Here is a 67391-nt window from a genome sequence, read left to right as displayed (position 1 = left end):
ATTTAAATGTCAGAAATGTGTTTTCAAACTTTTTTTTTTAAATGAAAAGACAAATTTCTTTAGGGAATATTACAGAATTAAAAGGCATCCACTCAGATTCCTATCTGCTGTCACAACACTTCTCCGAGTCTCTGGTGCAGGAACATTTTGGAGACATCACGTTGGCGTAATTAGGGTTTTGTTTGGCAGCGTCTCCGAGGCCTGTTGCCGCTGCAGATAATCCTAACAGGCTACACAATGTGTTTGTCTGAGCTGCGAACCCGAGTCTGAGCCTGTAAGCCTCCACAGAAGAAAACGGATGAGCACGCAGACTCAAAGAGGAAGAGACGAGACGAGAAAATGTGTGTCCGCCGAAAAAATATATATATTCATGTTTAAAAAGGGTTCGTTTTGAATTTTTTTTCAATTTAAGTTATGCAGCATTTTTGTTAGAGCTATATAGGAGACATTAAATCTCCTCTCAGTCAAAGGTGGAGCTAGCACCATCACCCTGATATCTTATCTTAGCTTAGCTTAGCACTAAACAATGAGCCAGGAGAATCCGCTAGCCGAGCTGTGTTCAGTTTTTCCTGCTGGAACAGCGGCTTTCAAATTGTTTCCCCAAATATCCCAGTCTTTCCGCACCGCATGACGCCACCCCCACCGCCTCGTTACGGTGATTAACGCCGTTACATTCTTAAACCGAACGACAAAATTAAGAGTCAGTCAAAATAGTAAACAGTATGAATGTCACATCTTCTGATTTTCCTTCGGTCATCGAATCATCCTGAGAAATCTGGACACTTTGGGAAAGCTGTCAAGAAGTAAACAAAAAAAAACGTTCCCATCCTCCTAGCTACTCTTTTTTTTTTTTTTAAGCTGAAGAGTGATACACGACTTCCTATGATCTTCGCGATGGAGCAAACTGACGTGCGTGCGCTGCCATCGGCCTCCCGGATGCCGGATGATAGCTCGCCTGTCGCGGCTGCAGGCCTATCGCTCGCTGCGTTTCCCCCTGCAGCGGCCGCCAATATGTTCAGTAGACACAGATGTGTGGGCATTGCCTAATGGAAGCCCGTCAGCACGGCCGATATCATCGCCAAGCCGCGCTGCCAGACCTCGATAACGCCGGGCTCGCTCTTTTTGCAGCTACGGCAAGTGTCCCGGAGAGCCCTGCAGGATGCTACATATCAATACCGCTCGACATTTGCGGGCCGATAAGACGCCCTGGGTGTAAATATTTATTTTGATGAAACCACTTCAGTGCAGCCTCATCGCCGAAGACAACCTCTTGGCTGCCGTCTCTGCAAAGAAACGTCGTCAAAGACGCATCGCCGAAGAAGATCAAGTCAGGCGCCAGGGATGCCGTGGATGGATTAGCGTTCATGAAGTCTCTTTATTACCCGCCGCCAGCTAATGTTGGAGGAGGTTGTGCAATCGGCCGTGTTTTTGTTTTGCCTGTTTGGGGTGGACCCCAAGTCCAAAGATAAGTTTATTACATTTTTGATGATCCTGCGGCGAGCGACGCCGGCACCGGCCGAGCGCGCGTCAGCCCGGAGGTTCGGTTTCTTCCCGTCTGTCCGCATTCACGGCGGCGAAATGAATACGAAGCACAACGGATACCCAACCCCTCTGCCTGCCTCTCCGCGGACTGAAAAATTCATGTTCCATTACCCCTTCAAATACGAACTGCGGTCTATAAAGTTCACATTTAAAATTCCAGGCCGCGGCTCATGCATTCGCAAACACTTTCGGTAACGTCGGGTTTATTTCTGGCGCCGGCAGAAGCGGTTTATCAATTTATTTATTTTAAGAACACTTTTAAGAACCAAAATAAGCAATCTATATGGAGCTGTGCCTCAATGTGCGCAGCAGATAGCGCTGCGCTGCGTGAGTTATGGCATCGCCTGATCGCTTGTCATCGGCTAGCATAAGGGAACGAGGCATGTGTCACATCCTGTTTAAGCGGCTTCATGCAGTGTGTCACGGTGTGATGCTTTACAGCGACTCCTCATCCTCTCATTTCGGCTCACGCTGTTCCAACGGCTCCTCCCCTCCGGCTGTTAGCCGACTGGGAAAGCTTCCCGCCGGATACCGTGATGGCGGCTGGCATCTGCGCTTCGCACCGCGGAATGGAGGTTCATCCAAAGAGACAGCGCCCTCGCGTCTTTACCTAAGCCACCGCCGCCTCTTTCAGCGCCTCAGCCGTCCCAGCATGCAGTTCACCCCTCAGCGGACTGGAACTAAGCATCCATTCCAACATACATATGCTCATGTAGAGGAAGTCGAGGTGGCCAAGAGACTAGCACAGCATGTGTCTGCACCTCTAGCGCGTCCAAGTTCCAGCACGGCGTGGAAATCCACCAGGAAAAAAAATAATAACAAACACAAAAGAAGAAGAAGCCGCGAAAATGAAAGAGTTTTAGCGCTTCCTCTCGGCAAGTAGTCAGCAGCGTGGAATGATGAGAACGGATTAATTATTCATCACAAAGTAAAGATTCTGTATCTCTGATGTGAGCACACCAAAGGGATGGGGGGGGGTTCTGTCCTTTTTTATTATTTCCATCAGTTTCTCATCCCGTGCTCGGGTTATTTTTTGCCTGCGGTTAACCATCATAGAATTAAAAGCATGTCGAGAAGGACTCAAACGCTCGACGGACGCAGGAGCGAGTGCACAAAGGTGCCGCGACGTAACGAGTTAAAAACGGGAACGAGAAAAGCCCTCAGAGAGCGCAGACCTCCGCCAAGCAGCTCATTCCCCGCCCCCTCCTAACCGGATTTCCAACAAACTAACATCCCGGAAACAGGAAACTGAGCACGCCCTAAATAGTGTGACGACTGATGACGGGACGAGCAGCAGGTGTCCGCGGCGGCACAGGTGAAGCCGGTCAGCTGATTGCCGGTAGCCTCTGGAGACATGCAGGTAAAGTTTACCCTGAGCTAAAGCGGTGGCTTACCCTGGATGAACTTTTTCCTCTCGGAAATGTGCGTGGCATCCAAACACAGATGGATGATGTGAAATATAAAATGTGACGACTAAATTCTACAGCTGAATAATGGCGCGCACCATACAGGGGTCAAAAAAGAAAAAGAAATTGATCTTCAATATTCCGTTTGGCTGATGAGAGTGAAGAGAGCAGAAGATGAAGCGACGGCGACGGCGACGGCGAAGCCAAATGCCATTGGGTGCATAAATTACCAACTGCACCAAATATTAAATTCGTATTAAGGGGGGGGGGGGGGGGACACAGACGATGACGGCGTCATCAATCCCCATCCCGACCCGATCTTTTGTGTCGCGTCCCACAAACAGAAGAATCCTACTTTTCCACCATCATAAAATCCCATCTTCCTTCCAGCCCTCGTTTAATGATTGCTTCCTTTTCCTCCTCTTCCTCCTTCAGATCACTTCAAGTCTATTTTCGTGTGTAACCTCAGTCTATTACCGGCGGCGGCGAGCCCCCCCCCCGTCCCAGGCCTCTTTGCAGTGCCCTGTTCTCCGGGTGACGGATTTCATCCTCCACGTATCCATCTCTCTTACCAGCTCGGACCACATTGCTTCGGAAATGGGAGGAAAGGTCACGGCGCTAATGCACGAAGCGACAGCAGATGCATCACCGTGGTGACTGTTGGCGACGCGACCCACGCACGGCTTCTTGGTTCCCGTCCCGTTTCTGAATCGCACTCTTCCCTCCCGTTTTCTCCTCATTGGCCTGAAAGGGGTTTTTATTTCCAACTGTTAATGGTTCTTAATCAGGAGACACTTAAGGGGGCGGCGAGGAGGGTATCCTTTCTAATAGAACAATGTTAGAACTAAGTACAGACTTAATTGATTAGCCTTTAAATGACTCTTAATGTGGCTGGCTTTAAAGCCGATGGTGACCTACGATTTGTTGCTTCTTCTTCTTCTTCATTGCGTTTGCGTTTTGCTTTTCCCTCCTTCCTTCGCAGCTGTAAACAAAAATAACCGCATCATCGGGGGAAGCCACCAAAAAGCCTCGCTGTTCGTTTCTGTCCTCGTCTCGGCGCGTCTCACGGCGTCTCCGGTTCGACTGCACGTCTTTTACGGTGCAGCTTTGTAGATTTGCTTTGGTTTCGTCGGTCTCCCGTCTCCTTTTTCACGCGACATCAGTCATTTAAATCGCACTTCAGGGTAAATACTTTGGAAAAGCGCTTCCTCACAAAGAGACCTTTGTTTTTCCGGACCCCACGTTTCTCCCGGGAGTGAGCGTTGGACGCCACTGACCCCGGATCAGACCTTTCGACGGCACGGTTCAGGACATTCGTGCATTTCGCAGACGAGAAACCAAATTGCAAACGTTCACGCCACAAAGGAAGAAAAAGCGAACGCTCGCGTGAAGGCGAACATCTGCTCTACGCGATTTTACTGCGACATAAAGGCAGCTGCATCATCGTAATAGAACAGCAAACATTTAAGAAAAAAATATTTAAATGTCATTTTAAGCTCTCTGGAATCGTTTCTGCGACTTCCGCCCTCATGAGGCTGTCCTCGTTAGCGGCTCGCGATAGCCTCGCGTTTGCGTTTTGCTTTTCCCTCCTTCCTTCGCAGCTGTAAACAAAAATAACCGCATCATCGGGGGAAGCCACCAAAAAGCCTCGCTGTTCGTTTCTGTCCTCGTCTCGGCGCGTCTCACGGCGTCTCCGGTTCGACTGCACGTCTTTTACGGTGCAGCTTTGTAGATTTGCTTTGGTTTCGTCGGTCTCCCGTCTCCTTTTTCACGCGACATCAGTCATTTAAATCGCACTTCAGGGTAAATACTTTGGAAAAGCGCTTCCTCACAAAGAGACGCCGGCAATTTTGAGTTGATTTTATGCCCCCATGCTTTATTTCACATTCATCCTGCAGCTTGAACCTAATGGAAGCGCTTTGCTGTTGATTTTCCGGGCGCCGGCGCCGGGCTGTGACTGATATTCCAACATCTTACAGCCGGAAACTTTAGATAAAGCTCCTATAGCTGCCCCCGTGTTTGCAAATCAACATTTTTCAACATGCCTGAAGGTGCTTTTTGACATTGGCCCCTTGGTCCCCGGGGGCCGGTCTGCATTCCGGGGGGAATTCTCCGGAGAGAACATGGAGCGATTGTAATTACCTTTGTTTTTCCGGACCCCACGTTTCTCCCGGGAGTGAGCGTTGGACGCCACTGACCCCGGATCAGACCTTTCGACGGCACGGTTCAGGACATTCGTGCATTTCGCAGACGAGAAACCAAATTGCAAACGTTCACGCCACAAAGGAAGAAAAAGCGAACGCTCGCGTGAAGGCGAACATCTGCTCTACGCGATTTTACTGCGACATAAAGGCAGCTGCATCATCGTAATAGAACAGCAAACATTTAAGAAAAAAATATTTAAATGTCATTTTAAGCTCTCTGGAATCGTTTCTGCGACTTCCGCCCTCATGAGGCTGTCCTCGTTAGCGGCTCGCGATAGCCTTGCGTCTGCTGATGAGGCGGAAACTCCTGAACAATAACAGTTCCTTTTTTTTTTATTCCATTTAATGAGAATACTATTTTTGTGCTCGTTGGGGCTGGATTTGGGTCCTTTCCCCGTTACGGGCTGTTGGAGCCATCGTTAATAATGGAGGTGTTTGTCACCCCCCCCCCCCCCCCCCCCATCACTCTGTGTCCTTGTGGGTGATTAGAATGCGTCCTGCTTGTCTGTCTGCCTGGACACTAAATATACAGTTTGTCCCCATCTCAGCAGAAAACCCAGCAGGCTCATAAATGACTCATAAGCAGGGCTGGGGGGGGGGGGGGGGTGTGACTTGTGTTCCTTGTATTGGTGTGGAACGACCCCCCCCCCAGCACCGTCATGAGTGAAGACGGCGTCCACAGACGGGCCTAGAGCACGCATCACCGTTACATCGCCGTTTTGTTCTAGTCGCTTTTTTTCCATGTCATCAAACAGTTTCCTCTCAGAAGAGCTAAAAAAAGTAAAAAAGAAAAGAGATGCAGCTTTAAATGAGTGTAATATATTGAGGAACAACCTGTTCCTTGTCTCAAAGAAATATGTCAGCCAGCTGTCTATAAGCGATCATTCCTTATCCCGCCTGAAGCCAGGGGATCCGGCTCGGAGCGCCGAACAACAAATCTCCCAGCTGTGCCGAAATAAAAGTTAAAAAGATTATAAGAGCATCTGAGGTGAGACCAGAAACAAAAGTCTCCGCGTCAACACAAAGCAACGTTATCAAAGACTCAGCTCACAGCAGATTGCTGCTTTATATTGTTGTTGTTGTAATAATGACCCCAACCGGGGAGACGGGTCCGGTTGAGGTCATTATTATTCCGGTGCGCTTTGCTTGCATTTCGTTAAAATCGCTCCTTAAAGAAATCGAGGAACAAATTTTAAAGCTTCATTTACTGCAATGTTTATGAAAATGTCAAAAGTGATCCAGAATCTCTTCTGGGTCATCACCAAAATGTAATCATCGCTTCCTGGTAACATTCCCAACATTCCCTGAATATTTCAACAACACCCTTCTGTAGCTCTCTGAGTTATTCCTCCTTAATGGAGGAAATTATTATTTGATTTTGTTCGACTTTCATTTCAACCCAAAACCGAAAACCTTGAGAATCTTAAACCACCTTTTCAAAAGTCAGGAATGGAAAAAGGATGAAATGAGGGCATTTCACCTCATGGAATTAAAAAATACAATCCGACTTTGGGAATCAGACGGCATTGCCCCCCCCCCCCCCCCCTTGGCCTCACTGCTGCCAATAATCTCCAGGATGTCGGCGACTATTTGTGATTCAGGCGAGGATGTCGATCAGAGCTGCAGACCGACTCAAACCCCCCTGAGGACTCCCGTTAAATGAAACATGCACGATGTAACCCAGGGCAACGTTAAAAAAAACAAGGCCGAGGACGGGGCAGCGGGGTAGCGGGGGCGCCTTTGAGACCGTCCTTTCTCTAACGACGCTGCACCGGATGAGCCCGAGGGCCGTCGTTTACCTGCAGCCTCGCCTCATTAGCGCTGCGAACATAATGAGGTCGGAGCCGTCGCTGCTTTAACGGGATCCATAAACGCGTTGGGAACGCCGTGTTTTTTAATCCAGGCGTTGCACCAGCTGCAGTAAATGTGAACATTTGGTACTTTCAGCATTTAATTCCTGGTCTTGGACAAAGTTGAGGGGAAATTCAACGCACCTCCCGACTAATTAACTCCTGACGAATAAATATCCTCCCACGATAGCTCGGATGTGAGCCTTAATTGGGCGGCGGAACGATCCTTAAGACTTATCTTTGTCTCCCAGCGAATTAAATTAATCCTGGACTCATTTCCACTGGGAAATCTGGGAATTGTTCCCGTCAATGTAACAGGAGTTAAACTCAATCGAGCAGCCAGCGTGCTGAATATCAAGCCGATTGGAGAGAAATCCCATAACGTTCAGCTCTCGGGAATACTGGATCAATTACTTTCGGACCCCAATTTGAATCCCAAATTGGATTAAAATGCCCCCCCGCCCGCCAGCTGGAATGGTTTTGCCCACATAAATACCTAAAAAATGTGTCACAGTGCAGTGAAATATGTCTCTTAAGGCTGCCAATCATAATCATTGTTGTTTTTTGGGAAGGAGGGGGGGTTCCCTCCAGGTAGACACGCCTCCAGGGAGGGGGGGGTTCTGTAGATTAAGCCGCCGCCGCCGCGCTGCGCCGGCGGCTTAATCTACAGAACAAGCAATGAATCATAAATAAGATGGCTTATTGACTTATCGACCTTTACGCCCGTCAAAGCAGCCGCCTGTGTTCGCTCCGTCCCCTCCCCTCCCCACGCCATGTCAATTTGAGCCTTCAATAATTCCCCGGATTGAAACTCGCAACATTTCACGCTCTGTTTCGCATTTCTCAGCCCGTTTATGGATAAAGGCGGTTTACTCACAACTCTTTGCTCGGACTCTTTTAGCACAGACGCTAAAAATCAATCTGAGGGTCGGGGACTTCCAAAATCGGCGGGACCGGATTCTCCTCCTCGACGACCTCGCGTGCCAAAGGCGCGGCGAAGGGAAGCGGAGCGTGACGTCCGCGCGTGTCGTACCTGCCGTGAATGATTGGACCGCCATTTCATGGTTGGAGTTAACAGGGATGTCGGAGAGAAGGCGGGGCCGTGTCTGGGAGGCGGAGCAAGGAACTGCAGAAATGAACGTGTGTGTAATGTGTGTGAAATTAGCTTAGCGCAGACAGGAAGGAGGAAGTAATCGGATACTTCACAATGCTTCTTTGACATTTATCTCTCTTCCACGCTTTCCTTTACGCATCCCTCTCCCCTCCCAACCGATCGGCCTCCGTGTGTGACAGTAAAGGTCACCGCGGTCTGACCTTTGGTCGGCCTCAGCCAACAGGGTGGAAAAGCTGCTCTTTCACCATCCATCAAGGCTGATCTGCCGTGACGGGCGCTCCGCCCCGCCCCCATCCGGCGGGCGGCAGGTAAATCACCTCCGCTCTGACGTCACGCCTCTAAAGCAGAGCGACTTTAAAGGAGGCCGCCGTCACGCAAGATGGTCCGTTTTACATTTACAGAGAGACGACTCACAAATGGCGTCTTTCTCTTTGGACACACACACAAAGAAAGCTGCGCCCCCCCCCCCCCGAAGGCCTTTAAACGCCGTCACTGCGGCTGACTCGCCTCCCCCAGGGGCGGCTCGGCGCCGTGACGGGCTGGAGGTCGCAGAACGGTTCAGCTGCTGCGAAGCCTCAAAGGTTGACTCAGAGTTGGGCATTCATTCTTTCATAAACCATCCTTAACCTGCACCCCCCCCCCCCCCCCCCCCCCCACACACACACACAGGTAGCCCCTCCTCTCGGATCAGCAAGGGGTTAATAAGTTAACAAGTCTAGTTCGGTCGAAGTGTAATTAGATTAAGGAGTTAAAGTTAAGGAAAGTCTCTGGGCCAACTTCATCCAATCAACGCCCTCAGCTCAGCTGGCATTAAAGAGCACGTGTCCATGTGCCCATCCGGTCTCTCGGCGCCACACTGTGGCTCATTCGGGAAGTACAACCAGCAGATTTTTGAGATGGACCCAGAACCCTGATCCCCCCCAAAGTAATCAAGCAGACAACGACTCATCATGATGTTTTTTTTAATAAACATTTTCCAAAGAAGGGGGGGGGCAAAATCATTTTGGTACAAAATGAAAAAGACAGTTTCTTTTTTTGCGTCAAGATTTTACAACACTGGGAAAGAAGGAGGCCGTTTAAAATGAGAGCCGCCTTTCCAACCCGGTCGATCGGGTTTGGGTGCGTCCATTGATCACCAGCCCATTCAGCTGAGCCTTCATCACCATCGTCATCGTCGTCACGGCCGTAACGGAGACAAACGCCGCGGCGCCGCTCACGCCCAGAGCGCGTCATCCGGTCCCCTTTCCCACCTACTTCAGTCAGTAGTGCAAAAACATTAATACTAGTTTGCCCTTGAGCAAGCGAGGAAAGCGGCGACGGCAGCGGTTCAAAATGTCGCCGGCCTGGAAAACGTACGCTCAAAAAAAAGTTTAATTTAAAAGACAACAAAACAGATTAGAAAAAAATACGAAACGTGGTGCCAGAAAAGCTCCTCCGGCGTTCTTCAGCGTCGGCGTCCTCGGGCCAGAGCCAATCCCGGGAGGCGCCGGGCTCGGACGCCGCTCCTTCCACCTTTCTGTCCGAACAGTTTCCATTTTGGTACGTCCAGACTCTCAGAACGGCAGGCCCCGCCCCCTGATCGCCGCCGTCGAGTTCATGTGCGGGATAAAGCCGAGAGGCAGCGGCGGAGCCCCGATTTGGGAAGGGGAACCCCAGGGTGGTCCGGGTGGGGGCGCGGCGGGCCCGCCGTCCTTTCGGGGCATGGCGTGGTTGTACAGGTGGATGGCGCCGGGGTGGGGGTGACCCTCCACGGGTAAAGGGCTGTGATTGTACTTAAAACGGTGGTCCTTGTCCCCGGAGAACACCATGCTGCAGGGGGCCGGGGGGGGCGGGGCCAGGACGGAACCGGCAGCCGGGGCCCGGCCGCCGAACGCGTCCCTCAAGGTGTGAGGAGGCAGACCCCCCCCCAGCAGGTGACCCATGTAGCCGTCCCCGTACCCGACAGGAGTGTACGGTGGAGGGGGGGGGGGGCGGGTGTAGTCGCCCCCGTATCCAGACCCTTCCGCAGTGGGCATGGGGGGGTAGTCTGGCTCCAGGGGTCTCCCTCCGTCGCCCCCGCCTGCGGACACAAGCGGGGGGGCGTGGCCGGCCTGGGGCTCGGGCGGCGGCTGCCGGTAGTCCAGGTCGGCGTGAGGTGGGGGCTCCGGAGGCTCAGGCGGTCTCTGGTCTGGGGGCAGGATGGAGACTCCGCCCACTTCGGATGCTAAAATGAAGAAATCACATCGCATTAAATCCACTTAATTATTATAGACAATAAAACCGACCTGAAGGTTTACCTGGGGAGACCGGACTGGGCTCGGGGGGCTGTTTGATGTCTGGAGGTGGAGCCTGTGCTCCTGCAGGCTCCGCCCCCTCCCCGCCGTCGCTCGGCTCCTGCCTGCGGCCTTGCTGAGCCTGGAGGAGCCGAGCCAGCAACATCGTCACGGCCGTCTGCGTGGCAGCCGCGGCGTCCCCTTCCGGGACTCCCGAAGGCGCCGACACGGGGGGCGAGGGGGGCTTGGGCATCGGGGGTGTGCGAGGAGGAGCCGGCTGCGGAGGGGGGGGAGGGGGCGGCGGCGGCGGCGGCTCAGGCGGGTCGGCGGGAGGGGCGAGCGCTTTGGAGAGCTGCTGCAGCGTCTCCTGGTTGACCTTCGAGCTCATGGCCTGAACGAACTGGCTCGAGTTCACGGCGCCCGCGGGCTGGCCCAGGAAGTTCAGGAGGACGGCCAGCTGCTCCTGGGTCAGCTGCGAGTTTGTGGCTTTGGTGTCTGAGGGGGGGTCAACAAAAAACCAGTCAACCCAAACGCACGCGGGTCCCGACAACGAACGCACGCAGCGGTTCAAACTCACCCGGCAGCGTCGACGCCGCCGCCGCGTTCTGGCCTTTGCCGCCTCCGGGGGCCGGGAAGCCCTGGGGGGTGTTGCTGCGGCTGTCGTCGAGGCCCAGCTCCTTCCGTGGCGCCTTGGGCGCCGCCATTTCCTCCGGCATCTGCTTCTGCCGCCGGCGCTTCTTGCTCCACAGCTCGTGACAGTCCTGCCACAGCGGGAGGCTGGAAACGAGCAGGAAACACGGTCAGACGGGAGCGCCCGAGGAGGCGGAGCCACGCCCCCAAACAGCCACGCCCAACGTACTCGGGCGGGGGCATCGTGTCCGGGTCCACGTCTTTCAGGAACTCGCTGCCCAAGGCTTGCTCGGCCGTGCAGCGCTTGCCGGGGTCCAAGTTTAACATGTGGTCGAACAGGTCCAGCGCGGAGGGGGGGATGCTGGAGGGGGGGGCAAACATTCAGCGCACGGACAGAAGCGCGCCCGACGCCCCGATATTCGGCGAGGCCTCGTAAAACTGAACTCACAACGAGAACTCCTCCCGCAGGCGGCGCCGGTACTGCTTCTTTGGTTTCATGGTGTTGAAGAACGGGAGCTTTATGACGTCCGGCCAGACGGCGGGGGAGGGGCTGCCGCATATCCGGCTGAAACGACACACGTTTATTTTGTTCGGACGCGAAAGGCAGTCGCTGCTCGTTTGAAAGACGAATCATCCGGAATTAGAACGCAAGTTGAGCCAGACCCGTACCTGATGAGCTCCAACTGAGCGAGCTCCTGATTGGCCTGAAATATCGGCTTCTTGGTGAAAAGCTCTCCCAGGATGCATCTGCGTGCGACCCAAAAGAAGAAACCGGTCAGGCGGCGACGCCAAAACGAACGCCGCCGCCGCCGAAAGCCGCGTCCCGCTCTCACCCGCAGCTCCACACGTCGATCGCCGGCGTGTAGCGCTCTTCTCCGAGGAGCAGCTCCGGGGGGCGGTACCACAGCGTGATCACCTTGTTGGTGTATGGACGACTGAAGGGGGGGGGGGGGGGGGGGAAACGTGGATTCGTTAGCACGGCGGCTAGCCGAGGCTAGCCGGCGTCCGCGGAGAACACGGAAGCGTCACCTTTCTTCGGAGTTATACAGCCGAGCGAGCCCGAAGTCCGCCAGCTTGATTTGGCCTCTGTTGAGAAAGGCGTGGGGGTAAATTAAAACAGGCGAAGGATTACAGGCGGTTAGCGGCGGCGCCGAGGCCTCGCCTGTTGTTGAGCAGGATGTTGGAGCACTTGATGTCCCGGTGCAGGAAGTTCTTCTTGTGGCAGTAGTCCAGCCCCTCCAGCAGCGCATGAACGACTTGATGTGGCTCTCGTTGAAATGCACCAGGCCGGACTCCAGCAGGCCCATCAGGTCGTGGTCCATGTACTCAAAGACCAGGTAGAACGCGCCTGAGGGGGGGGGGGGGGGGGGGAGGGGGGGGTTCAACGCCACGGCAGAGACCGACGCGTGAAACCGACCGTCCGAAAGCCACCCGACCTTTGTCGTTCTTGAAGTCGAGCGCGTCCTCCTTGTCGGTGACGATCTCCTTCATGTTGATGATGCTCTTGTGGTTCAGCTGCCGCAGGATCTTGATCTCCCTGATGGCGGTGATGGGGAAGCCCTCCTTCTCGTTGTCCAGGCGGACCTTTTCAGCGCCACCATCTCGGCTACGGAACGAGCGACAATCGTCGGACCGTCGCCGGCGACGCGGAGACGCCGGCCGCTCTCGGGGGGGGGGGACACACACACTCACCGGTGTCTTTGTCCTTCGCCTTGTACACCTGCCCGTAGGTGCCCTCCCCCGTGATGCCGATGATCTCGAACTTGTCACGCAGCATTTCCCCCAGTCGATCGCCGTTTCCTTGATCTCGCCGTATCTCGGGCCGCATATTCTGAGAGAGGTTGAAGAAGGGGGGGGGGGAAGCGAGTGAGGAAGCAGCAGCGATGAAGAGGACGGGGAAGCGGGGCGCCAAACGCGCGCCGCCACCTACTTGGGTCTTCTGCGAGGCGCCTGGGACTTCCTGTCCTCGGCGGGGCTGAGCGGGGGAGACGTCCGCCGGAGATTTCCGGCGGCAGCGGCAAGTCGGCGAGAAGCTGGCGCACCTTCCTCTCCGTCCTCTTCCTCGCCGAGAGCGAGCCGTCCCTTGAAGCTGCCGGAAGAAAGAAAGCGCGAGACGCAGCGCGAGCGAGACGCCGGAATCAGTTTGAGCCTGCGCTAATCGTTCTGGAGGCGTGTCGATAAACGGCGCCGTACCTTTCCCCCTTATCGATGTGCTCGAGGACCGCCGGGGGCAACGGGAGCGCCGCTGCGGCCGGGGCGGGGGGACAGGGGGCGAGGCGTTCTTTGTCCTTGCTCGGTGCGGACGCCGGCGCTTTCCTTCGATCGCGGGGGCACGGGCTCGTCCTTCCCCTTCGCCTCCCTCTCTCTGCTGGGCTGCCGGTCGGCGGGGGACGGGGGCTGGTTGGACGTCGGGGTTCGGGGGCCTCGCTCCGGTGGCGGCGGGGAGGGGGGACGCCCCTTCCTGGTCGAGTGGTTGGACTTGGGGCTGGGCTGGGGAGCGGACGAGGAGCTCTTGGTCGGCGTCGACGTGCTGCTGGCGTTCCTGGCTTTGGCGGCCGCTTCCGCCGCCGCCGCCGCCTTGGCCTTCTTCTGCTTGCTGAGCTCGCCGGCGAGGCTGGTTTTGAAGGTGAGCGTTCCGGGCGAGAGGCTGGACGGCCGGCTGCGCGAGCGGGAGCGGCGGTGGCGGCTGCGAGACCGCGAGCGTCTCGCGGAGGAATACGGGCTTCTGCTGCGCGACCGAGCGGATCGCCTGGAGAGGAGACATTTTGAATAAACAGACACTCCGGCAAACGAACGAGGTCACAGAAACTCACCTGACATCCGGACCGGGACTCGGGGACTTCCTGTACGGACTCCGTGACCTCCTGCGGCTTCCGTAGGGACTTGAACCGAACTCTCCGTGTTCGTACGGACTGTGTCGGCCGTAGCTCGGAGACCGGCGCCAGTTGCCCGGACTCGCCGGGGACCGCTTCCGTTTGTTGCTGGCGTACGAAGCGGGCGACTTCGGGGCGCCGTACGCGCCGTAGCCTTCTGCATCCCGGCTGTAATACGGCGCGCTGGGGGAGACCTTTTTGCTCCCGTAATTTGGACTTCGTCTCGCTACGAGCTGGGTGTAGCCGCCGGGGGACTGGTAGCTGTACGGAACCGACGTCCCGTAGGGACTTTCCGCTTTGAGTCCGGGACTTCTCCTGTACGTCCTGGCGTCTTCGCGGTCGTCTCTGTAGGACTGCGGAGCGTCTCTGTACGCGGACGGAGGCTCTTTCTCAGACCTCGTTTTACTCTTCTGTCTTTTGGAGTCCTTCTTCTCCGCGGATTGCGAGGACTGGGACGTCGACGTCCTCTTACCGTTCTTGTCGCTGCTCCTCGTCGACTCTCTGTGGGGTTTGGAGCCGCTCCGGGCTTTTGAGGAGTCTCGCTCCCGACCCGGACAGTCCTTCTTCTTGCCCGGCTCCTTCTCTTGCTTGCTCCTTTCGGACGGTCCTCTCGCTTGTTCGCCCTTGCCGACTCTCTGCCGGTCTCTCGGCCGTCTTCCGTCCGGAGACGCCGGTCCGTTATAGTCGCCGAAGTCCACTTCGCTAAGTCGCTCTACTGACAGCCTGTCAACATGGAGGTCTGGTTTAGGAGAGGGGCTCCCAGAAAACCGCTCCGACTGGGAGCTGACGTCATCGTACTCTACCAAAGTCCGAAGTTCAGCTTCGTTGTCTAAAGTGCCTCTCCGGTTAATGCCCGGGCCCCCCGGTGTCCCGGTCGGCCACACGCCCCTGTCCCGGGCCTGCCTGCGTTTCTTTTTCCTGGAAGCAGATGACCGCCTCTTCTCACGGTGTCTGTCCCGCTGGGCAGCGTCGCTCCCCGGCTTACTGCGCCTGTCCTGCCTGTTAGCATTCCGCTGTGCGGAGGGGCTTCGTCCCCGACCTTCGCGAAGCAGCTCCGGATTAGGCATTTATTCTCCGAATGAATGCTACAGCCACGTCGATAATTATCTGGTCTAGCAAAACTATGTCCCTGGATGCGCCGTACAACAAAACATTGGGCTAGCTGTGTGACAGGCTAGTTAGCTTTCAGATAGGCAAATTCGCAATTTAACAGCCAAGCTAGCTAGCGAGCTAAATCACAAGCTAGGAGTTAGCAATACTAAGCTAGCTCGTTTGGGGGGTGCGTAAAAAGTGAGTTATTTCACCCCAATTCATGACAATTGGTACCCGTAGATCCCGCTACGAAGCATCCACAATAGCTCTAGAGCCCGTCTGTTACTCAACCGCTGCACACCAGAACGGACATTTCCCAGATATGACGGGTAAACGGTAGTCGATTTAGCCGGCTAGCCTCCAGAAGCTAACTGTGTCCATCTACAGTTGCATTCCATTTCATGGTCAAAGCCTAGGCCCAAAGCGCCGCTAAAATCAAAATCCAGCTCTTCTGAGACGTCGCGCTTCATCCAAGGATGTAAATCCATTTACAGTAAAGTGATAACGCGATGATTTTAAAAACTCAATCCTGCCCCCTGACAAACTTCTTCTCGCCTTCCATCACACTCCAACGTCCAACAAGGAAGTGAACGGCACGCGAGTCGCTGGGTAGCCGCTGCTAGCGAGCTAGCTACCTAGCCGCTAGCACGTTAGCCAGCTAGCATTCCTTTCTCATTGCGTGGAGTTCAATAGCAACTCAGGCAAGAAGCAATAAAACAATGAGATTAAAAAAACCCGCAGATCCCGTCCGATTGTTGTTCTCCCTTACCGCCGCACGGTCCGAGTGTAGCGGACGTATTTCCGTGTAAAAATGGCTCCAGATATCCTAGAATTTATTTTAGATTATCCTAACTTTGTTCGCATTGTGGGCTACTCGATGGGGGCCCGGACAGCTTTCAAACTACAGGCCTCTTGCGCCGACGCGAACCAATGATGCGCGTCTACGTCATCCAGATCGGTGGGTACGTCACCGCCCAGGGAAACCCCTACCTTCGTAATATGGCACAATAAAATAACATTACAGGTGTCTTAGATGTGTGCACTGATTTAGAAATTAATATATGAATCATTTGATTGATTCCTACAGAAGTTCTGCTACACAACATAACAAGTTGTGCCAATTCAAATTAAAAAGTCAACAAATAAGAAGTCATCGATGGAATTAATGATTTTTAACCAATATACACACGTGTATTTAGATGTGTGATTTTCTACATATTCCACACCACAACCAGTCTCATCACACAAACAAGACTCTGGAAATATATTTTTAGTAATATCTATTTATTTGCCATTTTCAAAATAACTCACACAAACAAAATGAACTGAAATGTAAGGTTCACCTCTTGCATTCACAAACAGGCTACATTAGTGGTTATGTTCAAAAATAAGTAAACACTAAAACTATTTATGGCATACATACAACCATCCAATCAAAGACGGATATTCCTTTTTTTATTACAAGGGTGTTATATATATATATATATATATAAAAGGCTAAAGAACACAGACAGGGGCAGTTAGCTTATAGCCTTCACACAAAATCGGTTTTAATTCCGCTCCTTGTGCCCTGCAGAATTATTTGGGCCACAGATAAGATTTAATTATATGTGAAGATGAAATGTTGAATAAGCTCCTGCAGAAACACCGAAACACGAGTCAGACTGTCGAGCCAATAGAGCGAGAGCAAGCAGCGTGGAGGGATTAAATGATGAAAACACACAGCTGTTCACGTAACGGCCGGCCTTTTCCTTTCGATGCGTCTCGGTCCTCGTGTCACGTACTGAACGTTTAGCCCTTAGCGTTGTGACGCCGTCGTTTCCCAACTTTCTGGGTTCCATCCCATCTCGCCCTTCCATCTTTAGCACTCGCAACCGCGTGCTTTTAACAGCCGTAAGACAAACGAAGCCGACAATCGATGAACGCTCTTAAAGTCTTGAGTCCAATTGGAACAAAACTTTTCCCAATATTTAAAATACACCGTCAAACAGTCCTCAACTTTTGAGTTGAGGACTTTGATTTAAGTATATGCATCAAAGGAATAAACTTCAAAATAAGAAAACTAAGTCCTAAATATCCATCTCAAAGCAATCAATAAATAATCTGATAAAACATCTAGTTAAAAACTAGGTGGGGGAGATTTTTAATTCTTGAATTTGTCTATTCTTTACCGACGTTTCACCTTCGCCTGGTTTTCTATCAAGCTGGTTGCGTAACCCAATCTGCACACTTTGGTGGGGACATAAAAAGCTCCTCTTTGCATAGAGTCTAGTTTTGGGAATCCTGTCATGGATGTAAAGGCGCTCATAAACTCACAGAAATGTCTCGACGACCTCTGGACGGAGGTGAGACTTTAAATAGGACTAAATAACACTAAAATAACTTATTCTGAATAGTCCATAAATGTTATGCTGAAGAAATAAAGAGTGGCTCAGTCTTTAAGGGAAAGCAAAATAGCGGCGGCTCAGACTTCACAGTGCGTTTTGGTCTGACGATCGGGAATAGCATTCCCAATGTAGTTTTTTTTACACTGCTTGAAAGTCAAATAAAAACATTGGAGGGAGGGGGGGGGGGTTATTAAGACGTGCTACAGCTCAAAAACGTCAGCGTCCCACTGAGCCGAACGTCAGTGACCTCTGTACGTCATCGGCTCCCTAACGTGACAAGTGAACGGGAATCTTTCACATTCACAACGGCGGCGCACACGAGTCCGTCCTCGCTCTTCTGGATTTACCTCCAACCCACACGCATTGAACACAAGTAACTAAATCCTTGTAACTTTGCATTTCCTTTCCAGGTCATTCAGACCCGGTTCTTTTTCAGATTCACGTTTGCCACCGGCGGTGCTGCATTCGTGACGCTCACTGGGAATGTTTTTCTCTTTGGTGACTTAAGAGCAACTCTTTTGGATCCCTTTAAGAGATTTGTTTAAGTAAAAAAAAAAAGGGGCTAAGTAAATGGAAGCTAAAGGTTTGATGAACTCCAGGGTGCGTTTAGACAGCATGCAAATGTCGTAGTGTTTGGGAATCGCCTTGTAGCGCAGCACCAGAGATCGCTTTGCTTTAAAACAAAAAAAGGCAATGAAAATCATTAGAGTGAGGTAAAACTGCTCAATAGCTAGATTTGAGAATGATAAACAGAAGAGAAAAAAAAAAGTGCGGTGTTGGAAATTCCTTCACAGATTTAAGGGTAATGATGGATGTCATTTGTGCATTTGAGGAGTCTCAACAAAAGTGCAGTGAAGGAGAACATTAGTGCTTTTATCTTCCACCGGCTGATATGAAAAGGACAACGAGCGACTTCGCAGATAAAATAAGGGTCGTGATGATAGAAAGTAAAATCGAGGCGTGAAGAGCATTAAATTTAAGCTGCGGTTTACAGAATGCAGTCGCTGCACAGACGTAATCTACGTCTTCCTGGTGGCACTTCAGCTCTGGCTTGATGCTCCATTCGTCAACGGTCAAACCTCAACACCTTCAATTGTCTTGTTTCTCTCCGACTGCACATGTGTATGAATATTATGCACATTAAAAACCTACAATGAAAAGGTAACATTGTAGGTCTCGGGGAGAGCGCGAGAGAGAGAGAATAGATAAAGTATTTGGACGTTCAGCACTGAAACACCCTCGTACGACTCCCTGACACACGGACACGTGTCCTGTTGGCCAGGAACAGGAAGTCATGGTCGGGGCATGATGGGCACAAAAAACCAATGCAAAAGTCTGAGTAATGTACACGTTAGCCAAGCAGCGGTCCTGCCCCCCCCCCCCCTACCACTATAAAATACAGCAGCGCTCTCTAATTCTCTTGGCCAAGCTTTTACTTTTCTTCTTGCCGTTCTTCTCTTTGCTGTCCTCCATTTTCCTCGCCCGGATCTCTCTCATCAGGTCAAAGAACACCTGTGGGGGGAAACAAAAGGTCCGCGTTTCTGTCCGTCGATGCCGATGAGGTGAAGCCACGGCGGCGGCTGACTAGCTTTAGCATGCGGAACGTACCTTGTCGACATTGGCGCGGGTTTTGGCGGAAGTCTCCACGTAGCACACGCCCCACTGCTCGGCGCGCGCCTTAGCCTCGTCCGCGCTGACCTGCCGCCGGTCGTCCAAGTCCGACTTGTTACCGACCAGGAGGAAGGGAACGTTCTCGTCCTCCTTCACCCGCAGGATCTGCTCCCTGTAACGGGAAATGCCATTCGGCCGACATTCTACCGACGGCTCGGGTTGAAAGCGAACGGCGGGGAGAACAGCGGTGGCTTTTCACGATGTTCCGACGCCAACCGCGGCTAAAACGAAACAGAAAATGAAATCCTGCTCGTACCGGAAGTCTACCGTCGCCGCAAACGATTCCAGCTCTGTGATGGAGAAGACGCAGAGGAAACCCTCGCCGCTGCGGAAGTAGTTGTCCCGTATGGCTGCGTAGTCTTCCTGCCCTGCGGTGTCCAGGATGTCGATCTGCACCTCCTCCCCATCCAACACCACCTTCTTCCTGTAACTGTCAGCCTTGGTCGGCTCATAGTCTTCAACAAACTAAGAAGAAGAAGAAAACGGTGGTCAACTTAGTCATTTATAAAGCTTTTTTCAGCAATACGTGACTATCGCCGGCGAGCTGGAAGTTGCTGACCTCGTCATACATGAACTGGAGCGTGAGGGCCGATTTCCCGACTCCGCCGCTGCCCACCATGATCACTTTGTGGAGGGCCAGAGAGTTCTGCCCTTTGGGCTTAGCAGCTGCCATGGCGCTGTACCTGGAGATCCGGGGCGGGAAAAGGGAGGAAGTTCAACGTGGAGCCGGCCGTGAAAAAGCAGGCTAAAAGAATTGAAGCGGCAACAAAAAAAAAAAGTGCAAATGAAAAGTCCTGGGGAGAAATAAAGAGAGAAGGAATCCATCTTTATGTTGAATAGCAACGTAATGACATCATTAAACTCCATGTAAAACACAGCGCAATAAAAAACACTTCCTTCAATGCAAAGCTATTTTGCAGGCAACGTTCACGTATAAATTCTCCAACCATCGAGAAAAGATCAGTGACGCGGGGAAAAGGGAAGCGCAGCATCAAACAGTCGCCAAAACGCTTTCAACCGACGAGGAACTGTAGAAATCATTTAGCGAAAGAAACGCCATCGTTCAACATCTGGCAGTGCCCCCCCCCCCCCCCCCAACACATGCCCAAACGATTTACAGATCACCGTCCCGTACATAACAGACCTGGAACACTGGCAATTCCATCATAATACCAAAGTGTGTTGATGCTGTTAACTATCGAAGGGCCATCAAAATCAGATCAAAAAAGATCAGCGGCTTTCTCTGCACTGAAAAATCAATACTACAAATTGTAATATTGACATTTTCTTTTACATTTTTTTTAACCTTACTTTTGAATAAGAAATGAAAAGTGCTCTTGAGGAAAATGTATATTCCTATCTACTTTAAGACCCAAAGAAAACGTTGATATAACAAGAAAAGAACGTTAAACTAAACACACAAATTAGATGCATCGGCACAATCGATCAGTACGTTTATCAGCAATCATGATCACGCCAAATATAACAAATAAAAACATTTGATTTGCCTCATGACAATAGCTGGTGATCTGTCAACTGCAGGTAAACACGCTAGCGGGATACCTACGGTGGCCGATGTGGCTAACTAGCTAACAGCCGGAGCAGATCAACGATTAAAAAAGCCTCAAATTGACACTGAGGTCAGACGTTTTTATATAAAAAAAATAAAATAAAAGGCAGCGGCGAAAGATAACACATAAAACACAAAAAACCTCTAAATGAGCTACTCAGCTCAACAGATCGATCTGCTAAAACTCAGCTAGCCTGCTAGCCTGCTAGGGTGGCAACACCGGGAAAGGGTTAGCAAGCGATAACGAGCAGCTAATCAGAAGTAAACGATGCTACGTCAACGGGAACCCGCCGCTACCGGTAGAACTGGAGCGTTTACGCGGAGAAAATAAAAAAAAATAGCACCTACCGACAAATTCAACAGCGTGCGCCCCGGCGCGACGGTTAACGGCGGTCAAACTACGGTAGCAGAAATGAATAGGCTTAGCTAGCTGCTCGTTAGCTCATGGCTAGCTCCCTCGCTAGCTCCAGCTGGTAGCCGTTAGCAGCAGAGTCTGCCTGCCTGGACGTCCTGTGGGGCTGGGCTCAGCCTGGCAACGCCCGCCTCCGTCTCTTTTCTAAATAATAACATAATCTGAGTTAATTTGCCCACTTTATTGGTGATTGCGCGTAAAAATACAGTTTAAAGGAAGTTAATCTGACGATGCCACGTAATTGATTAATTGGCTAATCCTATAAATGCTTGCACTTTTTTCTCCAACGGAGGCTGCAGGAGAAATTAGAGGCAGGTTATGCTGATTTTTATCTATTTTTAGTATTAATTAAGTTTTATGAAAAGGCTGACTGCGTGCATTGTTATAAAACAGGATTAACCTTTTAAACCTACTACCACAATTGGAATGATGCACTTTAAAACTGCTTAAAGTGGCGAATCTTTTAACAAATGTGAACCTATTTGACGACTTTCTCGTCTTTTTTTGTGCTTTAGTGATGATGGCAGCTTCCACAATGTCTGACCTGCGCTTGAAATTCGCAGACAAATCCTGGAATGAAACATTCAATTTAGTTCGAAGATGCATGGTAGGGACACATTCCGGCAAACTGCTATTTCTATTTATTATCTGCACGTTAAAAAACGTGTTTTTTTTTACATTAGAATGCGGTGATCACATAAACATCCCTTTTTTCCTTTTTCTTTTTTAAAGTTGTGCCCCTTAATTGTATCCAAAGAGAGAAGTGATTGGATGTAAACGTTTTAGTCTCGTCACTGGGTGGCTTCTAGAAAATGACGCGCAGAGAATGAGATCATCTTTACAGGAAGACACAAACGCCGTTTGTTTGCTGAATCAGCCGTTTGTGTATCAATAGCCACTTGGATTCTGCTCACTTCAAGTATCTTATTGTCTTCCTGAGGTTGCCTTGAGATAAACTGGCGCCTCTGCTTGGGCCGAAGGTTTAAGGCCGGGGCTTTGTCATGCAGCTTCCGGCCTTTGGGACTTTTGGAGGACTTCATAAAAATAGATGCCATACAAAATGTGTTGCAGTTTTTTCCCCGTTTTCTCCCCTTTGACGCCCCGACAGGAGAAATCCAGAGGCAAATCCAAACCATCTGAGCTGCTGGTCCGATCCCTCGAGACGCTCCAGGAAGCGTTTAACGATGGTAAACGGCATGTTAATAACTCTGCGTGGTTAAGTTGATGAATTCCACTTGTGACTAAGTCACTCTTGTGTTCCAGTGTCGTCTCTGAATCTCATGAAGTCTCGTCTGGAGATTATTACCAAACAACAAGGGTGATATTTCTCTCTCTCTCGTTGTCATTTCTGACCCGCTAACCCAGGGCTGGGCAAACTTTCTGTCACGCGGGCCACAATAGGTTCTAAAATTTGACAGAGGGGCCGGACCAAGAACAGATGGATGGAGTGTTTGTGTGAGCTAATATAAATGACACATGAAAGCTATTGCATTAAAGGATTTGGCCTTTTACAGGTAGCATTACAGAGAAAAGGTCAAATGAATGAGGTTTAATTACAATAAAATTTTATTTAATGATATAATTTGGACAAGTTCGGCGGGCCGGATTAAAAAGACCAACGGGCCGCATATGGCCCCCGGGCCTGGGTTTGCCCATGCCTGCGCTAACCTCATGGTACGGTTTAAACTGTCTCTTCAGGATGGGCTTCCACGTCACCGAGCCCACTTGCTACCTGACGGCGGACTTATTCTACCTGGAGGTGGAGCTGCTGCCCTGCGGGGGGGCGGCGGCCGTGAAGGTGGCGTCGCACGGGCGTTCTCCTGTCGTGAGTGAGCATCACCCCCCCCCCCCTTTACCCCGCATGATAATAACAGCGATGTTGCCTTGCAGCACAGCGAGTCCCTCCTACAGATGCTCAGGTGAGCAACGGCTAATTTGCATAAACTACGAGTGAATGTTGATTTATGTGGTTGTTGTTGTTGTTGTTGTTGTTTTTCCTCTGCTTAGATCCCACCAGTTTACCGAGTTCTCCATGAAGCTGGCAGGCCTCCACGCCCAGTACGACCTCCCCGGAGACCAGTAAAGCCTTCTTTTAGAATAACTTTTGTATTTTTAAAAGCCTTCCGGGAGTCTTTTTTCACTTTCAAATTATTATTTGTAATTTTTTTTCTTTCCAGTGAAATCAAACTGAGGATGCTTGCGTCTCTGCGATGTCTTTGGGAAGACCTGCAGCAAATGTCAAAGCTGCAACCGTAAGAGACGAGACCGCACAGAAAGAAGATGAAATTATTTTGGTGAATTATCAGCCGCAACTTTTTCCTTTCAGCGAGCAAACGGACCGGGACGTGTCCCAACTGGACGCGATCAACAACAGCAGGATTGGACGCCTGATGGCTGAAGGAGGTTCATGACGCCAGGAAGCCAAAGCGTCCACCGTGCACGTTTCACTCAGCGGTTCTTTCATCTGTCCTTTCAGACTCTCCCCTGACCATCCAGTTCTACATCGGCCCCACCGACGCACCGGACACCTCAGATTTCCGTAAGACGATTCACATTTGGAGGACTTAAAGTGACTCTGCGCTAGTCCTTCAAAATAAGAGTCTCCGCTTTTTTCCCCGTGTGTCTTCCGTTGCTGAAGAAACGACCGACCCGGCGGTCCAGGCGGCCCAGGTGACTTTAGTCGGCAGTGACGGGAATCACCGGCTCCAGGTGGCGTCTGTTCTCCCGCGGCCCCCGCAGCTAGATCCCCAGGGGTAGCGTGTTCCATCGGTCTGCTGCCCAATGGGAAGCCTTCGTTTTGGTGACTCTGAATGTCGGCGGCGCTTAAATGAATTTCTCTTTTTGCTGCAGCTGCCCCGTGTTCCTGCCGCCGGGCGAGGCGCTGCACGAGACCCTGCCCGCCTGTTTTCACCTCAAACTGCAGCCCCCGATACCGATGACGGGTTCTTTTATTCAAAGGCTCGGCCGAATTACAGGTCAGGCAAATATTACCGCGGGAGAGTTCGCCCCGATGGCGCGCACGCTGTTCAGATACCCTCCCCGCCCATTTCCTCCCCGTAGATGTGGCTGTACCGGAGCTTGGCCTGCAGTGGGCGCCCTTCCCTAAGGTTCTGATGACCCAAAGTGCAAACGGCCACGAGGAGATGCCAGATGAGCAGGATGCTGCGTTTGCTGTGGTGTGTCTGTTTAACATGCGACATGAAAAGGCGCTCTCGGGGGGGGGGGGGCTTCAAATATCTCTGTAAGCTTAAGATGTTCGAGCCAGGCCTGAACTAATGGGACGCTCCCCTCAGCCCCTCCCTGGCGGGCCGGTGCACGGCTACGTTCTCCCTGGATGCGCATGGGAAGCGCCTGCAACAAGCGGCGCCGCCGTCGGCGGCGTCCCCTTCAGCCACCCCGCCTGCGTCCCGGCCGTAGTGGAGCTGCTTCGGCGCCAGTGTGTCCTCAACGCGCTGCTGAGGAGCTGCTTGACTTCTCAGCCCGGCGGTTCAGGTGGGACCGATTCTCCACGGCAGGTGAGAGCGGACCGGGTGGAGACTCCGGATTAATCGGGTGTGATGCGGACCCTGCAGGCTCCGAGCCGCACCACGAGGTCCTCCCAGAGTCTGAGAGCAGCTTCTCCGTGACCTTCCGCCGACCCGACACCGACGGCCTGGCTGTCTGTGAGCATTGACCCCCCGTATAGACGGGACTGGTAACACAGAAAGGTCCTTTTCAGCATCAACAACAATGCTCTGCATTGATCCAGCGTGGTTGGGACTTTTTTTTTAGACCGCAGGGCGTGTAATTTTTACGATAATGACACGGGCTCGTCTGATTTATCGGCTTTCCTCCCCGCAGTGCTGGTGAACGTGTTTGATTCCCGTCGGATTAGCTGCACTCTGTTTGGCGCCGGATCACAGGATCCGTCTGTGAACGAATACCTTTCCGCCGCCATGACGAGGTGCGACTTGTCGACCATCGGCTTCTTCTCCAGGACGACGGCTCAGAGTCCGTTTAAAAGCCTCTGTTTCTGTCCCAGGTGCATGTCCGTTCCCGGGACCATGATGGCGTTAAACAGCAAGCTCACGCCCCCTCCCAGCGTCTCCCCGCCCCCAGGCCACCACGCCGGACCCTCGATCCCCACTGTGACGGGCGCCAGCGACGCCTCCCGGAGTGCATCAGTGCATGTCTGTCACCAGACACGGTTCCCACGGTGAACTACAACCCCCCCCGTCTGGGCCAGCGATCGGCGCCGGCGTGAAACTGCACGACTTCTGCATGTTAAGATGACGTTTTAGAAGTCAATAAAGGTTCTGCTGCAGCCAGCGTTTCATTCACACGTGAAACGCGTCCATGTTCGAGCTCACGCATGCAGATTCTGTGCGATCCGTCCAAGCCGCCGTTCACTTCCTGCAGAGAGGCTTCTCTTTTTTTTTTTCTTCCTTTTTTTAAATGTGCGGCTGAGATTGCTGGTTGTAAAGCGCTGAGGTTTGGCTTTTGACCTCTCTCAGACAGCCAAGAGCCCGGCTGACGGGCACTGTGCACGCCAGTCGACATTGTTTAAGTACATGATGCATTCTTGGTGGCTTGTAAGAGCAAAGTAGAGATCAACACACTGCACATTAAAATAAAAAAATAGCAACGGCAGGGCGCGCTCGTAGCAGGAAAACCAGATGAGTCACGGCTTCTTCTTTCTTTGTCGGGAGAGACGTTAGCCGCTCGGAGGAATTGGAAACGTCCGATGTAGCACGAATGGATTAGCATCAGGCGCGTTTAGCGGGCTAATTGGGTGGAACGCAAGCGGCTTTATCGCTCTGAATTAGCCACGCGTCGCTAAAGAGGCATCCGTTTGCTTGCGATGAATCCGAGGACGTGCCGGTCCGAACCGGAAACGCCGCTCCATCCTCTGCCGAGCTCGGCTCCGTGTGCATTTAGGAAGGAATTCCTTTACTGGGGAGGCATCCAGTGGCCTGCTTCAGCACTATTCATGGGAGCGTTCCGACGCGTGCGGGTTCAACCGCTCCCTGCAGAGACGCGTTCTCAGGCGTCTGATTGGTTGGTAAAAAGTCACACCTGAATTATTGAAGAGAAGTGACAGAATAGAGCCCTCAAACATACAGAATGGTCATTTGCCAAACGAATCCTGAATCCGGAGGAATCTCATGCCGGATCTCTCCGGATTCACGCCTCCGTCCCGGCCGGGTTGCCGTTTTCATCGTCTCATTGCTGCGTTTTAACAGACGGCTGTTTGTAGTCCTGCACAAACACCACCGGAGGGGGTTCCATTAAAGCTGGATGGGGAATCGAACTTTTTGTTGTTGTTGTTGTTGTTGTTTTGGTTAAAGGGTGGATTCAGGAATTTCTACTTTCATCAATGAGGTAAGACTTTGGCAGGGTTGGTTTAAAACAGAAAGGAAGTAGTTTAATCACAAAGGCCGTTATAAGATTCTATCTCATGCTTGGAATGCTTGGAAAGGACTTGCGTCATGACGTCATCGCGAGATCTAGCACGCGCCAGAGTCTGATTTGGATCCGAACTATTTGATTTACTGATGGAACGAGCTGATAATAATGACGCAGACTTAGAAGTATGACCGAACTGCAGCCTGAGTGGCTGTTACGTCATCCCCGTCTTAAAGCTGCAGACTATTATTATTATTATTATTATTATTATTGATTCTCTCCAAGATATTATCTTATAATAAAGTTTCTGCCGCAGCGCGGCGTGATCTCAACGCGTTCGCGTTCTCGACGCAAACTAATTCCATGGCGTGCGCGTTGTGACGCGTTTGAACCCTTCCCACCTCCGCGTCTCCCTCTCCTGGTCTGCGGTCTCTTTAAATCCGGATCCAGCGGACTGAGCGCTGCGCGTCCTCACCGAGCTGTCTGGCCGCTGGGATCGATGCCCAACGCGCACTCCGAGCCTGATGAAGAGCTGCCTGCCGTTCAGAGCCCTTCAACTTTCCTCAAAACTCCTCCGACCGGGTTCTCTGGCGCGCACATCTCTGGATGTTCACGTTTGGAGATCTGGATTCGAGCTCCTTTTTGTTTTTTGTGCGTAATGCCGAGGCGTCCGCTGTTCAACATCTGGATTAACTATTTGGAGCCGGGGCGAGCGGCCCGACTCAGACCTCTTCTGGCTGTCTGGCCTATCGGTCTTTCTTTTCCTCTGGAATTTAACGCACTCTCATCCAGCGAGATTTGCGCGTAGATTATGTATTCTCTAAAATGGGTGCGAACAATGGAAAGCTGTATGGAAGCGAGGGTGAGTGCTGCAACTCCGACTCTAAAAGCGCGCTTTGCTTTTTATTCTGCGCAGGATTCTAACTTGAAGCACGAAAACGCTGCTTCCGTTATCTTTGGAGTCCATTTATGCCGCAAACAAAAGCGCATGCAGCGGCTCCAAATCGTTTCCTTCGAGTGCGACTTTTACGCATTGAGAGTTCTTTTACAACTCGCGCTATTCTCCCTGTGCCCCTTTTGACTGCAGCAACTGATGTTTGCTCGGATTGAACTTCTTTCTTTCGGCTTGTTTCATTCACAAAGTTGATCACTAGAATGGAGATGCGGGCATCTGTATCTTTACAAGTTCACATGCGTTCTGCGTAAAAGATAACTGCATGTTTATAACTGTTTCTGCTGCAGCCACGTCGAATTTAAAGCGTCATATATTCTCAACAACATTGTTTGTGTTTCTTTGTTTGTCTCAAAAAGCTGCAAACAGATTTTATTGACAGATTGTGGATCAATATTTCTCACGATTCGCCATTCACAGATAATATTACAAATAAAAATAAAAAAGCCAATAAAATCCCCAAAAATTAAAACCAGCATGTAAAAGTGGACAGAGATCCGGATCTGCACATTTTCGAGGCGGGCGGTGTGTGTGTGTGTCGGGGTGGAGCCATGGCACTGCCACCCTGGGAAGGTGGTCGTCATGGTGACAGCATGGCATCCGTCTGACCCGACCTGAAGTTCAGTCGGCGTATAGGTTAGACGCTTCATCAGGTAACAGCCCATCATTTTTCTGCTGAGGGTTTTCCTGTGGTGTTCGGCCATGTGGGCCCTCAGTCTCATCTTCATAGCGGGCTGTTCCAGAGGACGCCGTTCCCTCAGCCCGTTTGACTGACCCTCCCTCCTTGGAGGGTTTGCGGACACGCCTAAAATGAGTTTCACAAGGTTCAGAGCGGCTGCGCAGCCGACTGGTCGATTTCGTCTCCGAGCGGAGCCGATTACGATCAGAATGAAAACAGTAATTTCTCTCCGGCCCAGATCATGCCAGGCGTACAGAACCAACAGCTCTATACTTTAAGGTTAATCTAATTATTTGAAATGCAGATTTGACAGCCCAAAGTGCAGATCACATCCACTCTGCTGTCAGATGTGATCAAAGTATCTTTTCCACCCAACTGGAATGTGGCTGGAATCCAGAGGGAAATGTTCCGCGAGTCCAAATCGCTATCTGACACCTTAATGACGGACGAGTTTGGTGCTTTTTTTTGACTGTTGGATCCAGACTGAGAATAATCCCGATCTTCAGTGTTGCTTCTGTCCCATCGCCTCTCCGCCTCTGCAGCAGAAATGTTTGCATAAATAACATTCCAGCGTCTCCTTTCCTGAGTCAATAACTAGCAGAGGGAAGATTTGGACCGGCTCCACCCTGGAATCCGGCGTGTGAAGGCGCATCGACGGACCCCCGGTCCTCTCTGAACCAGATCGTTATGACATAATCATTACTTGTGATTAGATTTCTGCATCTTTAAAAAAAAAAAAAACTTCCTGTCCTGGGTCGCTTCGGCGACACCGGCGGCCCCAAAGCCTGCAAGAATTCATTCCAGAGTGAATCTGGATCTGTTGGATTCAGGAATTTTTGAATTGCAGGGATGGAATTGAGGGATTTGTCTCCTCAACCTCAAATATTCAAATTTACAGCAGTAAAATCGGACAAAAGGCAGTAAATTTGACAGTGGAAAAGCTGCAATCTGAGATGACGAGCAGTGAAAATGCAAAAATATTATCTTTAGACACTTATCTGCACTCCACAAAAACAAAATGTTTCGTCTCCATGGTGTCGAACAAAAGTTGCAAGTGCAACCCAAATGTGAAATCTACCGGTAATAATGCACGAATAGGAGTATGGAAACGCACGTAGAGGCAAAGGAAGGAATCTGCTGCTGCTGTTTGAAGCGCCCTGCAGCTGGATCTTAGGACAGTTCCGTCCTCCGTCCAAATCTACAACAAACAAACAAAAAAAAAGGACAGTTGTTCAAACAAAGCTGCAGAAATCCTCCCGAACGAGCCGAAGCTAACGGCTCCTCCGTAATAGAGGAGCATAAAAGAGAGTGATGGGCTTCGTGTTTCCTTCCTGCCACATGAAACGCCTCCTCAAGGTGCCAGAAACTCCAAATCAGCAAGTCGCGGCTGCACTTTGTCATCCTTCAGTCTCTTCACGCTGCTCTTTCTGCCCCCCCCCCCCCCCCCCTTGCAGGTAAAGGGAGCTCAAGCATCTCTTCTGACATAAGTTCGAGCACCGATCACACGCCGACCAGAACGCCAAAGAATGCGGCTGCCAGCGAAGGTGAGGCATCTGGTGCTCATTAACCGCATCCCCCCCCCCCCCCCCGAGCCTTCTGGGCTGCCCTATTTTGGGAGAGGAACCTGCGTGTTCCTGGGATAACCCCCCGAAACTGTCTGAAAACACAAACGCACGGCTCCCATCAGGAACCCAGAAACCAAAAGGCGTTGCTTTGGGCTTCGTTTGAGAAGAAGAAGATGAAGAAAAAAAAAAAGAAAAAAAACGCTTTGGGCTTCTCATTGTGGAGGAATGCTGATCTAAACTGTGGTATCAGGCGCAACGTGTTGCCAGGGAGGGAGTGAAATGGCAAAAAGGGAGCTTCACCTTCTCCTCAGACACCAGAGTTAACCCCCCCCCCCCCTCCTCCCCCCTACCCTCGGCTCCTGCAATGGTTCAGAAATACTTTGCAGCTGACAGACGGCTTTTACGGCCTCCTGTCAGCGGTTGTCTCAAACACGAATCCGTCCTCTCCATTTCAAAAGCGGGGACTTTTTCTTTTATTTTGAAGGCAGCAGAACAAACTCTCTCCCGTAACTTAAAAAGCTCTGCGATTCCCAGCACCCCCCCCCCTCCCCCCTTGTCTCATAAAAACCATTTGAGCTTGTGAAAAACATTTGTGAAAGCATAAAAGATGTCAGCCCGCATTGCCTCGACCAAACGCTCGTTTCTCTCACTTATTTATTCGTGTTATGATAGACGAACAGAACACGACCCCCCATTTCCATTTGGTAAACCCTCCAGGTCACGACCTCTCGCGCGCGTTCAGGACGGCGACTGATTGCTCGTCCTCTCATCGATAGCGATCGGAGAACGTCGTCCCGCTCCAGATGTGGCCGGTTCCTCCCTTCTATTGTCATCGCCGATGTTAAACTTCGCTCCGGCGCGGCCAACGTCGTATTCCCGCGGTTCGGAGTTGCCCACGAGAAAACAAAAGCGTGTGTTTATCGCCGCCGGTCGGCACAAAGAGTTCGAGGTGCTTCTCACGCCACCAGACGGCGAGTCTGGTGGGTTTGTCGGGCGACGGGTTTATTTTAAGCGAGCTTAACCTCACTGGGAATGCTGGCTTGCTCCCATCCGTCCATTGAGGAGCTTCTGGGGGATACTTTGGGGGGGGGGGGGGGGGCAGCAGTCGCCCCCCCCCCCCGCTCTCAGAAGAACCTGAGCAGGTAGAAGGACCAGCAGCTGCTACCGAACGGGGCCGGCGGCTTGTCGGCCATTTTCCGCCTCCCGGTGTTACGGCTGGAATTGTTTTTCTTCTCAGCGCTAAGTGGGGAGTAATTGCACGGTCTGGAACCACCACAACCACAAGTAACCCCCCCCCCCCCACCCCCACCCCCCATCCTTTCTTAAAAAGGCACACACACATGCACAGCAACCTCGCAGTCGGTTTTTACGAAACGAATCGTCCTGCTTTCCCAGCATGCACTGCGAGGTTTCATTTAGGGCGGTGACTGGAATATTGGTCGATTAGCTGGCGGGAAATAAATAAAGGCCAGTAATGAGGACACGGCAGCGACAACCGACTCCAGACGGACGCGGCTGGAAGAGCAGACGATTAGCCGCAGGCGGCCTTTACGTCCTTCCTGTGGGACGGAGGCTGAGTATCTCCCAGCAGGGGTCGTGTTGTGACCCCCTTTCTGGGCCTAGATTTTGGCACCGCTGAAAATCGGGGCACCTTCGGAATGCGCCCCCCCCCCCCCCCCCCGACGTGTTCGGCCTGCGCGCGCTAACTCCGTAAGACCACGTTGATCCTCATATATCAGCTTTGGCCCGTGCCAAGTTTCAGCCGCTGATGGAAGCCAGACTCAGGAGAGGCGGCGATCACGCCGACGCCGACCTTCACCCCTCCATAAGGCACCTGGAGGGCACTGGGAAGCAGGGAATGGTGGGAACAATGAACGGCTGACTCCCTCATAGCAAAGGACCAAAGATAGAGTGATAGGGTGAAGGAGGAAAATCTTACTCTGTCCTTCCACGCCGAGAGGGGCGGCGGCAAGTTGTAAAACCGCTCACTGTTTATCAAGAGCGCTTTAAGCGCTCGATAAAGGTTGACACGCCTCTTTCTTGGGTGCGGTCGGAAGCTTAAACGCTCCTCAATGTTCTGCATGAACAGGTTAAGGCACATCGGTCTTTTGCTTTTCCGTCTGCGACCCACAACCGCAAGCTTTTAAACGCAGCAGCGGTTAGCATTTAGCTCAACGGTATCAAACAAGAAAAGTGTTTGGGGAAAGGTCACAGCGGATGGGCGTCGACGGTCAGGTGACGAGGAAGGTAAAGGGGTGTTTCCACGTTCTCTTTGGGGTTTTTTTTTACTTTATGCTAAAAGCTTTAGCACGCATGTGCGGCGAGTCGTCGGTTTACGACCGATGTGACTCACGACTGTTCGATCGTCTGTTGTTTTTTAAATTTACGGTAATAATAATGTATGATTCAGTTTAATGTGAAAATCTCAATCAAGTGTAAAACCTTTATTGTGAAACGCAACATTCGCTCGTGTTTCCCCGCGTTTCACTGTTTGCCGTCGGCCGCGCTAAACGTGCAGGAAGCTGGCGTTTGGGTGCTCCGTCGCCGTGGAGACGTTCTCGCTGCGAGTCGTTGTCCTCCACTGGCCCACTGAGCGTAGTTCTCATCATTCGTCAGCAGTCGTTACCGCAGCGCGTATTTTAAGCCAAACCGCAAGTCGGTGTGACGAATTTATCTTCTGAAAGACATGAAACTCAATGCTGCGTTTGTTCTGCAGCTGCGACGGAAGTTCGTGCACAGACAGAGATCTTTGTCGAGAGAAGAAGAATCGGGGGGGGGGGGTTAGTTTGTGGATTGTTCTCTCCTTTTTTATTGGCCCGTAGAGGTTTTGAGAAATGAGAAATATCCTTCTAGTGCTCGTTGGAAATCGTCTGTGCAGAGACGAACCGGCGAGGCGGAGAAAGCTGAAGCTATTCTCCTCAGGTTTTCTCCATCAGCTGTCCTCGTTCCTCCTCCTCCTCCTCCTCCTCCTCCTCCTCCTCCTCCTTCCATTCTGCCGCTCCTGGAGCCAGGAAATCTCAGAGAGAGAGAGAGGGCCGAGAACAAGTGAAGAACGAGGAGGAGGAGGAGGCGAGCTCCATCTCATAACTCTTCCGGGCCGACCGCTCCGTCTTCTGATTCAGCGATTCGCCGAGGAAGCGCCGACCTTGCGGGGGTCACAGTTTTGGGTTCGACTACCGGAGCTCCATGTTTGACAGCGGTTGGGACAGAAGCCACCTGGCGGCTTCCTGGAAGCTTTTTGCCAATGATCAATGTTTTTACTGATGCACCTGGGCCGTTTTATGTGGTCACATGACCACGACTTCCTCTCCCTTCTTCTTCTGTGGTTTGTTTCATTGCGGGGAGGGAAATCTTTCCTGAATCAGTCCAAACTTTAGACATCCGAGTCAAATCGGGTTTACGGTTACGTCGACGCCCCGACTCGAAGGAAAACGAAAAGCGCCAAAGTTTGACGTCACCTTTTGGTGGATGGAGCAACCGTTTACTTTGGATGTCAGACCTTCTGCCGTCTGGCTCCGGTTCCAGCTGCGGCCTGATCCGGGAACATCACATTTGTCCGGGCCTTGATAGCAATGGCAGACGCCGGGCTTTTCAACAGCTTTTACAAAGAGCGCCCCCAAAACAAAAGATTTCTGCACGGCGGCGCCCAAACGAGTCGTCCTATTGGTGCAGGAGAGGATGCAAATAAATGAGGCATCATCACGCATCCAGGCCGGTTGCTTCAGCTTTGCACACAGACTGTATTTGCCTGCAGGCTTTTTCTCGGTCATCGTCTGCATCACGTTGATTCTTTGGCGTGCTGTACGGATCGCTTAAGCCACGCCCGTGTTGCACAAGAGGGTGTGTTCCGCAGGGAGAACGAAGTCAGTGCGTGCTGTCTATGTCGCACGGGCTTCCACCACACTCTGGAGAAGCAAGCCACCTGCTGGGAAGAGAGGCGAGGCGTGTTTGTGGCACGTTTCTAGACCTTTTCTCTGTATTTTCCGCTCACTTTTTCTCGATAAAATAACATCTTGCTGGAGTTAGAGCAGCCCCCCCCCCCCCTCGTCAGGAGTTTATAACCACAAACGTTCCAGCACTTCCCTTGTTCTGTTTCTTTAACCACATGAGATCACTACATTTGCTCCTCATCATAACCGGATCAGCCGTTTTTCTTTTCCATTCCCGTCAGATGTGCGGTCGCGGGTGCCGCGTGACAGCCCAAGCTACCCTCCTCGCTCATTTAACGTGACCGTCACTCCACGTCCTGAGCCCCCCCCCCCCCCCCCCTCTCTCTCTCTCTCGCACCCCCAGTGCCAAAGAGTATCAGTTGTGCAGAAAGGCCTTTTGCAAACATGACTCACGCAGCCGCCGTTCCATCCTTAACGTCCTTAATCTGCTATCCTCCTCAGCGTGGAGACGTTTGTGCCTTTTGAACTGAAAGCGGGGCTTTAAAAGAGGCGCAAAACCCCCTCGAGGGGAGAAGTCATGTCATGCCTGTGGGGGGGGGGGGGGGGCGTTATAGTTCTTGGCACATTCGTGGTTGAATCTGTTGCTGCGGGAGCTTCTCCAGTGTGAAAATAGTCACCAAGTGTTGGAGTCGTGGGGGTTGTGCGGCGCTACGGAGTCTGTTTCCTGTCCGGGCGTGGATATTTTTGGGCCCCATTGTCTTTCAGGTCGTTCCAGTGACGTAAGGCCTTCCTGTAGGCGAAGGCTTTACTGATAGCCCGGCCGCCACACGGCACGGTGAAATCAACTTCAGTGGAACCTCCGACAGAACCTTTTCTGTTCGTTCTTTGCGAATCTGCCTTTTACTAAAACCTCAAATCCTGATTCTTCCCTGGCTTATGAATAGAAGGACGACCGTTCCGTCAGATGCGGAACGTCACACTGTTAATTGGGGGGGGGGGGGGGGGGGCTCATGGCATTCAGATAATGGATCGGTCTGTTCTGCCAGATGCAGCAGGGATAATCCCGCTCGGTCCAGACAGAGTCTTAGCAGAGCTTCACGGCACTGTAAGAGCCTGAAAAAAGAATCCCTCGAGCTTTAGTTTACGGCCCGACTGCGTGGAAGCCTGGCTTGACCCTCCGGGTGCACTTGTCTCCGTCTCTGGTAAAGTCTGCAGGTTCTTCTGCCAATTTATCTTCCCTCTTTCCTTTTCCTCTTGCGCCCTATTTTCTCTTCGAGGCCCTTTATTGCTGAAATCTGTTTTTTGTGCGATGAACAAAGTTCATCAGGTCTTTGCCATTTAAGGCGACGTCGCTCCGAACTTGCCGCCGCGCCTCTGAATCCAACGAGCGTCTTGTCCTTTTGTCCTTTTGATTCGCCGCCAATCGATTTGCATGAAACTTTGGGTTTCAAGGCACGATCCAGATGTGTCTCACGTGGAAGGCTAAATGGGATCCTGCTGTGCACCGGCATAGATTTGGGTATTAGTGGCAAATCATTTAAGCCAAGTATGCCTCTCTTGCGGCTAAATGCACATTCACAATGCATGACTTTGGGTTTTGGTTGCTCTTTGTCGAGGGTAGAGGCCAGATGTTCCACTGTTTAGCCTTTGATTTCTCCACCACCACCTCTACTCACGCTGCCTTCAAAAGCAGTTCAACAGCTGCACGGTATTTGTTCTGTTAATGATACAGCGCCATAAAACACGACACCCCCTGGCCGACTTATCGTGGACTTTCATGAAAGTCACATCTTTAGGACTCTTCAACTCCGTTGGGCGAAGCGCGAAGTTTCATTCTTTCATTTTGGGGCAGTCCCGACTCACAGGATGCTGAGTGTAGTTGAAAGACCCTGAAAAGAGTGTCGCTTTAAACACCAAATGAAGTGTTGGTGAATATCGCCATGGTTTTGCTTGTGGGTCCGGCTGAGGCTCAGGTGGAGAAGGGTGATCTCAAACCCTGGCCGTCTAAAGGTTAAAAGGAAAGGTCCTCGAGTGAGATTCTGAACCCCCGAATCTGGACAATCAGGGATAGGAAAACACTTTTTGGTGTAAAACCTGTTCCAAGATCCTTTGAGGATGGAAAAAAAAATCCACTATGGCAACCAACCGTGCATCCAGACGAGCCGAAGGATCTTTCTTTCCATTGCGAGTTAGTCTTTAATGTTTTCAGAAAGTTGCTGTGTGTGAGTCCAGATTGAAACTTTCTCCAGTGTGATAATTCACTTTCTGCACCAGATTTGCATTCGAGCATATTCGTGTAATTCATATCTCTGTCAGGTCCATCTTTTTGTTTTTGATGTCTTGCCTCCTGAGCGCTTTATTTTGGCAGTCTGTGGATCTGGCTTTGAAAACATGTTTATCTCGTGATAGATTAGTCAGATTGGCGCATCTAATTGTCCTTGAAAACCGTATTGTCTGCGATGGGAAAGTTCTCACTATGTGTCCAGCAGCAAGGGTTAATGATGATTGGATAATCTGAGTTTGATTATACCTGGATGACCTTCCAAAGCCCCGGGCGCTACCCAACATCCACAAAGCAGCGTGGAAGGCTATATTCTTTTAACTTCTCCAACCATCTGTGCTGAGAGGAGAAGGGGGGGGGGGGGGTAGTCTAATTAGCACCATGTTGCTGTTGGCGCGCTCTTCTGGTCAGCGACACGTCTAATTGTGCAATTTTTGGAATCCGCTTCTTAGTCAGCGGGAGTTGATTTTGTCTCCGGCATGCAGAATCCATCACATAAAAAAAAAAAAAAAGCCTCATCCATCAAAACTAATGAGTCACGAAATGCATCTCAGACACGGCTGCAAATGGATCTGTGGAAAATCTGACCTTTTCCTGGATATTGGGAGCTTTATAGTCTTTTTTTTTTCTGTCTATGTCATGAGACCAGTGCCAGAACCGGACCGAGAGTGGAGCCAGCAACCCTGATTAAGCAGCTGCATGATCCCGTACATGTGTCCTGGATAGATTCGTATGGTCTTGGTGCAGCAGAGAAATCATTCTGCGAGGCTGCAGCATCCTTATCATAGCGTACGTCCCACTGAACTCCAAAGACCTCAGCCCCGACCGACTCCTACTTATACAGCAGCTAGCAGCTAATTCTGCAGCTACAACAGCAGCTAGCAGCTAATTCTGCAACTACAACAGCTGCTAATTCTGCAGCTACAACAGCAGCTAGCAGCTAATTCCGCAGCTACAACAGCAGCTAGCAGCTAATTCCGCAGCTACAACAGCAGCTATGAAGGAAGTCGCAGGCACGGTTTTGTTTCAGCACAAAGAACGCTTCCACGCTAACCTAGCTAGCTCGCTAAGTTAGCTTAGAACCTGTTAGGGCTTTTCTAAGCCCTCTTCCGGTTCTTTGTTCTCCTTCGTGGTTGCGTAGTCAACGAGGAGAATGTGGGTAAAGTTTAGGGATTTATACAAACAGCAGATCAGTTACATGTTTGTTCGGAGATCAGCGCTGAGATTCAAACACGCTTCTCGTGGCTGCTTCATGCTCAAATGGAGGCACTTCCTGTTTCGTCAGCTTTTCAGTCCGTCCCTTGAAGGTGGGGCTTCGCCCCGGCCAATCGTACACCTCTGTTTTTCAGTGTCATGTGACGTCACTAACGAGACGTTCATGAAAATCAGTGATAGCAATACCAAAATAAATGTGGTGCCTTCCTCGCGTAGTGTCGGCGTGGAATTGTGTCGTGGAATTCCCTACAGACCCTCCCCGATGAGCCGTTAATAGCAGTAGCACGAAAAAGCAACGGCACTAACGTGTCCCATTTCAGATGCTTAACATGGGGGCTGATATTCAAGCGTCAGATTAAGTATGTTTTTATCATTAATTGTATTTTTTTACAAAAAACAAAAAACAAATCAAAGGAACCATCGCTGGGAATAAAGTGATTTCCGGTTGTTTTCGTAGCTCAGCGTTGCTCAGCGTGCGGCTCCAGGCATGTTGGATATTAACTCGGGAATCCAGCAATATTTGCTGCGTACCTGAATAAACAGAGCCCCCCCCCCCACACACACACACACACACAGCATTATCGTCATGCCATATTTGGACAGGTGTGCGAAACTTGAAATAGACGGTGTATATTACGACTTCGGAAAATAATAAAATCCTTTTGTACGAAGCTAAAGATAACAATTCAACTCAAGTCAGACGACCTAAAAGGAAATACTTGTATTTAATGTTAAGCTAATCGCAGGCCGACCACCCGGAGCAACGATGCACCAAACCCCCCCCCCCCCCTCAAAAAGAAGCCATGAGTATCCCAGAACGAATAAGGCCCAGCGACTTCCTGCAAACGCGTGTTGTGTTGCTCCGAAACTTGATGCGCGTGAGAAATTTAAAGTACACCAGGGTGTTTTTTTAAAGTAGCTGTGAATTCGTGGCCACGTTCCCACGGCGGCCGCTCTGCGGATGTCATCAAGGGGTGGGCCGAGCCGAGGTCTGGGATACAGATCTGCGGGACAGTCGTGAGGACCGGCGTCGCCGTCCAGCTTCCTTTTCCCCTCACAAGAAAACATTTGTCAGGAGGATGGCGACATATGCTGCCCCAAAGCAGCTGACAGGCGTTCCTGAATGATCCAGGAATCACCGCCTGCAACGTGCACGACCAGGAAGAGAAACGTGGGGGTCCAGAAATGAGTGAACGGCTTTTTCCTGAAACGTGTTGGAAGCTGGTCGCGTGGAAGGAACCGTCCCTTGAGGGCTGGATCCGGATAAAGGGACGGATCCATGGTTTTCCTTCACTCCCGTTATCATTGCTGGAGCGCAGACGGCGCACGTCTCGCTGGAATACGGGGATCGGGGGTTTGATGTAATTAAAAGTTGGGCCTTGGCTGAAGCTTAGGTTCGGTAGCTGCGGTTCTTGTAGTTGTTGTCGTGTTTACCACATTTTTAACACTAATTTTCACCAACATTGACACGGTACTTCGCCTCAAGTCCCCAGAAAGGTTTCCTTGGAAAGTGGTGCATCTAAAACTGATGCGCCTCTAATTTAATCTCCCCCCCCCAGGTCTAGACTCCAGCACACGGACCCTGAGCACCCCCAGCCCTGGTCTTATCCTGCCATCCAAGTCCTCGTCCCTCTCCTCACCTGCCCTCTCCAGCAACGGCCATGAGACCAACTCCTCCTCCTCTTCCTCGGCCCCTGGCGAGACCGTCGCCGTGGTCCACCCTCAGCCCGGCACCCACGCGCGCTCTCGCCAGTCGAAAGGCCACCACCACGCCCCCGTCGACCTCCTCCCCGACCACGCCCTTCTGCAGATCTTCGCCCACCTCCCCACCAATCAGCTGTGCCGCTGCGCCCGCGTGTGCCGCCGCTGGCACAACCTGGCGTGGGACCCGAGGCTTTGGGGCACCGTCCGGCTGACGGGAGAGCTGCTCCACGCGGACCGCGCCATCAGGGTCTTGACCCACCGGCTGTGCCAGGACACGCCCAACGTGTGCCTGACCCTGGAGACGGTGACGGCCAATGGCTGCAAACGGCTCACCGATCGGGGGCTGCACGTGGTGGCGCAGTGCTGCCCGGAGTTACGCCGCCTGGAGGTCGCCGGCTGCTATAACATCTCTAACGATGCGGTGTTTGAGGTGGTGTCCCGTTGCCCCAACCTGGAACACCTGAATCTCTCAGGTAAGGGAATCTGACTTTGATGAGCGGCTAGCGCTTTGCCGCTGCCCCGCATTCCCACATCTGGGACTTTAGCTCCTCCTCAGTCGTTCCTACTGGAGCTGGTAAAACCATTAGGACTGCAGGAGAGGCTCTGCCAACCTTAAGCTCCCATGTGGGAGAAGAAAGGCTTTCTCCAACTGGAAGCAGAACTTTACCTCACCGCGGGTATGAAGAGCGGTCTGCTGCTTTTATTAAGGAGTGGTGGATGGAGCAACGTCTGCTCCCTAAGCACCAGGAACTAAAAAAAAAAAAAAAATACAAAAATTGCCTTCAAGAAACCGGTGGATTAATAAAATAAGGTCTTTTTTTTTTTTTACTGTTTAAATCTGTGAAAGATTGGCTTTCCGTGGAGCTGTTTGCAGCTTTGCATGATTTAATCAGCAGGTTTCTCTCTGGCGCCCTCCAGTGGCTCAGCTCTGCCGTCAGCCCTTTCATTGTAATGGCAAATTAGAATTTTCAAATCGCACCGTCCATATTCTGTGAAATCAGGTTTTAACGCTCTGAATCAGATCTATTTTTGAAATGAAGCAAACACAAAGCCTCTCTCTCTCTCTCTCTCTCTCTCTCTCTCTCTCTCTCTCTCTCTCTTTTTTCCTCAAAAGCTTCAGAGCTTTTCAAGTTTATTTCATTTTCTAGAAACTCTTCTTACAGCTGTTGCTCAAAAAACATCCTTCACAGAGCCCCTGCCGTTTCAGCACTGTTAACCCTTTAGCTCTGGGTTGATGACCTCTCTACTCTCCCCCCCCCCCCCCCTTCAGGCTGCTCCAAGGTGACCTGCATCAGCCTCACCCAAGAGGCCTCCCTCCAGCTGGCCCCCCTGCACGGCCAGCAGATTTCCATCCACTACCTGGACATGACTGATTGTTTCTCCCTGGAGGACGAGGGCCTGCGGACCATCGCCTCCCACTGCCCCCGCCTGACGCACCTGTACCTGCGCCGCTGCGCCAGGCTGACGGACGAGGCCCTGCATCACCTGGCGCTCCACTGCCCCTCGGTGAAGGAGCTCAGCCTCAGCGACTGCCGTTTGATCGGCGACTTCGGCCTGCGTGAGGTCGCCCGGCTGGAGGGCTGCCTGCGCTACCTGAGCGTGGCCCACTGCGCCCGCATCACCGACGTGGGCATGCGCTACGTGGCGCGCTACTCCCCGAGACTGCGCTACCTAAATGCCCGGGGTTGCGAGGGCCTGACGGACCACGGGCTGAGCCACTTGGCCCGGAGCTGCCCCAAACTCAAGTCCCTGGACGTGGGCAAGTGCCCGCTGGTGTCGGACGGCGGGCTGGAGCAGCTGGCCATGTACTGCCAGGGCTTGAGGAGAGTCAGCCTCAGAGCCTGCGAGAGCGTCACGGGCAAGGGCCTCAAGGCCCTGGGGGCCAACTGCTGCGAGCTGCAGCTGCTCAACGTGCAGGACTGCGAGGTGTCGCCGGAGGCCCTGCGGTTCGTCCGGCGCCACTGCCGCCGCTGCGTCATCGAGCACACGAACCCCGGGTTCTACTGAGTGGGGGCAGGAGGGGGGCGGGTTCTCTGACAGGAGGAAGAGATCCCTGCAAAGGCCGGATGTGTCGCGACTGGTCAAAGAACTGTTGTGCAATACTGACCGGAGTTTTTGCCTCTTTACGTCCCCTTTGAAACGACTTCCATGGAATGTATTTAACATATTTATCTGTCAAAAAAAAAAAAAAAAAAGGCAGAAAAGTGTTTCCTATGCTTGTTTTCAGAATCACAACGTAACGACGCTCGGTGCAGCCCGGTAACGTTTATTATCTAAAAGGTTCTGCACATTCAGGCCCTGAATCCGTTACCATTCGTTACCGCACCTATTTATGAACGGCTCTATTAACGTGGCGACGCAGCAGCTGAGGCAGAACTAATCGCTCTGCGTTTTGCGCTCTGCGCTTTGCACCAGCGCGCCGACCGCCGCTCCCGCTGCGCTGTCGTCTTCTCGTTCAACCACTTGCTGTAAATGAATGTTTTAGCCCAGACGGATCTTTTTCTTTTAACCGCCGAACAGAAACAAAACTGTTGTGGGATCAGTGTTGAAATAAACAAGAACAAATTGCTGCTACAATAAAGTTCTATGAGTGTAAATAAAAAAAAATAACCCTGCATGATTATGAGAGACCTGAGGTGTGTGTCTGTGTGTGTGTGTGTGTGTGGGTGTGTGTGGGTGTGTTCCGAAGGTGCCTCGGCCTGATTCGTGTTTTCCTAATTGCTTATTGGGGTTTATTTTTCCTTGACATTTTATTTGCCAGTCATTTATTCAAGAGACTTTCTTTGCATTGGTAAACAGTAAACACAAACAAGTTTGAACAAAAAGGCTCAACAAATTATTTCAAATATTATTTATATTCAGTGAATATACTACATTGTATATATGTACTTTTTTTTTTTTTTTTTACTACAACCATTAATATTTGAGGTCTGACACAGCTGTCCCAATATGACTTCCATTTTTCTTTTATCCCGTTGGAAGTTGTGCGTCTCTTCACACAATCAAGTCACACCGCAAAGTGCCGACGTGTCATTACAGAACGACAGCAGCCGACGAACTGGATACAACGGTCTTGTTCAATGGGAAAATAATTGACCCCCCCCCCCGCCCCCGAGGATGGGGAGGAGACGCTGCGGCTCACATTGCACGCAAACATTCTATTTCACCTTTGGCTGTTTTTCATGTGGGAAGTTTTTAAACTAGACATTCTGGTTTCGTTTCCCAGGCTGTTAAAGGCGGCTGTGTTTTTGCGTGTTCTGTTCTCCCACAAAGTTCGCACAATTGGCCCAGAAACACGGCGAGCGGGTTGGCCGCATGCAGCTGAGCGCTCGCTGCGTTTGTGGCTCCGCCCAACAAACGAGACAAGTCCCGCCTTGTTAACTACGACGTCTCCGAGTCTCCTGTAAAGTGCAACGTGCTTATTAGATAAAATGGCGAGGAGGTCATGTCGTGTTTCACATTTTGCTTGATTGAGGCAGGTGCGTTCAAGCTAGGGGCGTGGTCACCTGGAAAAAGAAAGACGCCATGTTACGGACTCAATGCCTTCAGTGAAACTTTACAGCAGAGCTCTTGATAAGCTCTACGTGGTGTATCGTACCTGATATTTGAGGACACGTAGCTCACTATGAGCTCTTCTCAAACTCCTCTCCAGTCCCAGACACTTGTCCTTTAGCGTCTCCCTGTCCCTCCTCTCCTTCAGGAAGTCCTCCTTGTAGACTTCTGCCTAAAAACGGGCGACAAGGAAAGATGGCCAGGATAGAAACAGGAGTTTGGGTTAGCGTGCTAAAAGGAATGGCTTCTCTTTTTGAGCCTTTGTGCTAAAACTGAAGTGGCCAGTTAGCTTAGCACAAAGACTGTGTCTGTGTGCCAAAGAAAATTAAAAATACATAAAAGTCCACCTAATAAAACCTCTAAAGTTCACTGATTGTTAGGTTTGCACAGTATTTGTTTAAGCTTTAAAAAAAATAAAGAACATAAAGACGATTATGGCCGATATTTACGCTGAGCTAAGCTAAGCTAAGCTAAGCTAAACTAACCCCCTCCTGCCTGCGCTCTTCCGAAAAAGGCACACATGGTTTTCACATAATTCTTGAAGCTTCACATGAAATGGAGAGGAGGATGTAAAAATGCCCGTGCATGATGATATCTGTGCGGCGTTTGTACGTTCTCTCTGTGTCCGCCTGGGTTTTCACCGGGCTGTTTGTCTCGGCGACGGAGGAGGCTCACCTGTTGCTTCCAGACACCGTGCAGCGTTTCACCGCTGGCGTCCAGCGGTCGAGTGTTCAGGAGGGCCTCCTCCAGAGCCTGCACAAAGGTATCAATGTGATCCCGCTGGAGTCGGAGGGAATAAACCCTCAAGACTTCCAGAATCCTGATGATGCTATGAAACTTGTTTTCTGCCCTGGACGCTAAGCAAACGCTCCGGTTCTGACCCACCTTGTTCAGCCGTTTGATCTCCTGGCGCTGATGCTGCCACCCTCGGGTTAAAGTACGATTTTCCGCTCGAAGATCTTCCACTTCTTTCTCTGCTTTTAGCAACTCGGAGCTCAAATCGGCATCTCCAGGCTGCGTGTGAAAGGAATGGCTTCTCCTCAGTCACATTTTACAGCTGGACTTTAATCACGGCTCCATTTATTTACCTCGGCGCCGTCTTTACGTCGGACATTCCTGTCCGATGTCGCCTCATTTCCTCCTTCTTCGCAGGTCTTTTCTTCCAAGTGACGGCGGTCGTGTCCGAGTAATGCTTTTAAACTTTTTACCTGGTCACGAGATAGAGAAAAGGAGGTGAGGCGGAAAGTACCGAGATAACATCTACAAGCCGCGTAATGGGAAGCAGTCCTCGCGTTCTCACCTTCTCCGTGAAGGACTGTCGCATGGTTCGATACTCTTTGGCCCATTTCTCATTAACATAGAGAAGCTGAGTAGAAACGGAAAGAACGTTTGGCGACTGGTTCCCTGTCTCCTGGGATGAAAATGACTCGGCGCTGAAATGTATACTCACCTCTTGCCTTTGTTCCTCCAAGGTGAGTATACGAGCTTTCAGAATTACATCACTGCCGGCAGCTGACGCTTCTGACTGAGGTGGAGAAAAAAAAAAAAAAAAGGAGGAAGTATTCAAACACTTATGCAATACGGCCATAATTCACTGACTTCCTTTTACACATTTCTGGAGTTTCTTTTTTAGGAGTCTTTCCAGTAATGCAGAGAACTCGATCATTTCCGTGCAGTCAGGAAACCGGAGGGTGTCAGCGTGGGATTGGATATACAGTCGAATGTATATTCCAGCGTTGCGTCTGTGAGCTTTACCTGATCGTCGGGATGATAAACCGCAGCTGTAGGACGCCTTCCTCCGACGGGCCGGCACGGCTCGCAAAACTCCCTCCTGAAAACATTCAATTACAAGACCAAAAATGAATGTTTGGTACTAGTCATCGTTTTTCCCCGACAGTAACAAGCCCCTGAGTTCAGGGAAATCGTACTGACACGCTGTCCATATCTGGCAGTGATGGATACAGTCTGTAGGTCAGTTTCCTGTCTGTGGGGACCGTTTCACTGGTCTGTGATTTCGCCGCAGGATGCCGGTCCATTGACTTCTCAGGTAGGGACTGTCAAAAACACAGAGGAGAACATTTATTTGTAATACTTTTAATTAATTAATGTATTTATTTTTGCTATCATTGACAGATTACGCCCCCTTTGGAAATATATTTCAATCTGGTGGATACAGATTTTATATGGATACTCAAGAGAAATGGCACATATGCCTGTCTTTTCTTCTTCTTCAAGATTCCCTGAGAAATGAAAGATAAACTAATCTCAAAATGTTAAATTCTGAGACAATTTGATTTATCTGGGATCTACACTACAATTGAATTAGGTCCAACCAAGCTTCATGGAAATTGGTTCGGTAGTTTTTGTGTAATTACGCATACAAAGCAACAAACAAATCGGCATGAGTGGAAAACATAGCAATTATTAATTCATTTAAAAATTAAAATTATTTAAAAAGTGGCAATTTCCTTGAAAAAAAGCATCATAAACAAAGATATTTAGAAAGAAAATACTAATTATAACATTGTTATATGTCTCCAGTGCCAGTATATAATACAGATATTATCATAATTAAATTTTTATAGTACTGAACCATAAAAATCGAAGTTTACAAGGTAACGAAGGATAGCTGTTAATCAATCAAATGTTAGTCAATCAAAAATAAGTTTCTGTCGAACAAGGAAAAAATAAACTCTTGAAACCCACCCTAGTTTTGTTGCCTTTTCTTGCCGCAGCCGCCAACAAAGCCGGGATTTGAAGTCCTCTCTCGCTCCTCTGGCCAGTTATACTGAGGATCCCGGATGATGCGGAAAACCCGCTGTTGTCCAATCACCTGCCGGGATTCCCTCTCCCGTGCCTTCGCAGCCGCGAGCGCGTGCGGTGCCGGAACAGGAAGTTGAACGCTGCCGTCGATGACGAAGGAAAAACAACATTTTAAATATTCCGTCATTCAATTACTGTCAGTTATATACAGTTTTATGGTCGATTAAAAAAAAAAGGTCAAAGTTAAAATTGGGTTAAATAAATAAATAAAACGAATTAAAAGTAGAAAAGCAGTCAGAGAGCGCAGACCTCCGCCAAGCAGCTCATTCCCCTTGTAATTGGATTACACCGTCCACATAGTGATCCGGATCGACGTTGTTTTTGTTTTCTTTACACACCAACCGTGAAAATTAAAAGTGAATCAGAGTTGATTTTTTTATGTGAGCATAATGACAATAAAGAATCTTGAATGTGTGTTTTTAACAGATTTTAGAATATTTCATTCAGACTATCCGGAACTTTTTGAGTTATCTTGCTAACAGACAGTCAGACAAACCAACGCCGGGGATTTTATTTTGGGGGGTTAATTCTTTTTTTATGTAAACTTATATTACTCAATGCTTCCCTTATTTCTTTGCATACATGAACCCTTGGGGTGACGTCTTCTTTGGGAATCTCCTCAGAAAACAAAACCAATCTGATATCTCGAAAATGTTTCCTTTGTTGGCGGCAGCATTTTTCCGTCTTACAGGAAAAACAGGTCAATTCGGCTAAAAGAGTGGACGAAAAAGGAAACCTTTGTTGTGGTTTTATTCTCTGTGAATATTGACATATTTCTTTCTTTTTCTGAAAATATATTTGACACTCGCAGTTATTTTAAGATTTTATTTCAATAACAATTGACACAAATTCGCCAGTGAGAGTTAAAACATGATTTTAATAAGATGCTTCTCTGAACCTCGTCGCTACAAAATCTAAAAACTTGCGTGGTCATAATTTTAAATCAATAAAAGACAAAGACAAACTGGCCGACGGCTACAAAATCGATTATCGGCATCGTTCTGTACAGCTTTTCACTGACAAGATATTCAACTTGCATGTGAAGAAACTCTAGAAAAAGTGTTCCAGCGTCCGGTCTTATATCGGATGTTCACCAACAGGCTCCACAGGGTCTCCCCGGGTTCGAGCGGCACTCCTGGAGCTGCGCCCTGCAGACGCAGAAACACAGACGTGTACTCTGTACGGTGATATATTGTGTCTATACACATACGATATGTACACTTACTCGGCCACTTCCTCGCAGCTGTATTTAATGCCTTTATCCAGCTCTTTCTGTAAATCCTTTAAAGATGCATTTGAACAGTTTGCACTGAAGAGAACGGAGACAATAGATCAGCGTTCCGGTACGCCTCACGGATCATTCGCAGTGATCGGCGGTAAGGCCATCGTGTTTAGGTGGAAGTCAGCGAATGTTCGCCCTCGCCCTTCACCTGTCAGTCTTTTTCACGTTTGTCATTGTGAAAGTCTTACACAAAGTTCTCCCGCGTGACCAGAGCAACGCGTAGACTCCTAACCCTGGTGGAGTTCAACCGCTGAACCTCGATGCTCCCGAAAACACTGACCATGAAAAGAAAAAGGAGGATCATTCAGAGGTGGGGAACAGCCGGTGAGAGGATCGGTAATGCGTTCCGTCAGCGAAATCCGGCCACCTCACCTCTGAGCGCTGAACGGAGCCGCGAAGGAGCCGTTCAGCATCACGGTGACGTCGCCGCAGGCGACGTCTGCGAACTGCAGACGGGAAGACGGAGGCGTTAACAGACGCGATGAGGAACCGCTTCAGCCTTTAAGAGGCTCCGCCCCAACTCGTTTAAGGCGTGCTGCTCCGGACGCAACATCAACGAGGTGAAATGTATCGTTACTGAGGCTTCGTTTTATTGATTTCATTCCTGAATCGCCCAACAAACAGGGCTGATATGCACGTGTGGCTCAGGACGGCGCCCCCCGGAGGCCAGACACAAAGCCTGAATGAATCTCATTGTTAAACTCACAGCAGCCGAGGCTCGGTTCCAAAACGAGCGCACGGTGTTGTTCTGGCAGTCCGTCCATCCTGGACAACCGGTGGTGAACGTTTCTGGGACAACACAGACACGTTGTGTACTTCTTAAAATATACTGTGATGCCCACCAAAATATGCAAGTATATGGATGAATACTAACTTCTAAATAGAGTAGCATGCCCCCCCCCCCCCAAGGAACTAACACGACTGTTTCAATAGATTATAAAGGGTGCTCTCGGTCTCACAAATAACACAGCTGACATTTCCTTTTCAATTCGCACGCAACTTTGTGGTATTTTTCCCTGCTGGGCATGAAAGGTGACAATCAAGCGTGTCTGAAGACGTTGCTACACGTTAAAGTAACACCTTTAAATGTCATGTTTAATGACAGCTGTCGCAGCTTTTGCTATTTCAATCCGTCTCGCTGCGTTTTCCCACGCAGGATAATGTAAACGTACCGAACCGGATCTAGTTTACAGATAACCCTAACCCTGGATCTATTTTACAGATAAACCTAACCCTAACTGGATCTATTTTACAGATAAACCTAACCCTAACCGGATCTAGTTTACAGATAACCCTAACCCTAACTGGATCTATTTTACAGATAAACCTAACCCTAACTGGATCTATTTTACAGATAAACCTAACCCTAACTGGATCTATTTTACAGATAACCCTAACCCTAACCGGATCTATTTTACAGATAACCCTAACCCTAACTGGATCTATTTTACAGATAACCCTAGCCGGATCTAGTTTACCTGCGCTCCCCTCCTTTCCACACCAGGTCAGACCGTCCAACACAAACCCCATCAGAGTGTGTTCCGCTGTGATGAAACAATCTCCGGCGCCAGTGAAGTCGTGGACCACGTCCTTCGTTCCGCTCCAGAACATCAGCTAAAGCGTGAATATTTCACATGTTAAATGTCTCAGACTGACGTCCGAGCGGCGCGTACACAAAGTCTTATGATGTGAACTTTACTCTGTTGCACGCCGGTACGAGGGGAGCTGCGGCGACGAAAGGCTCGTAAGCCTCCATGGGAACCCGACAAGGGTCCTTCCCAACGTAGGCTTGTTCAAAGGCCTCCCAGACCTTCTGACAGTCATATCTGCTAAATAAAGAACAGAACAGGATATTTAGAACAAAGACAAATATCATCCTTTGAATGGGTGGAGCTTAATGCAATATAACTCGTGATTTTTAGATGCATTTTCATGGTGTAAAAAAATTACAGTTCATATTATAGTAGAAACATTTTTCCCATTAAGTATTTTATTTATTTAGTCTTATGCCGTATTGTGATCGCTTTATATGGAAATGTTCACCGTATTTGCTCAAGACTATTGACACACAAATGTATGTAAATATATAAGAATAGCTTACCCTTTGAAGCTCTCGCACCGAGAAGTAAAGGTTTGCTTAAAGTGCCCAGCGTCGTGACGCAGCGTCAATCCCGACACAACGGCGACGATGATGATGAGGAGGAGGAGGAGGACACACATCAAAGATAAAATGAAGCAGCGTCTCCTCCGCCTCTTGTCCGGAGGACCGTGCGCCCCATTATCCATTTAAAATATTTCCAATAAGCGGATAAAACCTCCCGCTGGGGCTAGCTGTCAGGTAGCTGCTTGTTGGGCTAGCTGTCAGGTAGCTGCTTGTTGTAGCTGAAGAAGAGCCGCACGCGCTCCCAGTATTTATTTCTGGGCTCGCGCTCACCGCAAGGTATTGGATGCTCCAATCAGGAACGTTTGTCTATCGCGATGGCAACGCCCACACCCTGCAGGGGGGGGACCTAATAGTAAATATTATCACCAAAATAAAAGCATCGGTTCTGTTCAAATCTTATTGCGCGGGGTTGCAGTGACGCGATATGACCACAAGGTGCGCCCTTTGTGGTTGAGGATGGACTGTTTCACGCGGCGTGCGTGGTCTTTCCACCGAGTTTTCTAAAATACAAGCATTATATATCGTTTTACCTTCAGCAAAATTAGTCTACGTCATCGCTTTATACAGGGGTAGAAGAGGAATCATCTCATCTAATCTTTCAATACTGTGTTTGAAGTTAATAATTCGAACCACAGATAAATGTTAAACACTTATTTATGAACAAATAAATAAAAGTCTGCACACTGAGCAGAACACACACCAGTAAAGCAAATGTGATAATAACCGGTGAATTCATAATCATGACAGACATAAAAGTATATCATAATATTTTAGTTTACTGCATAATTTAACACAGATTACACAAGATGGTATTTATTGTCCAGGGCGCCTATGGGCTGCTGGACGGTCAATGCATGCTCATTAAACTTTACGAGACTTCCACGTTATGCAAGACAAAGCAACGAAGTGCGTAAACATTAACAATGGCTCCAGCAGCGTTTCATTTCAGCAGTGGAAAGTCAAAACTACAAAACAAAACAGCATAAAACATCCGAGCAGGCAAGTTATGAGAAGGGTTTTTCTAATTCATGAAAAAGACACATTTGGTTCTCCAAGATAATCTGCTAAAAAGGAGAAATGAAAAAAATAAATCAGACTTTTTTCAGCACACAAATTGAATTTCTTTGCCGAGGAAGGTATAAAACAACAACATCAGAAAACTAAGTGGATGAAGGAGTCACACATGTTTGGCAGGAGGAGCGCTTCTGGATGCTCTGGAGGACCATCAGGGTGCTGTGGAGGGACAAATATGAGCCTTTTTTACTCAGGGATACTTTCACGCACACACACACACACACACACACACACACACACACACACACACACACACACGAAAAGAAAGAACGTCTTTGTTTAGGACTTGTTGGGAATCACTTACTGGTCATTGTCGGTGCAAGTCCAGCGGAAACCTCTGGACCGGAGGATTCGGATCAGGTCTACAACAGATCCTTGACAACATGATTCTCTGCAGAAAACACGTGATTTGATGGTGGAACATTTTGTTTAGCACTTTTAGAGAACTCAGTGGGATCACAAGTCGAGGCCGTGTAACGCTTTCTTGGAAAACTGATGAGATTATTTGAACTCAGGCTCCAAACAGATGTTTTCCCTTCACTTATTTTGTATTAACTCGGCTTTTTGTCGATCCTGCGAGACAAAAGAGCCACACACAAATTGATTTCACTCCAGATTTTCTTCCCGTTTTCACAAAGGTTGTCCTTTTCCGCTGATAAATTACGGAACAGAAATAAGAAGTTCCGAATCGGCCGCCCAGTAAATCAGTGATCTACAAAGAACTGGCGTAAAAAAATAATCAGCGAGTCGATTTTAAAAGCACTTTTAAAGGTGAGCCGTTGGAAATTGGTCCCCTTACATAAAAGGTCCGTCCAGATTGGTCACCACCTTGATGTTGACATAATCCACTTTGCGTGGGCTCAGCCCGTCCAGTTCGACACTCGCAAACATGCTGCAAAGTGGGAACAGGAGGTTTGTTCAAAATGCCGCACAGATTCCGTAGCTGAAACGTTTTCCCCGGGAAGTCTGCGGCTTACCTTTTCCTGTCGAAGGCGTCGGCGATAGATCCATTCAGTAACACGGTGACGTTGCCGCACGCCGTTTCAGCAAACTGACAAAAGGCGCGAGGAAAAGCAGGTGAGAGCAGGAACCCACCGCTGCTTTCGAAGCGCCATCTTTGCATTTAAGTGACGAGCGATGCACAAACTCACATTTTGTGAGGCGAGTCTCCACAAGGAATACACCGGATGGCTTTTACACTCAGACCATTCCGGGCAAGAGCTGAAGTTAAAATCTGTGCAAAAGTCACAGTGGTTAGCATTTATGCGTCTTTGGTTTAAGGGGAGTTTTTAGAGTACGACTGTCGTTGTCTTCCTCCCTCCTGGACCAATTCGCCTAATTTGCATGTTTTTTGAGGTGGGAGGAAGCTGGAGAACCCGGAGAGAACCCACGCTGACACGGATAGAACACGCAAACTCCTCGCAGAAAGGCCCCAAGTTCGATTTGAACCTTGTTCTGTGAGGCAACAGCGTTACCCACTGCGCCACCACGCTGCCTTAAAGTCCTGAGTTTTCATTAACTCTTAAAATCTTCGTGCTTTAAATTTTTTTTTTACAGGTACATTTTGAACAGGCCTACCGGAGTCTTCGTCTCGCCCGCACCAGATGAGGTGATTGAACATGTGGCCGACCAGCGTGTCCTCCAGCGTCCAGAAGTGTTGCACGACAGCAGAATAGCTGCGCATCAGCGTCTTGGTTTTACTCCAGAACAGGAACTAAACGGAAGGGAGGACGATGTGAAGGCGCTCCAGCCGATGATGACATATTGATATATATTTGTAATTCCTGGGCAGTCGCTCACCCTATCACACGGCCAGGTTTGTGGCTCCCCGTAAAAAATCTGATGATAATCCTCCACTGTGACGCTGCAAGACGATTTACGGACAACCGCCTGCTCGAAGCGTCTCCAAATGTCCTCACAGTCGTACCTGCAACCGGAGAGACAGCACCTCCCCGTGTTATTCCTAACAGCTGCGTGATTATTGCAAGAATCAATCAGGATTAGATGAGATTAGAAGATGCTTTCATCAAGATCCGCCGTCCGTCCAATAATCAACCGAGATATTGAGGAACACATTTTGAAGCTCCATTGACTGCAATGCTAATGAAAATTTCAAAGTGATCCAGAATCCAGGATCTCTTCTGGATCGTCACTAAAATGTAATAATCTGTTCCTGATAGCATTCCCAACATTTCCTGGAAATTTCATCAAGATCCGTCAGTAACGTTTTGAGTTATCTTGCTAACAGACAGACAAAAAAGAACATTCCTGGTGATTGCAGAACTCTCGCCACGGCGTCGGTTCAAGTCCTACATTCAAAATCATATTTTAAAGTAAAATAACTCCTTTCATCTCTACTTCAGCGACAGGGTGTGTCGTCGTCGTCGTCCCCCCCCCCCCCCGCCCCCCAGCTATTATACAAATATGCTGATCCTTTTTCTAGAGTATAGCCTGGGCAAAATATCGAGTTATGAAAGGCCTTTTCAGACAAAGAGCTTCGGGACCTGCCCCTCTGTCCAAACAAACGCTGTCAGTTTCTTTCAGCAGAAGCCCAACTCTTTCACCGTCCCATTCAAACTTTAAATTCGAGGGACAAATGGCTTACAATTTGCTCTACCAGCAGGACAAGAGGAGAGAAGTAAAGTCTGACCCGGCTGTTAGATGTGAAGCTGCCGTCGGGATAGGAAGAAATGACAACGTAAATGGCTGCACCTCGTGCTGGGGTTGATAAACGTGATGTAGTTGTAGCATCGCCCCAGGACTATCGCCTTAAGGTTCGGGGTGGTCCCCAGCTGGGACGTCCGCTGGTAGGGGCAGAGCAGGAGCGTGAAGCACCCTTAGATAAAAGGACGGAAACATTTAGCTGGGCAGATCAAAGGGAGGATGTTTCACGAGGGATTTACTTACATGTGGTCACACTGATCACCGCAAAGGACGCGGATGTTTTAGGGGCCATAATGATGGCGACACCCCGGCCCGGGTCGCCGGGCCGCAGAACGGACTTGTGGGAGAATACGCTCGCTGCAGATCCACATGAAAAACAACAACACATTTTCTAAGCACTTTTTTGGGGGGTTTGATTCCCGAGTAGCAAGTTTTTGTCTGAGATCTCTCACTAGCACGCCTTTTCTTTTTCCTGTCCAACCTGGCAGCTTTTTCGAAAACACTGAAGGTGAATTTTAAAAGTGAAAAAAAAAAAAAAGGCATTTAAATGAACACATTTCAATTATGAAATATGAGCAATCATAAATAAGCATGAGTATTTGGTCATTCTGTAAAATACTCACATTGTTTTTTTGTTTTGCAACAAACGGATCCCTGGATGTTAAATCCTTTCCTTGTGTCCAGACGTCCTCCTGTTGTGGCGTGCGCCGCTGTGCAACCTCCCCTTGCAGCTAATGGAGGCCTGAACGGCTGGTTGTCCCGTCAGTGAACAGACGAGCGATTCTTTCTTGCAGCCTCCTCTAAAAACGACCAGCTCCGCATGACTCCTATTAGCCAGCTCCCCACACTGTGTTCTGTTCTGTTATTTCATGGTCGATTATAGACGGACATATTGTCGAGACTTTTTAGCGTATTTCTATTTACGTTGTGCATTTTGGTTGAACTTGCTTGTGATCAGCCGAGTGTGTTTCTCGTTATACTGTTTCGTCTTAAGACTTGTTTTTGCATTTCCATCTCTTGCAGCTTCGCTCTCTAATCTATAAAACATTATTGATGAGAAAGTCACAGATCTGCCGATGATTATTCACAGCACCTTCGGGCAAAGTGGACTAATAGAGGCTCGAGGGAAAGGAACCCTTGAAATCCGCTGCTGTCTCGGCTGCAGACACACAAACGTTTCTCTATTTTGTATATTTTCCATATTTATTATGACTTTTTTTTTTAAAGCAAATGTTTTTCGCCTCATTCGTTGCCTCTAGCAACACGTAAAAGACTGATTGAATTTGTGACATTGCATTCAGCAGTCCTGAATTTACACGCACAGCCTTGCGATGAACGTAAATTATTCTGCAGCTTGGAATAAAAGAGCACCAAAGGTCACCTGCGGGTAAAGCGAACAGCCTCCATCACCGTGACTCTCCAGCTAATGCGTTATCGAATGCAGTGCCTCTGGCTCCATCTGCTGGTCAAATGTGGTACGTGTTTACATCTATATATTCACTAATGTTTGTGTAGGTTCTCATTCCAGATACTTAACACTCGGTCTACCAGAATTCTGCAACTACTAGAATGGCCATAGCAGTCATTTTGACTGCTCGGAAATTATTTGTATATAATCTGGATTATTGCTATCACGATATAAGAAAAAGGTAAAAAAAAATGTCAGCAAGTGTGGAATTCGATGTTTCTAATTCTAAAGTCTTGTTTTAATATTTAAGTAATATTTTTTACTTAACTTTTTTTTACAATTATTATTCTATATATATATATATATGTATTGTGTTTGGATAATACAAAAATATATTTAATTCGTTTTCATTTAGGGTAATAAGTATAAATAAAATAAAATAATAAAAACTTTCTCGCGCACGAGAGAAAAACAAACCCCTTTAAAAAAAACATGACGCAAAGACCTCATAAGCGGAAATGACAGCCTTTTAGCCAATGAGAATGGCGAAAGGACGTCCGTTGCCATGGTACTGACCAATGAGAGTGAGAATTCCTTTTAGCCCCACCCTCTGCTAGCTAGGTGTGTTTGGTTTTTTGACTAGCATTAGCTTATTGAGCCTCAGAGTAGCGGAGTAAATTACAAGGTGAATTCAGAGTAACTACACTCCGGATGCTGTTAGCTGTCGTCGCCGATTTCCAGTGAGAATATTCACGCATTTTGTTAGCTCACTTAACAGCGCTAATTTCACACGTTTGATCGCCTCTCTGTTGTTTTAGCTAGCTTGTCGGTAGTTCGGATGCGAGTAAATCTGTGAATCAACGTTACACTCACGATATTAACGCCATCAGCATGAGTGATAAATGGCAAGAGTGTATGGACCATTGCGTGGAGGTCACTAAACAAGCCGGCAAGGTGAGTGAAGATCCTGTTATCTGCAAATAGCCTCTTTTTCTTTCTTCTTCTGGTGCCTCAATCAGGAAATGAAACGTGTTGCAAACGTCAGTTTAAATTTTAAATCGACCTTTATTCAAAGAATTCCCCCTTCAAAGGAGAACAGCACATTTATTACCTGGGTAGTAAAGGTTTATGATGCAAAACCAGACTGTTTTGCTGAGTTGTGCTTTTTACTTCAAGGTGGGACTGATTTAAAATTGTTGTGTCCCACGCAGATGATCCACGAGGCCCTCCAGAAGGACATCGCCGTCATGGAGAAGAGCTCGCCGGTCGACCTGGTGACGGAGACGGACCAGAAGGTGGAGCGACTCATCATTTCCTCCATCAAGGAAAAGTACCCGACTCACAGGTGCCAGCGTGAATCACGCGTTCCCCGTAATCTACGTGTTTTCATTCATCCCTGCAGCCAGGGATTAAGAAACAATGTCAAGCCTTCAAGAGCCGCAAAGAACACATAAAAAAAACAACAACTAAATGTTAATAATATAATAATAAATCTCAATTATGCAGCTAATCGCTGTAGATAAATTAGATGAACCGTTTCTTTTTGATTTGTCTGTGTTTGTGAAGCTTTATCGGCGAAGAGTCGGTGGCGGCGGGCGCTCCCAGCGTTCTGACGGACGATCCCACTTGGATTATCGATCCGATTGATGGCACAACCAACTTTGTCCACAGGTATCCCTCTCGCTGAAATACTGTCGGTTTGTCTTCGTCGCTCCATGTCTATTTTTATCTTTTAATTAGGTTTTCTCCTGGATCGTCCTCTCTGTCAGGGATAATTAGACGATGCAGATGAAACAGAACGGATAAAAGGAATTGATTCCTCTGAGCTCGTACCTAAAAGGAGCGGCTCATTTCGTGCATTTCTTTTGCCGCAGGTTCCCGTTTGTGTCCGTATCGATCGGCTTCACGGTGATGAAGGAGGTGGGTCTTATAGTCTGTGAATTACACATTGTTTTGACACTATAGCGTCATCAATTATCAGAACCAAACTGTTTGATTCGTATTTCGATTTGGTTCTCCTTCTGCTTTTTGCCCTCCTCCGACAGCGCTTTTCAAAATCTTGGTAATTCTGCGCTTCCTCTTGCCCTCAGATCGAGTTCGGGATCGTCTACAGCTGCATGGAGGACAAAATGTACACGGCGCGGAAAGGCAAAGGCGCTTTCTGCAACGGGCTCCCCATCAAAGTGTCTGGACAGAAAGGTGGGCGACGACGTCAGGCTCCACCAGGTGGCGACGACGCCACGCCGATGTTTCTCGGCTCCATAACGTCCGGACCTAAAACACAAACGCGTGGCCGTTTCTCTCTCTGTGTGTTTTTACCCCCAGACATCAGCCAGTCTCTGGTTCTGACTGAAATGGGCTTCAAGAAGGACGCTGAGCATTTCAAAACCATGTTGGCCAACGTGAGGCGCATCCTCACCATCCCTGTTCACGGGTAAATACGGCGGGGGGGAGGGGGGGGCATCACTTTGATGATTTCATCGACAGTGTTTTTCATCCGCAGCATCCGCTCCCCGGGCAGCGCCGCCATCAACATGTGCCTGGTGGCGTCCGGATCAGCCGACGCCTACTACCACATGGGCATCCACTGCTGGGACATGGCGGGGGGGGCGGCGGTCGTCAGGGAAGCCGGGGGGGTCGTCGTGGATATTTCAGGTGAAAGTGCGAGCTTGCCGAGACGCCGCCGAGTCGCCGGGTGAAATGGAGGAAGCCGGCGACTTTCCATGCCGAACCCGTTACAGTCGGACGTCTTTTCTCATTCAGGCGGAACGTTTGATCTGATGTCTCGGAGGCTGATCGTCGCCAGCACCCGAGCGATAGCGGACCGCATCGCAGAGGAGATAACGGAGTTGGACGTCGGCAGAGACGACGCAGACGGCCAGTGAGACGTGTCGCCTTATCGGAACCAAACGGATAAATATACCTCGGAGTGTTTTTCTGGAACCTTGAGAACTTTTTTTAGTCTTTTTTTTGTGGGGGTTTCACAGATTCTGGCTTTATAATTTATTCGAGTCGTATTTACGGTATTAAATATGAGTGATACACCTTTTTTTACAGTATTGATTACAATCAGTCGGCTTGTTATTTTTGATTGTTTTATATCCGTGGACAAAAAGCTGAAAGAGAATGAGTAGATTTGACGGATAAAATCCCTCCATTAAGCATGAATCAGCAATTATTTAAATAAAAAGTCACGTTTAGCAAATGTTCCGCAAGGACTTTGTGTTTTAATTGTTGAATCGTTATTTTAAGACCTTTACTTGTACAGTACGATTGTGATTTTTGGGGCCCTCACAAGAAGTTTGCACTGTACAGGGGAAAAGTGAATTTAAACGGCTCATGTTTATCTTTTTTTTTTAACAACCAGGCAAGACTAAAATCCTTTTTTATAAAATTATTTTTTATAAAACCTGACCAAATGAAGAAAACACTAAGAAATAAAATCGACAAAAATGGCTCCCTAGTTATTTCAACACTGCGACATTCCTTCGCCAACGTACTGAAATCCAATTGAAATATTCCTGAACTCCCATCGGATAAATTACAATCCCTCCATCTGTCCGCAGGAAAAGCATCCTGAACGCCTCTGTGGCGTCCGAATCAGTCGAATGAAAAGCTCATATTCTCTCTGACCTAGAATAAACCAGGATGCGCTGCCTCTTCTCCTTATAAAACCTAAGAAGTAAAAGTATGAAGAAAGAAAAAGAGCTCTCTAGTGGCAAACAGGAAACCAAGTAAACGGAAAACAGCAGGCTTCCGAAACGCCATAAACCACTAGAAAAAACGCACAAAAACACAGTTACCGCTGTGATTTAGGGGGGAGATAAAAGCTTTCACCTCCATTACACCATGTAGAATTCTATGCTGCACCCCCCCCCACCCAACCCCCCTCTGCCCACACCCCCCGGGGCGATGTGTTTTATGAAATGGCCTCCGGTTTTCATCTCCATGGACCGCTGGCTCTGCTTTTTCCAACTTTGCTGATGACCAACAAATGATTTTAAAACACTTTACTTGAGCAGCCCCAGCTTTATGAACTGTGCCCCCCCCCCCCCCTCCAATGGAAACTAATGATCCATGGCAGTCTGCAGCTGGGAGGGGTTGGAAATAGTTTCTAGTATCCGACACCAGAATGCCAATTCCTCCACCTTTATTTGTTTTACAGCACCCCCTGGTGGCTGCTAAAGCAAGTACCAACCCATTGTTTGGAAAGCTGGCTTTCCTGTAAAAAAAAATTATAAAAAAAGTGACCCTGGATAGTTTTCAGACTCAAAGGGGGGGACTGAATGAAAGATCATAAAGGACTCTACGTGGGGGGGGGCGTCTGAAGCTCCTGCTCATCTTTCACCATGCACCGTTGACCTTCAGAAACTTCAGGATCATGCCAGGACTCGGTTACAGCTGTGATCCCAGGGAGCCCAACATCCAAAGCATCCGTCATCCCGGATAAATTATTCATTACAGACCTGCCGGGGAGACGGGAGGACTGATGTATTTGCTTTCCTTGACCTACTTCCCTCAGCCAGCCTCCCGTCTTCTATTTAGTGCACAACAGAGACAACAGGGTGACGACGTCTCTCCTGCTGCTCCAGGTCAAACAAAAGTTCCAACAGCACCTCCCTTTGTGATTCCCCCCCCCCCCCCCCGCTGATGTGTCAAGATAAACAGAGGCTTGTTTATTTCAGCTTGGGAAGCGTTATTTAGAGCTCGCACGGTGGGGCGACGGTGTCTCCTCGGCATTGTCACCGTTGGAATGAAACTGCTGCGACCTCAGATCTCTGAGAGGTCAAAGACAAGGGTCAGGCGGGGTAGAACTGAAAGTTTGCTTTAGCAGTCGGCCTCTATAGTTGCCAATTGCAAACAGGTAAAAGTGTCTGGACACGCCTTGGCGGCGAATTCCCAGGATGTTTCTGGATTGATTGATTTTTACAAACAGACGAGGGGGGGATCGGGTGAAGCAGAACTTTATGCACAAACCGTTAGCTTCGCTGTTGCATGTGCAATCTCTCTCTCTCTCCCTCTCTCTCTTTTAAAGGTTTAATTGCGTAAGCAAACAAGAGGCTCGCTAGTTTCCTGCAGAAACGCAGCATTTACCACTAATTGAACAATCTGGATTGCAGCAAGGTTTTACTTCCTTGCCAGGCAGCTGTTTGCCGTTTTGAAGAAGAAGAAGAAGAAGTAGGTTGGAGAGTCTCGAACGGTCTCTTATATTCCCACTGGACTTAAATGCAGCATGTACAGGAATCTTTTAAACCATAAAAATGCTGTCGTTTCCTATCCGTACGCACTCCTCCTTCTCGTCCTGCTCTATCTTGACCTTTGACTTGACCTTTCTGCAGCCACAGTGAGAAACAAGCATGTTTGCTATGGTGACTCACTGTCATGGGGAGGGGGTCTCAAAGTATTTTTCCACTAGTGGAACACAATAAAGGGACATAAAGGCAAACACTGACAGGAGGCTTGTTGTTCGTCAGCTCAGGAATATTACAGAGGCAGCCAAAATGTTTCCACATGCTCGGCAGGAAATGTTGCATCTTGTTATTGCGTGTCCGTTTTGCTATTTTTTTGTTGTTGGTTTTTGGGGGGGTGATTTAGTAACACCAAAGGGTAGTGCTAGTACATTTCCCACCCTGCCGTGCCAGCTCTCTTCAGCTGCAGTGAAGCAACTTAAAGTTCTTTAAAAGGAGGTGCACGAGCATCAAGGAGCGAGACTTCAGGAAGCCCCGCCTGACTGCACAAGGTAAAGTTCCCTTTAAAGAATTCTGCTCTGAAGAAGTTATTTAAAAAATAAAAATGAATCAAGTCTATTTTAATGTTAGCATAAGTGCATAGTTTACGTTTCTGACTATTTCTAAACTTGAGATGAGATTAAAATGCAGGATTTGACTTTCCTGCAGAACACAAGGCTGCAGAAATGTGATGCAATTCACTCTATAGTGAGGGACGTGAGCCAAGCACTCTTTCATGCATCTCCAAGAGAAGGCATCTTATTTAATAACGCAGCATTGCTATTATATATTCAAGTTGCTAATTAATGCAATTCTAAGTCGCTATTTTGCTTTTACGAACTGAGATTATCATTCCAGGTTCTCTGGAAGGCCATCCTTTGAAAGAAAATGGGAGACGAGTGGCAGGCGACTTTTGACTTTGCTGTTACGGTGGCAAGAAAAGCTGGAGAGGTGCGTACTAACGTCTGGATGTATTTCATCTGCAACATTAGATAAACCCCTACAAATATGGGTTGAGCATAATATTCCAGCGAAAACCCAGAGCATCCTCCGATAGCATTTTGTTTGCTCAGGAAATCAGGAAAGCCGGGGAGAGCGAAATAAAAGTCTCGACAAAGAGCTCCACCGTCGACCTCGTCACCAAGACCGATGAGAGGGTGGAGAAGATCATCATCGGGGCTCTGAAAGACGAGTTCGGAGAAGGGAATCACCGGTAAGGCGCGCCCGCAGAGCCGCGCGGCTAATCGGGCGCTACGTTGGCCTGTCGTATTCTGATTGGTCCGTCGGTTATTCTGCGCTGCAGTTTCATTGGAGAGGAGTCAATGGCAAAGGGGCAACCGTGCATCTTAACCGACCAACCTACATGGATCATAGACCCTGTGGACGGCACCACAAACTTTGTGCACGGGTAAGGTGGTCGAGGAACGTCCATCTTTATTACTCCTGTGCAAAGCCAAGCTAGCTGTTCCCTCCTGCTTCCAGGCTTTATGCTAAGCTAAGCCCATTTAAGGTATGTAATCATGATAATAATATTAATACCAGTGCTAACCACATTTGCAGATTCCCATTCGTGGCTGTCTCTATTGCTTTTGCCGTCAACAAGGAGGTAAGTCAAACCAAATAAGCGGGACCGTTATAGTCCACGGAAGTATTCTGTGTATTTTTAGTTTGCTAAATCTGAAGCTACGAAGTTTCGCTTTCAGCTGGAGTTTGGCGTGATCTACAGCTGCATGGAGGACAAGATGTACAAAGCCAGGAAGGGCAAGGGGGCCTTCTGCAACGACGAGCCGATTCAAGTGTCTGATGTAAAAGGTATTGCAGTATTTATGGGACGTTCAACGTTTAAATATTTCAATAATGAAATCAGCCATTAAAAACCAGAAACACAAATTGAGCGCTGCATTGACCATCCTTCACGTCACATTTAATATTTGAACTGAATATCTGAAAAATGTCCACGCGAAGGTATCGCTCAAGGCAAAAAACATATTAATAAAGCATTCAAACATAATGGTCAAGATCAGAAAGGTTATGCACGCTGAATTTGTTTGATTACCTTTATACATATATGTGCATAATAGGGTCTTCTTTGGCATGCCGTCCTTGCAGATATTAAGAAGTCCATTATCATCTCCGAGCATGGAACGGACAGGAGCAAGGATAAAGTATCCAAGATATTCTCCACTATGAAGAAGATCCTCTGCATTCCGGTGCACGGGTAGGCCGCCACGCCGGCTGATTATTTTACTGCTAGCTGCCCAACACGGCGCAAAAAGAAAAGGCTTTCAAGCTGTAGTCAAGGCCGGAATGTGCCATCAAATAATTATTCTTTACAAATGTCATTCCTGCATGAAATTAGCAGCCGCTATAAAGTGAGGCTAACAAAAGAGGCTAACCTGCAAAGGTTCAATCATCATCAGGAAGCAGAAATCTCTAATCAAAAGTACATATTTGCTTTTTTTTTTTTTAAAGCTACAAGAGAAACCTTGACATGCTAATGCTAAATAATAAAACTTTACATTACATTTAGAAGGTAGACAAAATGTGTACATCTAAATTGTAAATGTCGAATATCCACATTGACAAACTATTCTAACTCACAATTGTGAATAAACCCAGCTAGCTTAACCCTCTTCCGATAACCGTAGCGCTGGCGCTATTGTCGTCTATGCCTGGTGTTATGGTAATAATGCACCACCATTACCGGGAACCGGCGCCGGTGCTCCGGTCAAAGAGGCTGATTTTGACCAGCAGGTGGTGCCGTAAAGACGGGCCCGGGTGTGCCCTCACCATCCGGTGGTAAAGGGTTAATTCCTGCTAAAGCTAACTAGCAGTTAGCAAAGTCAATGCAACGCTGCAAGCTTATGCAAATCTGTGCCACAGAGGCCACAGATCCTCGGAAAAGCGTTGAGATTGTGCTAGCTAGCTAGCTTACTGGAGCTGTGTGCGGACACAGATGCTTTGTTGACATTCGTCGAGAACACAGCACCAAGTCACCTTGAGATGTCGTGCCTGTTATTTGTTCCGTCAGGCTCCGGGGTTCCGGGACAGCTGCCACTAACATGTGTCTGGTGGCGACGGGGGCGGTGGAGGCCTTCTTCGAGATCGGGATCCACTGTTGGGACATTGCGGCCGGAGCGGTTATAGTGAAAGAAGCTGGAGGAGTGCTGATGGACGTTGACGGTGGGTCTTTCAGATCGGATTGAGCGGTTTAACTGCTGAACGATTCCGGTTGAGGGCAGGATGTCGTTTGGCTGAGGCCCTTGTTAATAAAGGCTTTGTCTGAACATTTCAGGGGGGCCGTTCGATTTGATGTCTCGACGGATGGTTTCAGCAAACAACGAGACAATTGCCGAGCGGATCATCAAGGAGATTGAAAGATTCCCAGTACCGAGGGACGACTAGCGGCAGGAGAAATAAGAATGGAAAGAAAAATCTATTGTATTTGAATGCTGTCAATAAAGTTACGGCGCAGAAATCGCCGCTGATTGTCTGAATTCGCATCCTTGGCGTGTTTCATCGGCACGGAAATAAATACAAAAATATCCGGGTTGCATTTAATTACACATCTCTGATCGGTCAGTTCAAAAAGGAAAGAATTGCACTTGTAAGTTTTCTGTAATTTGTACACGTGCGACTTATTCAACAGATTACAAGAGACGCTTCAGTCTGAGACTGATGTTTACTCTGAATGGATTTCCTATCGCTGAATTTATTTCTTCTTCCGTCCCATGTGACTCTAATGTCCAATTATCTGATGGGAACGAGTGAAACTGTGCCAGGGTGATTACCCTCATTAGCACCAACAGTCCTTATCGCCGAGTTAAGTCAATGTCGAAGTTACTCTATAAACACCGGCCCTGTCAGGTGTCATAATGTGTTTCAGAGCCGCCGTCACGTTAGAGGCTCGCCTTGAGAGCCTCTTACTCAACATTACGGCCGTTTACACAATTCATTACACTCGTATTGTTGTTTTACCACTAGAGGCCAGTAATGCATCAACAATTAGATGCCATCTTCAAGATGCTCATTTTGCTTTGGTGGGTGAGTTTGCAGTGTTTGTTTCTTTTTTTATATATTTTATAATTAGTGGAATTTTTTGACGCTGTGAGCTCGCGTTATGGTTTATCATCACCTAGTCTGGTGACTGAGAAAACAAACAAACAAGCGAAGATGAGGTCTCGTTTCAGGTTCTGCTTATTCTCTGTAAATTACAATAACTGGCTTTGGGATCGGCCATCGGCGCCGGGGCACGAAGGTGGAGGAACGAGAACATGAAGGGGAAACAGCAGGGACAACAACGGTGGCGGCGGCGGCGACAGTGGCAGCAGGAGGTTAGGTGGAGGTAGGAGGAGGCGATGAACGCCTTTGAATGTCTGGCTGCAAAACATAAATAACTACATTCCCTGCATGTAATTACGCTATTATACATCTGCGCTGTGTGGTTACACAAAGTGGTTGTTTGCCCGTCTCTCAAATTGCAAAATTTGATTCTATCGCACTTTGAGCATCGGCTGCGTAATGAGAGGCTCGATTGTTTTCACCGCGTGGAGGGGAATCGCGTTTGGAGTGGGTCCGATAATACTGGAACTCGCCTTGTAGGACAATCGGGTAAAATGCCACGGAGGTCACGGGGCTGCACACGTAAAAGTCACTTTAGCATATTTATATGACGGTTAGAAATGCATTCGCGTTATTACTAATCACGCAACAGATCAAGCAGCTTATTAAATATCAATCAGAAAACCACGAGACCACTCAAGTACCAACACATATAACGATAACGGCTCATTATTACGAAGCAGATGGTTTGCCCTTCTCCTCGATAGCATCTTGATGTGATATTTTAGTGCATGAATTTATTAATAAATGATTTATAACACACCAAAACGGTCCGTAATGTAGCTCCAAGCATATTCATGGCCAGAAAAGAGGTCAAGAATCCATATTTACAATTCAACATGTATGTAAAAATGACTAAAACATCCCCCCCCCCCCCCCCCCCCGGCTCTCTGCACGTGTATAGCCGATTATTCACAAGTAATTGATCATTGCTTTGTCAATCCTTAATTAACTTGTTTATGCACCAGTCACAGATGCTTAATGGAGATATATTGCTATACAGTAGTTGCATTACAAATACGAACATTCAGTGTTATATTGCAGACAGTGATGCGAGCTACATAAAGCTGCTGTAATAAAGTGGAACTCACTGCGTAGCTTTAAATATTACCTTCAATAGCAAATGAGAAAACACAACATTTAACCATAATAGCTGCATTAGCATTAGTCGCAGCATAAGCATAGGAATAAAAAGCAACTCATTAAGTGAAAACGCTACGATGTCAGATGCTATGCTCAGCTAAGAGAAGAAAAGTGAAGCTAAACTAAGCTAAGTTAACTATAAGACGGAAGTATCCCAGGATTTTCTTGCTTGTTGGGATTTTTTTTCGAACGACATCACCATCAAATGCTGCAACAAAGATCTGACGGTAATGTCTTCCCACACTAAAATACAAAAAGGAAAAGAGACTATCATCCAGACAAAAAGAGCTGGATGACACATCCTTGCTAGTGCTAGCCTAGCCATTTGTAAAGGGAAGTGTGGGCAGATTAGTGATGGGAGGGAAGTTGTGAAACCGGCTGTAACGAGGCAGCGACTGAAGCAAGACTACTAAGAAGTAGTTAGTGCTGAAAGTCAGAGAGACGAACACAGAGAAGTTTCAAGTGCTGCCCTGATTGCATCCTCCAGATTCAAAGAACAAAAATGATTCAGATTATTTTCTTTCTCGTCCACGGAGAGGAGGACAATCATCCAATCTGTAGAAATAGAATGTAGCAGAATAGAATGCATGCATTGAGCAATCAATAGTGCATTGTACATTACACTCCGCAATCAATAGAGTGGGGGAGTTTAAGGGGGCGAAGCGGCGGCCTGACCAAAACGCTGCCGCCTGATTTCTTAATTGCATCTGGTTATTGTAAAGAAGCATGTCAATTTGAGTGACGTAATTGATCAGGCGAAAGGTGTCCGCTCTCGGAGTCCGTCTTTTCTGGTTCGATGGAGCTCGAAACAAAGACCGAGTCGACATTAAACTGCAGTGAGCGACAAAGACCAAAGTCAAACCAGAAAAGGCACTTTCATTTGTTAGCATTAGCTTCTAGCGTCTAATCCGGCAGCCATATTAACAGGACGGGCTCCCATTTCCAGTTGTTTTTAATCCCAATAAAATAAATAATTACATAAAAAAATTAGGCCACATTTCACCAAAGGCCTGTGGAGACAATCCTAATCTATAGGAGCCATTCGTATATTTATTTTAACTGATTTCCTGTCCCTGCGAGGTTAAATTAATTGCCTGCCTAAGAGCGCTATTTTCCGAGCACTGGGAAAAATCGTTCTTTTTTTTGTCTCGTCTGTCCATCATTATTGATCCATCAAACACACAATTAATCTTTGCATCTTAATATCCGAGATTTAATCGCGTCTGCTGACGCTATACTTTTCCACTTGAACTCTTGCTCACACACGAACCACTTGTCAACTTGTCTTCAGGATTTTTTAGTGCAACCCAGCAGTACGTGGAATGTGCGTGTCCAGTCCCGGTAAATTACCCTCCCCCAGCGCTGTGACGCCCATAAGGGGCCGGCCCATCGCCACCGGTTTGCAGGGGAAAGGATGAGGAATCAATATCCCTGCCTGGTACTTGTGTAGGCGTTTGCAATTAGCAGGTATTAGCAGGGGTGGGTCTATTATTTGTCACTAACATGACAAATAACCAAATAAATAGTACAAGCCTCAACTTTTTACTAAATGGGATTCAAACCTTTTTTTTTTAGACTTCGGCTACACAGATAAGTGATATTTGTGTAGCCGAAGTCTCGTAGACGTTCCTCCCGCCGTTGCCGGGGAGAAAAACCTATTAAAAAAACATTAATGAGCCACAACTGGCGCTCCTTTCTTATCGCAAATGTCAGCAGCGTAGTTTATTTTGAGTCAAATATACCGGCGGGGATGAAGCACGACTAATGGAAGAACACAAATAATCCATAATCCAATTTGACTTTAAAGAAAAAGAAACATTCTCGATACAATTTTGAGATAAAACAAGAGTTTTAAAATTAGTTTGCAGACAAGAACAGCTATTAGAGCAGACGAATGGCTGTTTTTAGGCAGTAATGGACGAACCGTCATTGAAATTAACAGGTAAAAGTCGGAGTAGTTTGTTAAACTGTGACTCACGGTAATGGATAAATACTGAAGGAGATAAAATGTTGGGTGCAAATCAAGAGTAATGGATAAATGATTAATTTAAAACTGGGCTATCTTGTCCACGATGCAGCCGCGCCTCTGTCTGCGCTGACTCCAGCATTGTCCCACCCACGGCAGCAGTAACAGCCAATCAGCAGTGAACGTATGCCAGTGAATGTAGATGATAACTCCGCCCTGATCTTTTTTTTTTTTTGGTAAGATAATTTTATGAAAATACAGAATCATCGTCCTCTGTGGAAGTTCGAGCTCCACCGAGTGTTATTCTTGTTTTCATTTAATTTCCATTCAGCAAATCCGTCTTCCACTTTCAAAGTGAGAGACATGCAAAGGAGTTTATGATTATTCATCGTGAGGAGAATGAGCAATGGGACGACACGATTGCACGTCTCGTCTGCTTTAAACAAAAACAACAGTTTTATCTCTATTGTTTAAATTGCTTCCTCGATTTCTGTTTGCTTCGACGAGCCGTGATGCGTTCCATGACACGTATGAGACAGTTTCCACAAAGCGGATTGTCCATTCAGGTCTTGTGTCGGGGGGGGGGGGGGGGGCTACGAGGCCATCGGCTAGACCTCACCCCGTGTCACCCATGCATCTGAATACAGCCCCCCCCCCCAGACGGGGCTATTACGCACGGGAAGTGACCGCAACTTGCAATAAGGGCAACCCCGAAGGCGAAGCATCTTTGCATTTGAATAAACGAATGCACCAAACCTCCACATTTGCATATCGGGGCACTTCCAAGTCACCGGGGGGGGGGGCATGATTCACTTCCTCTGCCCGGCTGTGCCGCAACTCGTCGGAAACATGATGGAAATTAAGCTTGTTTGAATACGAGCTCCCCTCATGAATCTTTAAGGCCGCCGCGAAATAAGAAGAAAGAGAAAACAGAACCATCAGGCTGCAGAATTACGTTCGCATTTCATTCGGAGACAGGTGTGAGCGAGGAGAAAGGCCTGCCAGGAGATCCCTGACGGGAGGGGGGGGTTCCAAATCGAGCGGGAAGGCCGGACCGCTCGCCTGTTAAAATCGGTTTCCTCTGCCGGCAAGGCAGGCCTTGAAAACGTTCTCCTCATTTTACAAGAGCGACGCGCGAAGCATCAAATCCGCACTCCGACCTTTAGCCGGTGGCTTTCAGAGCTCTTGTTTACTTGGCAGCCCCTTTTTTTTTTTTTTTGTATTTTTTTGTCATGGAGCGTCTGAGCGACGCTCATCCGGCCCGCGTGGTTCGGTGAATCAACACAGCGGC

The 67391-nt window shown here is 48.9% G+C and overlaps 8 protein-coding genes and 1 long non-coding RNA gene across 9 annotated transcripts; 4 read left to right on the top strand and 5 right to left on the bottom strand.

Annotated features, from left to right (window-relative positions):
* Positions 1–9066: 9066 nt before the first annotated feature.
* cdk13 (cyclin dependent kinase 13) lies at positions 9067–14938 on the bottom strand. Its single transcript, XM_068747885.1, is given in 17 exon segments — positions 9067–10319; positions 10381–10863; positions 10946–11145; positions 11228–11359; positions 11447–11563; positions 11668–11745; positions 11832–11933; positions 12028–12084; positions 12161–12242; positions 12245–12346; positions 12435–12599; positions 12685–12768; positions 12771–12829; positions 12929–12992; positions 12995–13152; positions 13265–13747; positions 13812–14938. Coding segments are annotated over 17 exon segments (4143 nt in total). The 3' UTR covers positions 9067–9669.
* Positions 14939–18739: 3801 nt separating this feature from the next.
* Positions 18740–19709, bottom strand: ralaa (v-ral simian leukemia viral oncogene homolog Aa (ras related)). Its single transcript, XM_068748169.1, has 4 exons — positions 19581–19709; positions 19278–19486; positions 18959–19133; positions 18740–18862 (listed from the first exon to the last, which is right to left on the bottom strand). Exons 1-4 carry the CDS (start codon positions 19692–19694, stop codon positions 18740–18742), a joined length of 621 nt encoding a protein of 206 aa, XP_068604270.1. The 5' UTR covers positions 19695–19709.
* Positions 19710–21538: 1829 nt separating this feature from the next.
* med1l (mediator complex subunit 1-like) lies at positions 21539–25516 on the top strand. The gene is made up of 17 exons (XM_068748276.1): positions 21539–21610; positions 22112–22190; positions 22267–22321; positions 22702–22828; positions 22894–22922; positions 23011–23082; positions 23181–23255; positions 23330–23406; positions 23480–23542; positions 23642–23756; positions 23854–23978; positions 24064–24179; positions 24297–24495; positions 24576–24665; positions 24844–24946; positions 25025–25158; positions 25497–25516. Exons 1-17 carry the CDS (start codon positions 21539–21541, stop codon positions 25514–25516), a joined length of 1551 nt encoding a protein of 516 aa, XP_068604377.1.
* A 1697-nt stretch (positions 25517–27213) lies between these two features.
* LOC137903980 (F-box/LRR-repeat protein 7-like) lies at positions 27214–40681 on the top strand. The gene is made up of 4 exons (XM_068748153.1): positions 27214–27250; positions 29474–29563; positions 38530–39147; positions 39945–40681. The coding sequence occupies exons 1-4, from the start codon at positions 27214–27216 to the stop codon at positions 40679–40681; spliced, it is 1482 nt and encodes a 493-aa protein (XP_068604254.1).
* A 1677-nt stretch (positions 40682–42358) lies between these two features.
* LOC137903604 (uncharacterized) lies at positions 42359–43183 on the bottom strand. The gene is made up of 3 exons (XR_011105785.1): positions 43112–43183; positions 42902–42979; positions 42359–42398 (listed from the first exon to the last, which is right to left on the bottom strand). It is a non-coding gene; the product is annotated as an uncharacterized lncRNA (long non-coding RNA).
* Positions 43184–45907: 2724 nt separating this feature from the next.
* LOC137903968 (ADP-ribosyl cyclase/cyclic ADP-ribose hydrolase 1-like) lies at positions 45908–48617 on the bottom strand. The gene is made up of 8 exons (XM_068748141.1): positions 48433–48617; positions 48031–48157; positions 47810–47945; positions 47038–47120; positions 46704–46777; positions 46520–46606; positions 46275–46358; positions 45908–46197 (listed from the first exon to the last, which is right to left on the bottom strand). The coding sequence occupies exons 1-8, from the start codon at positions 48615–48617 to the stop codon at positions 46140–46142; spliced, it is 834 nt and encodes a 277-aa protein (XP_068604242.1). The 3' UTR covers positions 45908–46139.
* Positions 48618–49655: 1038 nt separating this feature from the next.
* On the bottom strand, positions 49656–52525 carry LOC137904112 (ADP-ribosyl cyclase/cyclic ADP-ribose hydrolase 1-like). Its single transcript, XM_068748275.1, has 9 exons — positions 52477–52525; positions 52282–52405; positions 51370–51496; positions 51148–51283; positions 50721–50803; positions 50547–50620; positions 50369–50461; positions 49874–49960; positions 49656–49728 (listed from the first exon to the last, which is right to left on the bottom strand). Exons 1-9 carry the CDS (start codon positions 52523–52525, stop codon positions 49656–49658), a joined length of 846 nt encoding a protein of 281 aa, XP_068604376.1.
* A 1793-nt stretch (positions 52526–54318) lies between these two features.
* LOC137903646 (inositol monophosphatase 1-like) lies at positions 54319–57090 on the top strand. Its single transcript, XM_068747775.1, has 8 exons — positions 54319–54595; positions 54853–54986; positions 55208–55312; positions 55516–55561; positions 55732–55840; positions 55967–56075; positions 56145–56296; positions 56405–57090. The coding sequence occupies exons 1-8, from the start codon at positions 54533–54535 to the stop codon at positions 56524–56526; spliced, it is 840 nt and encodes a 279-aa protein (XP_068603876.1). The 5' UTR covers positions 54319–54532; the 3' UTR covers positions 56527–57090.
* A 2272-nt stretch (positions 57091–59362) lies between these two features.
* LOC137903656 (inositol monophosphatase 1-like) lies at positions 59363–62348 on the top strand. Its single transcript, XM_068747786.1, has 9 exons — positions 59363–59381; positions 59728–59820; positions 59943–60082; positions 60173–60277; positions 60430–60475; positions 60573–60681; positions 60979–61087; positions 61901–62052; positions 62165–62348. The coding sequence occupies exons 2-9, from the start codon at positions 59758–59760 to the stop codon at positions 62272–62274; spliced, it is 834 nt and encodes a 277-aa protein (XP_068603887.1). The 5' UTR covers positions 59363–59381; positions 59728–59757; the 3' UTR covers positions 62275–62348.
* The last annotated feature ends 5043 nt before the right edge of the window (positions 62349–67391 follow it).

This window comes from Brachionichthys hirsutus, chromosome 14 (genome assembly GCF_040956055.1).
Source record: "Brachionichthys hirsutus isolate HB-005 chromosome 14, CSIRO-AGI_Bhir_v1, whole genome shotgun sequence".
In the NCBI taxonomy this organism is placed as follows: domain Eukaryota; kingdom Metazoa; phylum Chordata; class Actinopteri; order Lophiiformes; family Brachionichthyidae; genus Brachionichthys; species Brachionichthys hirsutus.
Note: the sequence above shows the minus strand (reverse complement) of the source record. Positions and strands in the feature narration are given on the sequence as shown.

Bases quoted from the DNA above. Each gene is read 5' to 3' on its own strand.
- LOC137903980 (XM_068748153.1), top strand. From the start codon at position 27,214: ATGGGTGCGAACAATGGAAAGCTGTATGGAAGCGAGG. The intron at 27,251-29,473 runs GTGAGTGCTGCA...CCCCCCTTGCAG, and splicing joins AAAGCTGTATGGAAGCGAGG to GTAAAGGGAGCTCAAGCATC. The intron at 39,148-39,944 runs GTAAGGGAATCT...CCCCCCCTTCAG, and splicing joins GGAACACCTGAATCTCTCAG to GCTGCTCCAAGGTGACCTGC.
- LOC137904112 (XM_068748275.1), bottom strand. From the start codon at position 52,525: ATGGCCCCTAAAACATCCGCGTCCTTTGCGGTGATCAGTGTGACCACA. The intron at 51,497-52,281 runs GTGCAGCCATTT...CTCCGGTTGCAG, and splicing joins TTTATCAACCCCAGCACGAG to GTACGACTGTGAGGACATTT. The intron at 49,729-49,873 runs GTAAGTGATTCC...GTCCCTCCACAG, and splicing joins ACTTGCACCGACAATGACCA to CACCCTGATGGTCCTCCAGA.
- med1l (XM_068748276.1), top strand. From the start codon at position 21,539: ATGTCTGACCTGCGCTTGAAATTCGCAGACAAATCCTGGAATGAAACA. The intron at 22,191-22,266 runs GTAAACGGCATG...CTTGTGTTCCAG, and splicing joins CCAGGAAGCGTTTAACGATG to TGTCGTCTCTGAATCTCATG. The intron at 24,180-24,296 runs GTGTGTCTGTTT...CGCTCCCCTCAG, and splicing joins AGGATGCTGCGTTTGCTGTG to CCCCTCCCTGGCGGGCCGGT.
- LOC137903656 (XM_068747786.1), top strand. From the start codon at position 59,758: ATGGGAGACGAGTGGCAGGCGACTTTTGACTTTGCTGTTACGGTGGCA. The intron at 60,682-60,978 runs GTATTGCAGTAT...CCGTCCTTGCAG, and splicing joins TCAAGTGTCTGATGTAAAAG to ATATTAAGAAGTCCATTATC. The intron at 62,053-62,164 runs GTGGGTCTTTCA...TGAACATTTCAG, and splicing joins AGTGCTGATGGACGTTGACG to GGGGGCCGTTCGATTTGATG.
- ralaa (XM_068748169.1), bottom strand. From the start codon at position 19,694: ATGGCAGCTGCTAAGCCCAAAGGGCAGAACTCTCTGGCCCTCCACAAA. The intron at 19,487-19,580 runs GTCAGCAACTTC...TCTTCTTCTTAG, and splicing joins TCCAGTTCATGTATGACGAG to TTTGTTGAAGACTATGAGCC. The intron at 19,134-19,277 runs GTACGAGCAGGA...TTCCCGTTACAG, and splicing joins GCGGCGACGGTAGACTTCCG to GGAGCAGATCCTGCGGGTGA.
- LOC137903646 (XM_068747775.1), top strand. From the start codon at position 54,533: ATGAGTGATAAATGGCAAGAGTGTATGGACCATTGCGTGGAGGTCACT. The intron at 54,596-54,852 runs GTGAGTGAAGAT...TGTCCCACGCAG, and splicing joins TCACTAAACAAGCCGGCAAG to ATGATCCACGAGGCCCTCCA. The intron at 55,841-55,966 runs GTGGGCGACGAC...TTTTACCCCCAG, and splicing joins CAAAGTGTCTGGACAGAAAG to ACATCAGCCAGTCTCTGGTT.
- LOC137903968 (XM_068748141.1), bottom strand. From the start codon at position 48,617: ATGGATAATGGGGCGCACGGTCCTCCGGACAAGAGGCGGAGGAGACGC. The intron at 46,778-47,037 runs GTGAGTTTAACA...TCCCGTCTGCAG, and splicing joins GGAACCGAGCCTCGGCTGCT to TTCGCAGACGTCGCCTGCGG. The intron at 46,607-46,703 runs GTGAGGTGGCCG...TTTCATGGTCAG, and splicing joins GCTCCGTTCAGCGCTCAGAG to TGTTTTCGGGAGCATCGAGG.